Source organism: Lycium barbarum, chromosome 5, assembly GCF_019175385.1.
Source record: "Lycium barbarum isolate Lr01 chromosome 5, ASM1917538v2, whole genome shotgun sequence".
Classification (NCBI taxonomy): Eukaryota; Viridiplantae; Streptophyta; class Magnoliopsida; order Solanales; family Solanaceae; genus Lycium; species Lycium barbarum.
The window spans coordinates 136,107,891-136,177,987 of NC_083341.1; the positions used below are offsets into that span (position 1 = coordinate 136,107,891).

Consider the following 70,097-nt stretch of genomic DNA (forward strand, 5'->3'; position numbering starts at 1 on the left):
TCCTTTACTCACTTATTTACTTTTCCGCAAAGATTTTCTTGGGACTGAATTGTCAAGATTAGTCCCTTTATATAATGAACTTCATTAAATTACCCTCTTTAATTTGAAGGTCCTTTCATTAGCCCAACAAAACAAAGCAAAAATACTGTACAACCAGCTTGGCAAGAGAAAACACGTTCCCCTGCCAACGTGGGCAATCAAAAAGTTATCAAGATTAGTTTGTGTCTTGTATAAGTCAATGTTAATTTTCTTAAAATATATATTGGTGAATCGAATCAAATTAGACTGGATTTAGGCAATCTAAGTAAGATGGAGCTGACCAAAAATTAGATTTGACCCGACATTATTCGTTAGGACCATCAAATTGCCAATTTCATTTGCTCTATGCTTAGATCTGTATACGGTAAAAACCGGATGCAAGGCAAACCAGTGGAGCAAGGGGGCCGACTGATCTGCCTTCTTCGTCATTGAAACGACCAAGCCCGGTGACCCGAGCATTCGCTGCTGTTGGTCCGAGTAGCCGTTGGTCCGTGTGCCGTTGGTCCGAGTAGCCGTTGGTTCGAGTAGCCGTTGGTCCGTGTGGCCGTTGGTCCGAGTAGCCGTTGGTCCGGGTGGCCGTTGCACGCGGGTCAAGCGCCAATACCTGGTCAACTACCCACCATGCGTGTGTCAGACGGCGCCGTCAGTCTAATCCCACCAAATCCGTGCAGAGTTGTCCTTATTGCTATTATTTTATTAGCTCACATCATATGAGACCCATGGAGGTCACACTATAAATAGAGCACATCCCCCTCCTTTGTAAGGGCTGGCTCCCTCGGATCAACAACATTTTTGTACTAGAAGATATACACAAATCTCTCTCTCAATATTAAATTTTGGTCCGGAATCATGGTGTTCATCTCTATTACTTGTTCAAACAAATAATACTCATATGTTAGTAGATGTATAAATCCACAGTGGTCCTCCAAGCATCATCGTTTTCTTCACATCTTAACCATACGAATCTTGTATCCATCAAATATATCGAGATTTAAACACATATCCTATACCCGCGTACAAATTGAATTGATTTACCAAATTCGAGGTAAACAAGATCATAGCTTACCTATTTAAGGTAAGTGATGTGCATTCATACAATCCAAGGCATTTGTAAATTTTGTAATAGAGAAATTTATTATTTCGTCCCCACATAACAAATTCAACTACAAGAAATTGGGAGTTCCCAAAAGGAATTTTTTTGGAGTTTACAGAGGGAAAATGACCACTTTGAAGACTTTTAGGTGGAGGTTTCCATAATGTTTCAATTTTAACCAGAAGTTTCAGAACCTTTGAGGTAAACGGAAAGGTCTTTTGGTCACACTATTTTGACTACAATGATTCAAATTGAGTAAATTCATATGACTATTTAGGTCAAATTTAATAATTTATGCTTACTTAATGTCATTTCTATCTTTTATTCTCAAAGTTTATCTTAATTTAAAATTGTATAATAGAGATTATGATGGTTTAACTGATTTTTACATAAATGTGGCCAAATTTATATGTCAAATTGACGTGGCAATTTAGCAACTCTAGTAAAGTAAATACATTGGCCCTTCCATACCATAATTGGCAACGGGACAATTGTCCCGACATCTAAATATAAAAAACATCTCTAGCTAGCATTCGTCTTCATCTTTGTCATAACATTAAAGACAATAAATCGTGCAACCACATTTTTATGTAAGAGTACTGACTATTCATCCGATCCCAGATACTAGTGATTTCGACCAACTGATGAATTTGCAATATATTTGATGTTTTAATTAAAAAAAGAAGGAGCATTAATTTGTTACGTACGATTTTTTCCAATCACCTTTACTGGTCCAATAAGCGGAGTATTAATTAATTAAGTGGAAACTTTTGAGAGAGATAATGGTAGTTTAGACAAATACTGATCATATGATTAAGGCTATTAAATATCTTTTTTAAAGAAGTACACAAAAAGCTTAAAAGACATATAATATGAATCGAAGATATAATTTGTGAGGATATAACATTAATAACAGTTTGATACTAGAGTAACAGTATATATGTAGTTATACGATTCAAATTTCACGAAAGTCTTTCCCCTTCCATTTATCATGGGTACAACCGTCCCTCCAAAAAAAAAAAAAAGAGGGAAAGTTACACATTTGGCTGCTCAGACAAAAATATTTATAGTCGCTCACCAATATTTATACACATACATCTGTCAACTTTTATTTTGGACAGCCGGCTTCTTAAGTTAATTTCCCAATCAAATAAAAAGATTAACAAGATGTTGTTTGATTCACGATTAAGAAACAAGGTAAGAGAAAAAGTTTTTTAGAGCCTGTGTGGATGGGCTTATGCTTATAAAAAAAAAAAAGTTGGGGTAGTCTAACTTTTTTTTTTTTGGCTTATAAGCTGTTTTCAGCTTATAAGCTGCTTTAGATAAGCTAAGTCAAATGGGTCCAATTATTTTTTTGAGCTTATTTTAAGCACAAAATGACTTTAAGCTGGTCAGTCAAACACTCAAAAAAACTGAAAACAGCTTATAAGCAACTTATAAGCCAATCCAAACGGGCTCTTAGACCATGTTTCTTTTGTTTAATAGTGGAGTGATCTTATAGAAAACCTGTAATCTTTCATTTGATTACTTAAAGTCCTTGTGACTAATGCTAATTATCTAGTTGCGATCATCTGCTATCTGCAAATCTGAGGATACTATTTCAAATCTAGACACATTAATGATCAGTTCAATGGAAAAGGGAATAAAAAATATTGTTTTGATTCTCCAAGCTAGTGTGATCCTCTAAACTAAAAGTACACTGGTTTTGGGAAACAAAAAATAGAGAAAAGATGCAAAATCTTGTCTACAATATTAGTATAATAGATTCATTTGTACAAAAAATGTCCTTGCGGATATAAATTATTCTTTATTACTTTGATTGTGATTTTTTGCATAAATCTTGTCGTGTGTTTTAAGATTTCCACAATTTAAAACAGTTTCTACATTATTTATTTGAAACAGTTCGATCCTAAAAAGGAGAGTTTAATGACGTTTGAGATTGAGTGAATCGAAAATGGTCCAAAGAACCAAAGTTTAAATATGGATAATTGTAAACGTGCAGCCATGTATCTAACATATTGACCTTCTTTACTTTCCTCTTGATATATGTTCTGCATACATTTTTCTTCATCGAGTTTAATTTCTATACAAGGAAATTGTATAAAACAAAATATTTTTATATTATCATTACTTAAAAGATAGAAACTAATAAAATACTTTTCCGGAACAATTTTGATAAGTAAATTGGAAAATAAAATACATTACCTATTACGCAGTAGTTTAAAATATACAGATAATGCAAAAATATTTCAGAGATTTTTGTCTATTGTCCCTTTCTAGGAACTGTTTAGAAATTGATCCTCTTTTTATTTTTCTTGCAACTTATGAACATTTTAGACCATGGTTTAAACATCTCTTTTGAGCAAACTGAAAATCTTACGAGGAAACATTCTAAAATTTTGTATGTTATTACAACTACTAGAGTCTAGGCGACAGTTTTTCAAGAGCTGTATTTGAACAGCTTTTAAATAGCGATAAATCTAAATAGTAGCCTAACAGGGAATACTTGCTTAAATCAGTCACAATATTTTATGCAGTTAGTATATATATGTTAATCCTTCTCATTTGGCAGTATCAGCAGAAAAAGGACAAGAGATTGCTATCTTAATTTGTGACCGTCGAACCAATCTTATGAGGTAAAGAATCTAGAATCATACATTGTTTTTTCATCAAACAATGACATTACTAGCAAAGCCTAGTTAATCAATAAAACTAGGATGGGATAGCACAAGATAGATTAATTTTCTTTCTTGTGGATCAACACATTATCTCACTTTTTAATTACTTGATTGTCCAAGGATGAGATAGTATGAGATAGATTAATTTTCATGTATACTGGTCCCCTCACTTGAGTTTTCACAAAGCATTTAATTATTTACGTGTTGAACTTGAAAAGTTCTATCAATGTTAGCTTATAATCCGTTTTTGAAAACTAGAATTATACGATACAATAATAACTTGAATCCTATGATATAATTTGACTATTTGAGTCAAGAGTATGTATTATCAAAACATGGATCCTCCTTAAATATTGTCTGTCTCGGTAATATTATCCCGCTTAATATATTTTGTTGATTTTATAGGGCGAAGCTAGCTAGGTAGTGTAATGTGGTCCAATTGAATACCCTTTGTTGCAATATTATACAATAGTATGGTAGAAACAAATCTTTTTTGTTGGATATAAATTATTGAATTCTTTTAACATACTAAATAAAAAGAAACGTCGAGAAAATTTGTGTTACAGATCACTATGCATGGTGGCGATGTATAGTACTATATATGCTCAGATGTATGACGAGTTAGAATGAGCGTTAAGATCCTAAAATTTGAAAAGGTAGTACATTCTTTTTTGGCATTTTGGGTCAAACCTTCAAAATCTTTAATTCCTCCTCATTGCAGATATATAAGTAGCTTAATGTGATCGTAAAATCATATTCTATTAAAAAAAAAATTTGTTTATTCCAAGTTTAATAAGCTTCAATGAGAAAACCAACAAAGTTGGAACAGTAAATATACATGCTTATAATTAATTCTGGTTAAATAGTAAATCATACTATGTAAGAGATACCCATTTTGGTGTATTGTTTTCAGTTGAGCAAGAACCATGGTTTTTTAATTTTGACAGAACAGAAAAACAATGCAACATCTTTTTGAGTAACAACACTTAGTTTTCCTAATCATGTAATTTCCATTCACAGCTTTGCACGAAAGATCTACTCCGTACCCAATTCGACAAATCATTAATCCTCTCTTCTTTTACTTACTCAAAAATACAACAGGAGATATTACTGTAACTTTTCAAATCCCCACTTTATGAGCCTGTTTGGATGGGCTTATGCCTATAAGCAGTTAAGCTTATAAGCTAAAAAAAATAAGTTGGGTAGTCTAACTTATTTTTTTTTTGTTTATAAGCTGTTTTCAGCTTATAAGCTGCTTTAGATAAGTTAAGTCAAATGGGCCCAATTATTTTTTTAAACTTATTTTAAGCACAAAATGACTTTAAGCTGGCCAGTCAAACACTTAAAAAAGCTAAAAACAACTTGCAACTTATAAGCCAATCCAAACGGGCTCTATATCATGTAAAGTTTTCAACTCACTCAAAAAACACAAAAAAGAGAAAATATAATGAGAAAACAAAAAGGGATTATAGAAGAGAAATACAAAAAGACTAAGTTTCTTGATTTTTCTTTCATTTTTTTCGTATATTTACGTAATAAGTTAGCAGATCAAAAAAAAGCCGTCAAAACTGGTCGCCACTTCACTCCCTCTTTTCGACAGCCTCATTTCATATGCTTTTCTTTAGTTAAGAATCTAGTAGCCCATTTGCTTGACTACCTGATCTTTCATCTAACTGAGAATTCAAATCTTCACGTTGTAATCTCCTTTTCCTACCCCTATATAATTAAAATAATAAAAAAAAAAAGTTTCTCAAAATTGATTTAAAAAAAGGGAGGCGGGAAGAAAGGTGGGGTAGGGGGGGAGGAGAATTTAGAAGAGGTGTAATTAGCTGGAAAAACCAAACCTACTTACTCCAACAGAAAATGTTTCACAATCTTCATGCTTGGTATCAAAACATCTCTTTCCCATATTACCCTTGCCTGAACCTTATTACTTTCCTCCGGCGACACTGACGTCATCATCGCAGCCTTAAATGCTTCCGTGGCATCTACTCTCTGTAGGTCCCACCCAGCTTCTCTCAACCGTCCGATCTTCCACATCTGCTTTTCCGCTAACAACCTCGTATTCTCCTTAATCTCATTCAACGCTTCCTCGTAACTCTTCTTTTTCCTAAAATACCCTTCCATTTCCGGTACCCCTATCGCTTTCCACAACCCGGCAACCCGACCCGACCCGGAACCAAACCCGTTTTCCTTGAAAAACTCTTCTAATTCCTCGTACATTCCGGTTTTCATCATTTCATCAACTCTTTTGTCTAAATACTGATTTAAAACCGGAGTTTTAACATCAACCCAGATGAAACAACAGTTAAACCGGAGCTCTTTTGATATACACTGAACCGGGTTTAACTCATCGAATACATCTAAACTCGGGTTAAACCGGTTTGATAATAAAGAGTAGATAAATGAATTGGACCCACCAACTATTAATGGGATTTTGTTTCGATTAATGATGTCGGAAATTCTTTTATTAGCTTCAAACCTGAAATCTGAAGGGGTAAAATCGGAAAAGGAAAATTCATACTCACCAAGTAAATGATGAACGATGTTGTTTTGTTCTTGTATTGAGATTTTGTTTGTTGTAATATCGAGCCCTTTAAGGACTTGGATTTTGTCTGAATTAATTATTTCTGATGGGAAATAATTAGTGGCTAGGTCGATTGAGAGTTTTGATTTACCTGAACCTGTAGCACCCATTATTACGACGATCTTATTTTTCGTCGTTGGGGCTAAGGTAGAGTTAAGGTCTGCGTACATCCTACGAGAGGACTCCACATGTGGGATTACATTGGATATGTTGTTGTTGTGGACACATTTGGCATTTTGAAGGAATTTGAAGTTTTTGTAATTGTTGGAATGGAGAAGACGAGGGTGATGAGGTTTTAATAGGAATGATGATGATAATAATAATCTTCTCATAAGGAAGTGAGAAAAGAAGAAAATGAAGAATGAATATTATGATGATGATGCGTGTGAATAATAATAAGAAGCTGAGATAAGCAAGAAAAGAGTTGGATACTATTACTAGGAGTATTATTTTGCGGAACTAAATATGTACAAATAACATACGGAAAACATGAAACGGGGGTGGTTTGTTGGTTTAGTACTCTGAAAAATTGCAGCAACCTGAACAACACTATATGGAGGTGGGTGGGTATGGGGTGGGGTGGTGCGAGGGGTGGATAGTACTGTATTTTCTGTTATGATGAGGATGAAGATGGAGCTTGATATATGATGTACTATATATGTGTGTGTGTGTGTACTGCTAGTGTTTTATTCTTGAAACCATCAGATTCTTGACTGGTTCATTTGCTCTGTTTTTTTTCTTTTTTTTTTCTGTATATATTAATGCACACAGTGTATAAAATAGTACTTTATTTAGTGAAGAGTAATGGCCATGGCAATGTATATTATTTTCAATACTTACATTTTTGGTTTCTGCCACTGAAATGAAGAAATGTGAGTCTATTGATCTATCTGTTTTTGTTTTTGTTTTTGCTTTTATGGTGAAGAGAGTGAAGAGGGAATGTGGGAGAACAGTGAAGTAATAGTAGCATAATATGTAGACAAGGGATGAGGATTCATGTTAGTTTGGCTCGCATTTTATAACTTGTTGCATATTTATAATGAATAGTAACATTACTGTATTATTTTTTTGAATAAGAAAAAAATTACTCCCTCCGTCCCAAAAAGATTATCCTCTTTTGACTTGATATAAAGTTTAAGAAATAAAAGAAGATTTTTAAAATATGTGATCCAAAATAAATCTCAGATATTTATGTAATTATAAATTATCTCATAAAGTTAAATTGTTTCTAAATATAAAAAGATAATTTTTTTTGGGATAGATTAAAAAGAAAAGGAGGACACCAAAGGGCGTAGAAAAAAGAATCAGAGTGAAAACAAAATTTGACTTTAACTTAAAGATAGCACGGTGGTAAGGACTAAGGAGTGCCCAACTTTACTGACCCACCTTTGGGGCTTTTACGCAAAAATAACGCCAAAAAAAAAAAAGAGGAACAGAAGTATCTTTTGAGCCAAAATAATAACGTAGGCTTGATACATTAAGTATACCTAAATATTTAGATTTTACGTTTTAGAGTTGTAAAGTGTTCTGAAGTAAATTTTGTTTGAAACTTGTTATTATTAGGTTTAAGGGTTTTATTTTATAAGGTTTTGATTTGAGCATTTTATTATTTAGTCAAGACATTACTATATTTCGAATATGTTGAGATTATTTTCATATTAATTTAGGACGTCGCACGAGTTATTAATAAAATATAATAAAGAATAAGATAACTAATTATCATTAAGAAAATAATATCAAAAAAATATAATATTAACATAAAATGTATAATTTATTTACATATATACAATCTCTAATGGGTCCCACACACAGAGCCTTTAGAGTAACCTTAGTTTGTTTCCTTGTGTCACGACCTGAACCGGAAGGTCATGACTGGCACCTGGTGCCTACTCAACCGACTCCACGTACCTTACTTCTTTTCAATTAGAGTACCTTACTTCTTTTCAATAAATTAACAATTAGATAATTAACAAATAAAGATATTATTAGGAGATTGGAATATTTTCTTATAATCAAACAATTAACAAATAATTAAAAATTAACAAATTTCTAATAAATAATTAACAATTAACTAATCAGATAATTAAAAATTAAAAAAAAAAAGGCTTGGTAGTGGGTAGTGCGCGATACATTTTATGTTAATATTATATTTTTTTGGTATTATTTTCTTAATGATAATTAGTTATCTTAGTTTTTATTATTGTTTATTAATAACTCGTGCGACGTCCTAAATTAATATGAAACAAATCTCGACATATTCGAAATAAAGTAATGTCTTGACTAAATAATAAAATGCTTAAATCAAAACCTTATAAAATAAAACACTTAAATCTAACGATAACAAGTTTCCAAACATAACTTACTTCGGGGCACTTTACAACCCCTAAAACGAGTATCCAAACGTTTAGGTATACTTAATGTATTAAGCTTACATTATTGTTTGCAGAAAAAGATATGAGGTCCTATATAAAATATTGATATTCCGGAATTTTGAAACATGACTAATCTTTAGTCAAAGTATAAAAAAAACTTGAATTTCAAAACTTTGAAATTATACAAATTGTGGGGAAATAAAACTAACCCCTATTGCGCACAAAAGTAGTGCACAATAAGACTTAATGGTGGTCGTCACAGTTAAGTCCTATTGTGCAAAATATTTGTGCACAAAAGGTACTTCTGTTCCTTTTTTTTTTTGGACAGTATTTTTGTCTAAAAACCCAAAAATTGGGTCAGTAAAGTTGCTCACTTGTGGTAAGGAGTCACTATTCATCAATTACAATGTGATCAGGGTTCAAAAGAGCCAAAAAAAGAATAAAAAAAAAGAAGACGATATTTGATATCGGTGTTGGTGAGAAGTAATATATATCAGATGAAATCATTCAGATGTGTGAAAGTTGATACTAGTATAAGGTAAATAAATAAGTGCGCGTAACCTGATCCATACATTATAAGTATTCTGAGTGGGTGTTCACGGGGTAGAAATAACGTTTATGGGTTAATTTTTTTTTTTTAAAAAATAAATCTCATATCATATTTGTTAAAGAAAGAACCAATGTCATGAAGTCTTAAATTTCACAGATAAAATTTCATTTACCTCTAGAACTTGCTATGTTATGAATTAATTTAACCTTCCAAATTTTTGGATCAATGTGCAAGCTATAGAAATGATAATCGCTACTCATTTTCTTATCTTTGAACAATAGGCACTAGGGGTGTACAAAGGAAATTAATAAACTGCACCAAATCGACAAACCAAATCAAACCTGAAGAAAAATTCGATTAGTGGTTTGGGTTGGTATTGAGAAAAAAAATCCGATCATAATAGGTTTGATTTGATTTTAACTAAAAAAAATCAAATCGAGGCCAAACCAACCAGATTATATGTATCTCAGTTTTTAATTATCTTATACATATATAATTTATGAATGCTTTTATACTAATCAAAGTTTTAGCTTCATAATATTTTGACATCAGGTTTGGCTTATATTTTTAGCCCATATTACCTATAGATGTCCGGCAAATTACAAAAAGTCGGGAAAATACATTAAACCCCCCCCCCCCCTCTTAATTTTTCAGTATTTTAGTGACCTTTTAGCGCTGATCTGGCAGTGTGCGTGACTACACGACCAAGCAGCGCGTGAGGGGGGAATTTGACCTGTTATTTTTTGCCACGTGGATAAAAACAACGGGAAAAAACCCGCCCCACCCCCCTTCCCCATTATTTTCCCTTCCTTCTTCTTCATTTTCTAATCTTGACTCCATTTTTGCCAAAGCTTGAAGAAAAAAAAAATTGAAATCTTTGCCATGCATTCTAGTGGTAAGTAATATTTTCTCCAAACTCATTATTATTCTCATCTTTTATTTATATGTTATATCTTTCACTTTTTTTTTCTAGGGTTCTTAATGAAAGAGTTCAAATCGGAGCTGAACAATCTTTGTAGTCAAAATGACGATCCAAAGATGAAGCGTCAAGTGCGATGCCAGCATGGAGTATTATTAAAAATGCAGATTTCTTGGTCTCCCAATAATTCCGGAAGAAGATTTTGGACATGCCCATTCTATGGGGTACGATTATAAATATATTTTTTTATGTTGCGTGCCTTATTTCTGCCACACATTACAGTGTGCCTAACATGAGTTGAATTTATTTTATAGGCTAAGAAATGTAAGTTCTTTGAATGGAGGGATGATCCTATTGATGAAAGGTCTAAGTTTGTTATTCACAAATTGATTAAGAAAATGGAAGAGCAAGCAGTGGAATTGAAGAAGAAAATGGAAGAGCAAACAGTGAAATTGAAGAAGAAAATGGCGGAAGAAGTTGGTTTGACAAATGAAATGGAAGAAGGAGAGTCTTCTTGCATTGATGGAGATATTGGTAATGACAATAGTGAAATAGTCATCGGTAATGAGAACATCACTACAAATGAAGAGATGAAAGTGTTAAAGGCTGAAGAAGAGATGAAAGTGTCAAAGCTTGAAGAAGAGATGAAAGTGATGAAGCTTGAACAAGAGAAGAGGGGTAGATGCATTACTATTAACAAATTTTTGTTTTTGTGTTTCTTTGGTGTTGTTATTTGGTTTATTGGGTGTTTTTGAACAAGCATTACCAATGTCGATTGCCATAGTAGGATTACATGTTTGTATGTTGAAGGATGTTTAAGTGATTGTTATTCACTTTATGTATGTAAGTTGAAGAAGTTTCTTGTCATGGATGTTCAATTAAAAAGTTGTCTTCATTCAACTTGAGAAGAAAAACCATAGATAAAGATAAAGTTCATAGATATATATTTCATTGATGATAATTCATAAACTTGACATAATAGGGAGAAACCTAATCTATTTCGATAACTTCCCTCTTGATATTAACAAAGAAGGTTACTTTCTCATTATGTTCACAACCATTAAAGCATAAGACGTGTCCCTCCCTTAGAAGGTTTGCATCAATGAAATCCTTCCACCCTTGGCAGAGGCGGGTATGCATGCCAACCTTATACATCATATTGTATTCACGCTACTCGTAGAAAACAACAGCTTGTGTAGTTGTGTTTGGAAGAAAATCTTGTATGTTAGAAGGTAGGATCTGCACAAAATACATGAGGCATTATGAATAAGTAAACACATCAATTGAAATAAGTTTGCAAAATAACACTTACAAAGTCGTCGTTGTCAACGTATGATTTGGTTAGTTTCTTCTCGAAGTAAATCAGTTCATCTTCACCTAGAGGCATTTTGCTATGAAATTCGTTGTTTGAATGAGAAGGAATGGTGTAGGGATGAGTTGAAATGGACAGCCTAATAGGCTATTTATAGGCTGATGATATTGAATGGTTACAATTCTCATTAGCCTTCCCAACTACTAATCAATGTACATGAATTCAATTAGATTGAATTGAATCGTCCAATGCAGACTGACTGAATTCATTTCAGTCAATGTACCTGAATTCAAGCCGCCACAGAAATCTACCCACATTTATATATACACACACGACACAGTACACAGACTGCGCATTTAACTTTAGTGCTGAATGTACACACTGCCCAAATCACAGTACCACAGCTAACAGAGCACAAACAATGGACACAAACAAGTATGATTAATAAGTCATTCTAACACTTAATTAAGCAGAAAACATTAAGTCATTGTAACTGCTAATTCAAGTCTTCCAAACTGCCGAATTCATACAAAGTGTTTAATATTCAAAAACAACTTAATTCTCGTAATCTAAGTAATGGTCATCACTTCCATGGCCTCTTTCCTTTGCTGCTAGTGGCCTTGTTGAGTTTGTCCCTTCTAATCTCATCAAGCATGCTTCTTGAGTAGCATGGTTTGCCTTTGTACCTCATCCCTTGCTGTGCCTTGTGACCAAGGTCTCCTGTGACTTCAGCAGATCTTATAGGCTGACTTGCTTGATGTTTACCACCAAAATTCAGCACTCTACTAGTAGGCATGCCATGCTGCAATAAACAAATTTAAAAATTAGTCACTTCACAACTTCACATACCAATGCCATTGTAAAGAAAATATTAAACTTACATTCAAGGATGTATAAAAACTTTCAGTAACAAAGACTCCCATACCAACTGTTTTAGATCTTTTATTTGGGTAAGAAGGGGGACCCTCAGAATCAACTCTTTTGAGAACAGCAGGGGCAGAACTAGCAACACCATCTGTTACCTTTCTTGGCATTCCTCTAGGCTTTAGAGTAGCAACTGCAGGTTCTTTTCTTGGCCTTCCTCTAGGCTTTGGAGTAGCAACTGCATGTTCTTTTCTTAGCCTTCCCTTTGGTATTGGAGGAGCACTAGGCACATTAGGATCTTTTCTAGGCCTACCCCTTGGTCTTGGAGGAGTTTCAGGTACCACAAGTGCTTTTCTTAGTCTCCCCCTTGGCCTTGGGACATTGTTTGAAGCCGCAGTTGTTTGAGAAGCCGCAGTTGTTTGAGAAGCAACATTGGTCTGAGAAGCAGCAAAGGTTTGAGAGGCATCATTAGTTTGAGAGGCAGTATTGGCTTGAGAAGCAGCAAATGTTTGAGAAGCATCAAATGTTTGAGAAGTAGTACTGGCTTGAGAAGCAGCAAAAGCAGCCCATGTTCCCCTCTACAAGTAAAATGCAAAGTCATAAAAATTCAATAGTGCAGTGCAAAGTCAAGAAAATTGTAAGAAGGACATACCCTCTGACAGCCTCTTTTATTGTGGTTTTTACCTCCACATTGGCTGCAAGTCATCAGCATGCCTGTTCTTGGCATTTTTTCACATTTCTTTGCTTCACTGGCCTCTTTCCTTCTTGCTTTTGAGGGCCTGCCTGACATTTTTCTGATGATTGGTGGTGCAATAGCAGGATTAGCAGACCTAGGCCACATTGCCATATTTGTCATTGGTTGAATGTAGTGACAATAGGTTTTGAACCAGTTCTTCTTGCTATAGTATACAAAACGTGAATTTCAAAACTTTGAAATTATACAAATTGTGGGGAAATAAAACTAACCCCTATTGCGCACAAAAGTAGTGCACAATAAGACTTAACGGTGATCGTCACAGTTAAGTCCTATTGCGCACAAAATTTGTGCGCAAAGGTACTTCTGTTCCTTTTTTTTTTTTGGACAGTATTTTTGTCTAAAAACCCAAAAATTGGGTCAGTAAAGTTGCTCACTTGTGGTAAGGAGTCACTATTCATCAATTACAATGTGATCAGGGTTCAAAAGAGCCAAAAAAGAATTAAAAAAAAGAAGACGATATTTGATATCGGTGTTGGTGAGAAGTAATATATACCAGATGAAATGATTCAGATGTGTGAAAGTTGATACTAGTATAAGGTAAATAAATAAGTGCGCGTAACCTGATCCATACATTATAAGTATTCTGAGTGGGTGTTCACAGGGTAGAAATAGCGTTTATGGGTTAATTTTTTTTTTTTTTTTAAATCTCATATCATATTTGTTAAAGAAAGAACCAATGTCATGAAGTCTTAAATTTCACGGATAAATTTTCATTTACCTCTAGAACTTGCTATGTTATGAATTAATTTAACCTTCCAAATTTTTGGATCAATGTGCAAGCTATAGAAATGACACTCACTAATCATTTTCTTATCTTTGAACAATAGGCACTAGGGGTGTACAAAGGAAATCAATAAACTGCACCAAACTGACAAACCAAATCAAACCCGAAGAAAAATTCGATTAGTGGTTTGGGTTGGTATTGAGAAAAAAATCTGATCATAATAGGTTTGATTTGGTTTTAACTAAAAAAAAAATCAAATCGAGGCCAAACCAACTAGATTATATGTATCCCAGTTTTTAATTATCTTATACATATATAATTTATGAATGTTTTTATACTAATCAAAGTTTTAGCTTCATAATATTTTGACATCAGGTTTGGCTTATATTTTTAGCCCATATTACCTATAGATGTCCGGCAAATTACAAAAAGTCCAAACCAAAACGAACTTTATTCCTTTACAATTGTAATAGTTTACATGATTTGGAGTATTACTCTATGAATTCTAAGGCGGATTCTTATATTTGCTATATTTTTGTTTTGTCTAAGACAGTAATTATCGAACAAGTGTGACATTTACATTTTAATGTTGTCATGAGTGGATGTGCATGTTTGACTTGGAAAAAAGAATTTTTTGTTAATGACCAGCAAGAGATCAAGAAAAAATGGGTAACCAACCCACTAGAACCAAGAAGACAGGTAGCACAGTTCAAATCAAGGGACAACCAATTGAGCAGAAAAGCAAATGTTGTGGCTAATTGCTGATGTTATTGCTGAATCCCTCTGTTCCAATTACAAAATATTGAACAGATTGTAACTAAAAATAAAAAATAAACCGAACAGAGAGAAAAAGGGTCGATTTTCATTTTTTGGTCAAGCAAATGTTATTGTAAGATGCTTAGCATCGACCAAAAAAAAAAAAAAAAACAATAACAACAAATTCGAAAAATCCGAGAAAACCCAAGAAAAATTGAAATTGAAAAACCCGGCTTTATTGGTTTGGTTTGATTTATGGATTTAAAAACCAGACACCATTGATTTAGTTTGGTATTTGTAAAATCCGAACCAACCCGGTCCATGTACACCCCTAATAGGCACTATTATAGACTTTCTAATCAATGAGTGAAACGGAGTTTTACCTATAAAATTTGGGACTTCATAATAATAATAATAATTTTTCAGTTACAGTGGTTAAAAGTTGACTTTGGAGCCGTTTGGACATGTAATTTTGATTTCTTAAGTTGTATTTTTTTCTCATAAATTTAAAAACCCACAAGTTATGAAAACTATAAAAACTTTTGAATTCTTATACAATCTTATCAAATAAGCAAATTATAGCTCATAAACAAAACTAATACACTACTAGAAGGCCTTTCTAAAAAACACAACATCAATTGATCGAACTTTAGTTCAATAAAAAGTAAAATTGAGCATGACTTGTAGTGAAATTATTCCTTATCCTCCCACATGGTATTGACAATCTCTTAATATACTTTCAACTTGCTGATCTTTTAATATTTGACAAAAATGGTTGGTAAATAAACTAAATATATCTACCAACTTATGAATCTTTTTTACAAAATATAAACTTATGAGTCAAATTTTACATTTTAAAATTTTGAAATCTCAAATTAAACCTTTTTGGAGAATTTGAGATTTGAAATCATGATACGAAATTAAAGTTGAAATTTTATGCAAATTACATAAATAAATATAAATTTGAAAATCAAATATGAAATCATGATTTCATATCGTAAGCTCAAACACCTACTTGTGAAGGTTACTTATTCAAATGGGTGGGTTGGGAATAAAATTGGGGCGGTCATTACAAGTAAAGTGAAAGAGTGTGGACATGAACCAATTTACCCATATGTGTCTGGGCCAGATATGGGTGATCATAACCTATTTGGTCCAATTCAAGGTCATTTTCTCCAACAGTTTCTCGTTACCAGTTTTTATTTTATTTTATTTTTAAAATAAAATTAAATTCTGGTATTGATGCAGGTGATTTTTTCTAAAAAACATCTTCTTTCCTAGCTTATACATTTGAAGCAAGGTCCTTCCATGGCTAGATAGGTGGTGTGCAACGAGTTTGCTTTACGATAAATGTAGTTTGTTAGTAGGTGTCCTGTTGCTGCAATTAGGAACCTGCAATCATTCAACAAACTTAAATAAGCTTTAGGAATAATTTCATAGAACTCTTCTCAGGTTTTGCTTTAGTACCACTAACATCTCTCGTTGTTTACGATATTACGGTTACGTCCCTTATTTTGATTCTTCGTAACGCTAATTTCTCTCGTGATTTATGATATTACGGTTACCTTTTCTCGGTTTTGCTTAATAGCACAAACTTCCCTCGTGATTTCAAAGAAACCTGAGGGGAGGTCCTTAAGCTTTAATATTTAAGTTTTCTCACTGTCGTATTTTATCCTTTACTTTTATTATTATCTAAACGTCAACAAGTAACTATATTTATACCTAAATAAAGGGTTGATAGTGAACTGCCCTCTTCAAAATCAAACAGATAGTTTTTGTCCACAATATTCTCGGTAGTTTTGTATTTTCTGGTTATGGAATTTTTTGGTTTCTTTGTTTTCATGAAGTCTAAAGATTCTTTTTAAAATTTCAATCACAAAAATATAGCTGTCAATTGAATCCATAAATGCGCATCTTTCCAAAATTTAACGAGTTAGATCAGTGATGTATTGTTTTAATTAGTTATTAAAATATGTGCCACGTATCAACTTGAATGCATTATTCACAAACCTAAATAGAAAAAAAATGTGATGTTTTGTTTCTTAAATATTTTCTTTTTAAAAGGTCAAAACTCTCCTAAACGTTTGGTTTAAATGTATATGTCAACAACGATGAAACTAATACCTGATGGTTCTGCTGCTTAGCCAAATTTCCTGAACGTAAATCTGTATTAATTGGGTTAGTAAATTTTAAATACCAAGTGATTATAAATATTAAAAAAAAAAAAATCCCTTGAGTTTTAAGCGTAAACTGTCTTCTCTGCCCTTTCTTATTTTTGCCCAATACTTGGCAAGTATTAGTAAAAAGGGGCACGTTATTATTCTTTTTTAATTAAAATACGTTATTAGAGCCATTTTTATGCGAATGAATTCAAATAATGTCATCTCTTCTTCTCTTTATATTTAAGAGACAAATCTTTTTTGATAAACTTGTCGGAGAACATTCTCTCCAATTTTCAGATCAATATCTCTGAGAACGACACAATGAATTATAATTCCATGAACAATTTACCTCCAATTTTTAAATTTACACATCGGGCCACATGGTATATACTATATAGTTGCAACATTTGTGGACTGTGGTGACAGAATCTCACACTGATACAATATCTTGTTTTTCAAATAGTACGGATCTTATTATAAAATATTGAAAAGAGGAAAAATTAAAACAAACAAATATAATGACAAAAATAAATTAGTAAAATCATAAATGGAACAAAATAGAAAAGACACAACATTTATTTAATTTGGTTAAATCTACGATATATACTTCCATCAAAGGATGATCATAATTTTAAATTTATAAGTTCTAAATTATAATTTTTTTAGTATATCAAGTTCTTGATAGATTATATATACATATTAAGTGAATTTCTTAACATAAATATAAAATTTAGATCAAAACTAATCAACTCGGCCGTACATGACTTTAGCGTACACGTAGATCCGTCCCTAATTTCATTACATAGCTTGGAAACCAATTCCATACTAAAATAGGTTTAAGACCTCTTAATCCAATCAATAAAGTTGCTAATACTCTAGGTGAACTGGTATAGGCCTAAGCGGAAGAAACAAAAATTAGAGCAGTCCAAATATGTGCTCATCGAATTTCCTTAATATTTAACGAATCGAGTCTTATATTGATCATAATAGAGCATAATTAGACGGTAACAACAACTAGAATAGTTTATGACATAGCTATCTATTAGAGAAAAATATTTACTAGTAACATTTTATGAACGAGCCTTTGCTTTTTGATTCTTCGTGTGTGAATCTTCATTTCGGTAATTGATTTTTTTTTTTATATGTAATTAAGATTTAAGACTTGCGAGAGTTGATCGGTACTCCTTGTGCTTTTACATTCTCAAAGTGATCATTATTATCCTTTTTAGAAAGAAAAAGAAAAAAGAACAAGTTGGATCACCACAGAGAATTAGACAATTGCCAAATGTTCATCCGTAAGACCAGGGAAACTGAAAGTTTTTATCAGCACAACCGACAAAAGTTGTGTGAGAACATCTTTTACTTTTGACATGTGGCTCTTTCATTTCGTTCTCCCTCCTCTGGCTCTCTGCACCTAAATCCTCCCGCCGACAACTCTCCTTGGCCTTTCTCCTCTTTCACTTGTTGCTTCTTTCTTCTTCAGAAATTATTTACTTTTTACTATAAATTACTTATAATTTTTTCTATGTTTTAAGAAAAACAATACCAATATTATTATATGGAAAAACTCGTGGGGGCACCCCCAAGCCCAAGATCCCTCTCACTGTCAAAAAGAAAACTAAGGAAATTAAACCACCACCATTACAGTTATGTGGTTAGTCGTGAAGTGTTCGGAAGCTGGTTTTCGATCTTGCGAGGTTGTTCTTTGGCAGAGAGTTGGTTTCGGGCATTGTTCTTGAATGAAATGGTGCATGAGAGATAGTGACAATGGGAGATTCGTTTTTTTTTTTTAAACTGTTTTAGGCGGTGTTTGGACTATGAATGGTGTGGGTCAATGGGATGGTTATGTGGAATAGTTTCTCTGTGCAGAAGTTAAATCAAAACTGTTAAAGAATGGAGGAGATGGGGTAGGTGAAATTGTTCTAAATATTGGGGGCCACAGTAACACTTGTCACTTAAGGAGCCCCTCACACAAGTATTACATGGTATACATCACGTATAGCAAAACTTTTCAGGGAAATCAAATACTCCTAGAAATTATTGCCAATTACAAATGCTTCAATTTGCTACAAGCAAGACTTTTAGTTCCTTTTTCTGTTTCCTTTTGAAGGATTGGGGATTGTGAGAGGTAGGAAAAAGAGGTAGAAATAACACTCGCTGACCACATTTTTACCTGTCTTTAAAAAAAAAAAAAATTGTATCATGAAGTTTCAAATTTTACGAATGAAACTTTATAGTAATATTCTGGAATTGCACCTGTAAAATTTGAAGCTCATGCTATTTTTTAATTGCAATTGGTGAAAATTGACTTATTGTGAATTTGAACCCAGCGTTAGTAGAAGGTAAAGTCGAACAATTATGGAAAAAATTTGAAACAATAGGATGTGTGTATGAGTGAATATGCAAAATATTTTTTATAACATAAGTTATTGTTGGTGAAAATACAAATGAAATTACAATTAAAATCAAAAAATAAAATGAACAAATAAAAGTGTCTTCAGGTTGAGGCGCGGATATCTCGCTCTTTTTAAGGAGATTTAACCCCATTGCAGCAAATCTTTACCGATCCAGCAGTAATCTTCCTGACTTGTCCTCTTTAGGATACAATAGCCCGATCACGTCGTAAAACTCAACAAACTCTGGATAAGATGTTGGGTCCAAAGCTCCACCAAAAGAACACATTCCTTCAGCTAAATAAAACTCTCTTTTTTATGCACTCTATCTTTTTTCTCTACCCCACAAAGTAAGGATGACTAAATCATCCTTAAATTGAATAGGATATGAAAGAGGTAGTAAAGTAGGTAGATAATGGAAGAATTTAGAGGTTACATAAATTACAAGAAGAATGTGCATGAATGTTGAGTTAATGAAGAAAAGAGTTACAAGAATATTATTACCACATTCTTCCACTAAATAAATATAATGAGTAATGAAGTAGGTAAGAACAAGAGTAATGATAATATTATGGCATCAAAAAATTCACTACAACATTAGGTATCTATAGCTATGAATTTAAAAATCGTGGCTAAAACCTAGCAATAGCCACGAAAACTAAAATTTCATGGCTATTTACAATTTCGTAAAATTTCTTAGCTACAAAACTCACATGGCAAAGCTAATTCCTCATTTCTGCTATAGTTGCCAACTATCGTGGCAATAATAACCCAAGCAGCTCCAAAACTCACATGGTAAAGCTAATTCGTAGCTAAATCACATGTTTTATGCCACACGTTTGAAGTTACTATAGCAATAGTAATGTTATAGCCATAAAAAAATTACTTGAAACAAAATATTATAGCTAAATAGATATTTTTGCTTCAAGTTATAAAAATCCGTAGCAATAATTACCTAAATAGCTACAAATTTATTGCTGTAATAAAATATCGTAGCTAAATAGTATGTTTTTGCCACGCGTTTGAACTTATTGTAGCAATAGTAATCTTATGGCCACAAAAATTACTTGAAAAAAATATATTATAGCTAAAGAGATATATTTTTGCTTCAAGTTTAAAAATATGTGGCAATTGCTAATAGCTACAAACTTAATGCTACAATAAAATTTCATAGCAAATAGTAATATGTTTTTGCCATATATTTGAAGTTATTGTAGCAACATTAATCTTTTTAGCCGCAAAAATTTACTTGAAATAAAATAATGCAGTTAAACCGATAGTTTTGGTTCAAGTTGTAAAAAGTAGTGGCAATAATTACCTTAATAGCTACAAACTTGTTGATAAAATTTTATAGCTAAATATAAGTTTTGTTACGCATTTCAAGTTATTATAGCTAAATATTTTACGTCATGCTATAAAAAAATAGCAATAGTTGGATAACACCAACAATTATTTATGACAAAATAATATATTCGCAAAATCAGAAAGACAATAAATTTTCATGGCAAGCTATAACTTTTCTTCATGCGCCTGAAGATACTATCATATCATATTATATTATTTTAATCATTATAAATTAACTGAATAAATATTTTTCTTTGGTTACAAAATTAATGACAACAATTTATCTGGAAAAAAAATAGAAAAATTATTTAGAGTTTTCTTATATCTAAATGCTTATTTTTATGAAAGTACTCATATTATGAAAACTTTAATAGTAATTTGTAGAGAGATTTATGTATGTGTGGTCTTTAGTTACTTTAAATAAGTACTTAGAGTAATTTAATATATCTAAACACTTATATTTAAATAAATACACATATACAGAAGAATTTTGTGGTAATTTTAATGCATTTAGTTTGACAAAGGACCACAAACTCAGAATACTTAGAGGAAGACCTAACACTACAAAAAGAAAAATAAATAGATTTACTGACATATGACATTTTGTATATCCAGATAAAATTCTAATTTTTCCACTAATAGAAAAAAAGAAGTGTATATATATATATATATATACATATAAAATAGTTATGAATTTTCGACAAAAAATGAAATTTGTCTCCAATTTTGGCGCTAACATTTAACATGAAATCTCCTTTCTAGCAATATAATAATATTTCAATATTTTTTTAAAAACTATGTTTTTCTAATTATGTAGAATATAAGAATATATTTTTGCTTATATCTAGTTGCACTAAGAATTAAGAAATTAATAATGTTAATATTTAAGTCCATAACAAACAACAAAAAAAACCACTATGTTGTAATTTTTATTAAGTTACCTATGAATTAAGACCACAATTAGAAAATAATTGAATTATGTCTAATTAATGTGTATATAAGTAATTATATAAAATTTAAACACCTATAAGCTTGTGTTTGATTACATTGTATAATTAGTTATGTATAATTAATATCGACAAATAAAAAACAATTACCATGGTTTGGTCCTCTTCAAATTTAATAATTTATTCATTATCATAAAACTCATTGCCCATCTATTAGATCATAACTATTACAACATAATTTATATAAAATTGAGTATTACTTTTAAGATTTTACATAATTAAGTAATTATTTAATTAAATTTAACTTATTATATCACATTTAAAAAATTATGTGCTTGTATCTTATTATATTCAATTTAAATAAGCAAAACAAGTTATTGATGTTAATTATAATTTTAATAAATTGATAATACAACAACAATATACCAGTGTAGTTCTAGAAGTGGGGTTTGGAGAGGGTAAAACGTATGCAGACCTTACCCCTACCTTGATAGGTACAGAGCTTGTTTCCGATAGACCCTCGGCTCAAAGAAAGCATATCAATGTCAATAATTTGATAATTATGATAAATGTAAGCAAATATTACAAATAATAAATATAGGAGCATATGACCCAACAAACAATATCACAATTCAGTATAAAAAATATTACATGTCAGTTTTAATATTATTTAATTTAAATAATAATGTCACTATCATTGCTAAATTGACGAATTTAATCTTTTTTGATATTTTAATTATTTTTAATATTTTTTATTTTCTTTTTTTCTTTTTATATATTAGATTATCTGATAGTTGAAAGATATATTTTTGAATGTCATTTTTCATGAAAAGAGCTAATTTGTTCTATTATATTCATTGTAACTTATATTTTTACAATTCTCTTTTTGGGATAATTACATTAAACACTCCTATAATATGATTCGGTTTCAGATACATTCCTTCTATTTTAAATCAAACACTTATACCTCTTATATTATATAATTACTGCAGTTACACTCCCAATGAGGTATATACGAAACTAAATATTTGAATACAATTATTAAAAATTAAATTAAATTTACAATAAGAAGTATTTATGTATTTATTTTTAAGAAATTTAATGGAGAAGAGAAGCATGTTTTTAATATCTTTAAGCATTGGATTAAAATAGAGAATACACCTATATGTTCTGGAACACATATCTTTCGAAACTTATAAATAAGAAAAGGACATTGATTACTTAATACGGAGAAGGCTCAAATATGCCACCAAACTATTGGAAATGACTCATTTATGTCACTAGTCAATAGTTTGGTTCATTTATGCCATCGAACTATCGGGAATAGCTCATTTATGCCACTCAATAGTTTGACTCATTTATGCCATCTCCCGTTACAAAAATAACTCAACCATGCCATATTTCATTAACGCTGGTTTTACAATACCATATATGACACGTGGCCTCCAACTAGATTATGGTTGTGGGTGGGTAGGGTGTATGGGTTGGATTTTTTGTTAATTTGGTATTTAAAATTGTGTTGGTTTAATTAAACGATATAGACCTCTAATTGGGGGCCACGTGTCATATCTGGTATTACAAAATCAGCATTAATGAAAAATGGTATGGATGAGTCATTTTGGTAATGGGTGATGGCATAAATGAGTCAAACTATTGATGAGTGGTATAAATGAACCATTTCCGTAGTTCGATGGCATAAATAAGCCAAATTATTGATGAGTGGCATATATGAGTCATTTCCGATAATTTAATGGCATATTTGAGCCTTTTCCATACTTAATAAGATATTTCGACTAATCGTAATAATTTTTTGTTACATCTCGGAGATTTCGGATTGTTGTATTGTGAGTAGACTAATGCGATCTTAAGATGAATACGAAGTTCTTATGAGATTAAGGAGAGTATCTAATAGTTTTAAGAGCATACCATAAGATTTTGAAGTTATATGAATCGATGGAACTAAGTTCGTCAAAGGAAGTGAGATGCAAGACATGTTTGGAAAGGTTTTCGCAATGGTTGATTTGATGCGTATTTAGTAATGTCTTGAGGGGTTGCTATAGGGCCTATTGTATGGTTAATAAAGTGTTATATAAGTGTCAAGAAGGTTCCACAAGGAGTGGAAGTCCAACGAATCGACAAGAGAAAGTTTTGGAAAACTGTGTGTTGTACGACCACTTATACGAACCGTATAAGTTATACGTCCCGTATAAATGGTCTGTATAACCCTTCCAGAGGAGGGCATTTCCTTGGTGGGATTATACGGTCCATTCATACGGACCGCATAAGTTATACGGACCGTATAAATGGCCATATAAATCGGACGGGCAGCTTTGTTCATTTTATATGAATAGATGACCCTTGTTCATTATTTCATTTTCCACATTTCTCCAAGTCTTGAAAGCTCTAAAACCCTTCTCCAAGCATGTTCCACCCAAACTCAAGAGAAAACAAAGATCAAATAGCAAGAATCAAGGTATTCATGTGTTGGAAGGCTCACTAGGGTTAGTAAACTTCAAGAATAACTTGGGTATTGAAGCTAGGGTTTTCATAAAAGTTGATAGCTTACTCCAAAGCTCATTCTTATGAGATAAAAGGTTAGTTTTCATGCTTATTTCATGTTATCAAGAATGCTTAGTTGTTGAATAACTTGGGTAGAAGGAGAAAGTAAAAGATGAGGTCTAAATGTAGTTTTCATGATGTTTTTGAGTAGTAAACTAACTTGAGTCATGATTCTTAGTATGCTATGGATATAATCTTGTTATGACTGGTATAAATAGTGACAAGGAAGTGTTGTATGAAATTGTGCAAAGGGTTGGTGTGAAGTTGTTGATGCAAGTTGAATGTGAGAATTAATTTTGAGACTTAATTGTCACGACCCGACTAGGGGCCGTGACGGGTACCCGGGGCTAACCACCGAGCACCACTCATTTTGCTACTTATTATACTCAATAGGCCTTCTTTTATCAAATTCATACTCAAATCATAAGAAAATCATTTTTCATTTGAGAACATAAATACTTCCATAGACATAAGCCATTCGGCTATCAAAATAGTATTACATATATATATATATATATATATATATATATATATATATATATATATATATATATATATATATATATATATATATATATATATATATATATATATATATATATATATACATAATAGTAACCTCGTGAGACCATATAACCCACACTGCGTATCTACGAGCCTCTACTAGAGTGCTAGACATAAGGACGGGACGGGACAGGACCCCGTCGTGCCCAAAATATACATTATGAGTCTGGATCAAGATCACCCCCCTGTCTACCTGTGGGCATGAACACAGCGTCCAAAGAAAACGGACGTCAGTACGAACATTGTACTGAGTATGAGAGGCATAAACAATAATGATACATCGATGAGATAGGGGAAGCATCAATAAGGAGTAACTGTATATGACTATCACTTATAAAAGAAATGACACATGCTGACCTACTCATAATCATCATTATATTATGTAAGCAATAATGTACAAGTGTATAAGTATAAGCATAAGCTTCCTGTCCATATAGGTACGGTGTGATAATAATTAACCTGCGTCCAGGCCTCCCGCGTCCGGGGTATAAGCTGCCCACTATAGTGGTGTGTATGTCTGCCCGTCCCTATAGGTACAGTGTAATATCATCAATATATACTCATCATAATGCATGTATGATAACTCCAAGGTAACTATACTTTATCGAGGTGACACAAGGTCGTGAACCCCCGATTCCATTATGGATCATTTATAAGTATTCTGCCTCACCTTGAAGGAAGTAGTATATATGGTGAGTGTATGCAATAAATAACATCATTAGCTTAATGGTAGTCTGCCTCACCTTGAAGGAAATAATATATATATAAGGTGAGTGTATACAATGACTGACATCATTAACTTAATAGTATTCTGCCTCACCTTGAAGGAAATAATATATAAGGTGAGTGTACACAATATATGACATCTTTAGCTTTATGGTACTCTGCCTCACCTTGAAGGGAATAAAATATAAGGTGAGTGGATACAATAAATGACATCATTAACGTTATAGGAACATCATATCATGAACTCTAGAACCTTTAGACTTAAGCTCATCATCATCGTTATTGGACTCATAATATATCTCTCATCTCATATAGCTATTCATGATCATAAACTCTTGGCTTTCCGGAATATAGAGAATTCATGGAAAAGAAGGAGAAATCATACCATCGGACTCATGCCATAGAAAGAAATGACTAGTCTCACATACCTTTTCCGTTTAAGTATTCTATCGCTTGCTTGTTCTTCTTCAATGCCCACGTTTCTACCTTCAAGAGAAGTCGCATGATCATTAGCTAATCGATTACTTAAACGTGCTTATTAAAGCTAAGAAAAATTGGGCAGCATTTCCTTCATTTATACAACTTTTCTCATATTCTATATCAACTCCCAAACATTGATAACAACGTTCACAATAAATTAGACAACAATCATCATCCATCTATATTATTCGCAATTCACAATTTCACTCCAATTTCTCCATAATCGTGGTCATAATTCATTATCGCATTTTCCCGCGTATAATACTTATTCCATGTTCTAAATGTCATTCATAACATTTTTACAACCATAAATCATCAATGATCATGACTCAATCCAAACCTTTACTCAACAATGTCACTATTCACACTTTCATGATCCATTTCCTATGTCTTTCTACAATCCAAGTGTTTCAACTTTTTTCATACCTTAAATAACATGTAAATACCATAAAACTTACCTTAGATATTGTAGGAACAAGCCTTGAGTGGTATTACTCTTCTTGCACCAAAACCCTAGTTCACTTCTCTTGAAATTTCTTGGCTTAGATGACTTTAATGTGCTTCACACTCTTGATTTTTGTTGGTTTGATGAAGTTGATCATCAATTTCCTTTGGTTTCTCGTGGATGAAGAGTGGAGAATATTCTAGAGAGTCCTTGACTTGTGTAGGAGAGAAATGAAATAAAATGAACTTGGGTCTCCTTTTAATAACTTAAAATCTGATCCCGTCGGGCAATTATACGGACACTTATACGGTCCGTATAAGTGACCGTGAAATGGACCCTTCAGTTCCTCTTCTCTGTGACCAATATACGGCACATTATACGGTCCGTATAAGTGACCGTATAATCCCACCAGTGAGGGACCTTCACTGTGATGGTTCTGCTGTCTATTATACAGACCGTATAACATTATACGGACCGTATAATCGACCGTATGACCCATCAGTTCACTGAATCTTATTTTCGTCACTTCGTTTGATCTCCGATCCTTATGGAACCTTCTTAACACTTGTTTAGCACTTCATTAACAATCTAAGGGTCGTTATAACTCTTCTCCAAAACGTCTTTAAACTCTCATTAATTCGATACTCGAAATTCTTGCCCGACACACAACATATAACCTGCTTTCCTTAACAACTTTCTTCCCTTACCTTAAATGTCTTTGAAATCTCGATTAGGGTCATCAAATGCTATTTCTTACTTATCAAAATATCGTATACGTCATACCCTTCGTTGGCCTATTCACTGTACGCTGATGGGAAATTTTAGTGTAACATTAATAGAATATGACTACTTGATTATGATGTTGTGAATGCTATTATAGTTGTTGGGAGTTGTTTTGTAATATGGTGGAAGTCGAGGAAATAGGGGAAATGCTTCCCAATTTTCGTTAGCTCATGAATTATTCTAGTTTGAATTTAAGAGTGTCTTTAAGGCTTGACCATGGTATGAATCCTTCTAAATGTAGATTTCTCAAGCTTTGGCGGTGAACGTTAAGTAGTTAAGAAAACAAAGAGGTATGTAAGGCTAACCCTTCTTTCATTAAGGCATGATCCCATTGTTATATACCTTCACATGAATTCCATAATGTCTTCCAAAATGACTTTATCCCTAGAATCACTAAAGCTAATGATTCTTGGTATTCTCACGATACCATTATTCTTATTCTATGATAGTTAATCCTCTAAGGAAGGGTATAAATGGAAATGACGATGATGATGATATTGATGATATTTATGTACTCCTATATACATATATCCAAGTATGACTACTAAGAACACCAAGCTTATATGGCCGGGTACGATATTTATCGCGCGCACACCACTGCTGTTGGGTACGGATAACATTGAGCCTTGGTAGGGCCAGGTACGTATAACATCGAGCCTTGTCATGGCCGGGTACGTGAGACACCGAACCTTTTATGGTCATGTACGGTACTACTATATAAATAAGCTTTAGTAATGGAAGGTTCCTATTAGAAAAAGGGTAAGAAAACATGATGATTGTCGCTAGAGGTACAAATGGCTCTATCATCCCATGGCTCTTCTATCTTATGTTATTTCTTATGCTTCTACATTATTCGTACTGACGTCCTTTTGTTTGTGGACGCTGCGTCATGCCCGCAGGTGGACAGGGAGATAGACTTGATCCGTAGACTACTTGTTCGGAGATTGCATAGAGGAGCTCCATTTGATTCGGAGCTGCAGCTGTTGGTACTATTCTTTTGTGTATCTACATATGGGCATGGCGGGGTCCTGTCCCGTCTATATGATGTTACATAACATACTCTCTTTAGAGGCTCGTAGACAGTTGTGTATAGTTGTCTTTTAGCCTTGTTGGCTCATATTTTGTATATTATTTTGTTACCCTCGTCGGCTTGTGTATATATACATGGGCATAGTTGTTGATGTTGATATAGAAGTGTCTTTGCCCAATGAGATCAGTGTTATGGATGCGTAGGAATCATGAGTAGGCCATGTGGCTCACCTAAATGTGAATGTGAATGTACGATGATAGGTGCCCAGGTGGGTTAGCTCCGGGTGCCCGTCATGGCCATCCGGTTGGGTCGTGACATTTTCCTACACTTTAAACATGTATTTAGTTTAATCATAATATTTTATTATATAAGAATTTCTCATTTTTATTTTAGTTTAATATTTATTCTTCCACTTTAAAATATCTTAAAATTACATAAAAAAAACTTTTGATTTATAATTCTAATTAGTCTTTGACCAATATATTTAATTATACTTAGTTTTGGATAAACTTCGTGAGGGTGTAAGCGTAGAATTTTTGTGATATAGAGAGTTTAAGTGTTTTATTTTAAAATACAGGAGGGATATTATATTACATTAGTGTTTAGTGTAATTAACACTTCTTCTTTTTTATAGGCAATTTTTTTGACTATTATTGTTACTCCATTTATTTTCGTTTATGGTATTTGTATACAAAAAGTTTTTTTTTTTTTTAAAATAGTATTAAAAAAGAATAGGATGCGTCCAATATCCCCTAAAACCTAAGCCCTTCAGATTCTTTTCATCCCCAGCCACCACCACACCCCTCACCCGCTTCCCCCTTTGCTTCGTTAATCAAAATCAAGTTTGCAGTTTTTCACAAGCATTTTTTTTTCTCTCCACTTGTTGTTCACAAGTATTTTTACATTCTTCTTTAAGTTTCTATAATCGTAGGCATTGAAGCAATTGTCTTCTTTATTTATTTATTTATTTATTTATTTATTTATTTATTTATTTATTTATTTATGTAGATTGGTTCTCATCGATATAAGGCGAGCAATGGTGATTTAATTTATATTGAGAGTGAAGTTATGCGAAGTCGACGACAAGGTAAGTTAAACTTTTTCTTTTCCGATGTTGTGACAGAGTTGATCTTTTTTGTTATACATATCACTAACAGAGGCTAAGTTAGTCTATGGTTGTGTCGTATAAATATTTATGTTTCAGAAATGATTCAATAGTCATAATGTAGTTAAAATCAAATGCTTATTATTATTGCAAATGATAACATCGGTTCGATAGGTTTTTCTGTTATGGATCTATAATTCTTCCATGAAGGATAATGAAGTGTTGCAGATATGCTTGTTCCTTGATTAAAACATGCTTAGAAAAAGCTTTTAGTGGAAAAGATTGAATTGCTTGGAACTTGCGATCCATTTTAAGATTATCGAGTTTCATTATCTTACAAAAATTGTTCATATAAGAATGATAAGGAGATTTTAGTAAAGATAATGCTTTTCTATAAAGTATATGATCATATGTACCGTTATATACATGATACAATTATTTTTGCTTTTTGGTTTAATTTACTTTGTTGAAATTGACAGGCAAATTTGTGGAATTATTGGAGCAACAATTCAAACTATGGTACAATTGGAGATAATGGCGGAAGAAAAAAGAGAAGACTATCCGGCTTTGTATCTTAAGGAAGACACTACTATTGTAATTGTTGTCATAGAAAAATTATGTGTGAATATTTTGAAATTTAACTATGTAATTATGTGTAAGTTGAAACCTATTTTGGAATCTAAAATTTTGAGTTTTCGCTACGTTATAGAAATTCTTGAGTTAACGACGCTTATGGCGTATTCTTCAATTTGTAGCAATGGAATTTATGTAATCTTCAATTAGGATAGTGGTAGATTTTGAAGAAAAAAATTGTCTTCTTAATTTCTTAAAGCTATATTCATTTTGTTGTTGTGGCTGTTTTTTTTTTTTTTTAGATCACCAATGGTGGGGATTAGGCATTGCCTAATCTATGTATTAACAGTAACAAAAATACATAGGTGGTATTAGAGGCGGATTCAGAATTTAAATTCGAGGGGTTCAATCTTAAGATTTTTAGTATTGAACCCATACATTTTTTAAAGTTATGAGTTCATATCTACTATTTACTACAATTTTAATAATTTCTTACACATATATTTTTGCTCCCCGATGAAAGTTAGGGGTTCAAGTGAACCCGACTTGATATGCTAGATAAGCCCCTGGGTGGTACCCTATCTTTTTGTGGAGGCCACCTTGAGAAATAAGAAGGATGAATAATTCATCCTTATACAAAAGAGTCACAATGCATAAATACATGGGATTGTTGTTGTTGTTGTACACTCATTTGGAAACAGATTAAATGGACTAAATGACATTTATTTAACCTGAAATGAGTAACTTCTAAAACTGGATGTCTACGGCCAAAGAGTAGTTGGAGAGTTTTTATTTTTTGATTTTCTATCTAGTGTCCAGTATTCATTTTGAAATTCCGCCTAATCTGGATTAACACCGAATTTTTGATTGGGAATTTAGTGTTTGATTCTCACTTTAGGGTCTGCCTAATCATTTAGATTCACGTCGTGTAAGACCCGTTGAAGCGGAAAACATTGTCTATCCGGATTTTTTTTATTCTTAAAATTCGAACCCGAAATTTTTAATCAATTGTGGAGAGATCTTATCCATCCAACATCTCTAGTAAGTAGTTGGAGAGTTAAGAATGTAACAAAAAGTGGATGCACAAAAAAATCAAGTCGTTCGCATAAGAAGTCAAAAATCACTTTTGACGTTAGTCATAGTAATCGTATCTTTCGCACGAGCATTTGAGGGCTGTGACGACGGTACAAATTTGTGTTTTTTTTAATCCAATAGTCCATTTTAATTTGTTAATTCTATTTATTTCTGTTATTTTTTTGTTTGCCATCCGGTATCAGATATACGCATAGGAGCTCGACTAATCTAGATTCGCGTCGCGCAGGGTCCATTCAAAGGAGGCGCTCCTTATCAAGGATTTTTCATATCCAGAGCTCGAACCCGAGACTTCTAATAAAGGGAGAAGCGGCCTCATCCGTTGCACCAAATTTTTTTATGGTACTTTTTTCTGTTTGTTACAATGCGTCACTGACTTTATCTTAAGAAAATATAATAAATTCTTAAAAACTGACAAAATAAAAGTGGCATAAGAATCAAAGTTAGATTAATAAATGAGTTCAAATGCAATTGAATTATATGAATTGTTAGGTTAATTACTACATTTGTGTGTAGTTGAATTGCAAATACTCTAGAACTTAACATTAAATTCTTAAACTTCATCTATAATTTGAATTGTTGAACTTAAGATTTTAATTACATTTCACCCATTGTAATGTTGCTTAAGTTGCAGTCTGGCTAAAGATATATATGGCATAAAAAGTGATTATCATAGAAAATCATAATTATTATATTAACATATTAAAATTTAAGTTAATTACTGGTTTAGTTAATACATGAGTATAAGGGCTAAAATCTTATTCTAGCGTAATAGCTACACGATTCAACCGAAACAAGTTGATCAGCCAGCCACAGCTTTGACAGATCTGAGCTGAACCTAATTGAACCAAGTGTAAACCCCCACAAACAGCTACCATGGCCAATTGAACTCGAAGAGGATTTCATATGAAGTTTGCCTTAGGCAGACTCAATATTGGAACGGGAGGGAAACGTCAATGGTCATATAAGTTGGGGTTAAAAGTTCAATTATTGAGGCGCTTTTGGGTCAACACTCAAGGGGACAATACTTTAATAGTTCATTCTATGTCATTAACAACAGTACCCGAACTAAAACTTGCCCTAATACAATGATGAGGCAAATTTTCAAGGATGTTCAGTCCCTTTTAGGGTGAGGTAATAGCCGACGAGCTCTAGTGGTTGAACTTGAAAGGTGGTTCACTGTGAAGCTTGTTGTAGGCAAATTCCACATCACCATGAGGGAAAGTTATGGCCTTACAAGCGGAATAAGGAATTTAACTGTTTTTTTTTAATTATGCCTTTGAGATGTCGTGGACCTTTCATTTCTTCAGAATGGAATGTACAGGAAACAGGAAACAGAGGGTAAGAATAGCCTTTGGAGCAAAGCATTTACAAGATTCATATGCTTGCTTGTGGTACTCTACAGTGAGAAATGATCTCTCTAAGCAAAAATTAGATTCCCAAAAATTTACAATTGTACAAAGATGTTCTTCCTTTGTTTATTTCTAATTGATGCCATGTTTGCCTTGTCAACTGTTGATGTGTCATTTGAGTTAAAACTCAAGATAACAAAAACATGAGGCCCTAAAAATTGTCAAAAGGGACAATACCTTGACAGCTAGGTTTACGATTGAACCATTACATTAATCAACCATAACCCTCCCTCTAAACAGTCCAATTTTACCATATATAAGACCCGTCTAATTATTTAGCTTGCAACCATCTAATTCCTTCACCTACTTCTAACATGTAAGACTAAGTTATTTACAATGCTTTTCCTTTTAATTTCGTGTCGCAAAAATTGAAACAAGAGTTTTAGTCTGAATATGTGCATGATTTCAACTCAAACAATGATGACATGATATGCTCAAGCTGTAAGGAATAAAGAAAGAAAGCGATTGAATTAATTGTTAATACAACTAATGCACACCCACACGTGGTATTGAACTGTTACTCTTAAGACGTAAACATCGAATTATTTGACCTTTTGCATGCCTCATTGTTTTTCAAGATTTTCTACTCCCTCCGTCTCAAAATATTAGTTGTCCTTATTAAAAATGTTTGTGTCAAAATATTTATCGTTTTATTTACCCAAGATAAAATTAAGTAGTTTTTTCTCATTTTACCCTTGTATTAATTACATCAATTGGCTGATTTTGTGAGTTCACATGTAACATACCAACATTTAAGAGGTTTCATAATTAATTGAGTAAATATTTATTAAGGAGAGAGAACATAATGAAATATGTTAAGAGGGTAAAATAGTTAAAATGCTACCCTTATAAATATTTTCTTAATGAGCGTACATAAATGAAAAATGCGATAAATATTTTGAGACGAAGGGAGTATCAATCATCTTTAGCACTTGATAAGATATTTTTATGACGGTAGTGTTTGGTCAGCTTATATACATCTTAACTATTTTGTCGGGCGCTTAAAATAAAATTAATTGTTGAAGAAGTGTTAATTAATAAGTATGACAAAAGAGAAATGACTTAGTAAAGTATTGAAAAACGGGGGCGGAGCTAGGGGCACTAAGAATTTATATATATATATATATTAGATGTTGAATTTTCTTAGCTTTCTTTGTGTGTTTACTTCTTTAGATTTTGAATTTTTTTAGTAAACACTACTACAAACAAGCTAATATCTGATGGAAATATCTAAGGAATGCCATCAAAAATTGGCTTGTCGGTAGCATTTTCGACAAACTTTCCATCTGAAATCAGATACTTTTGACGGCATCCCAACAGAAACGTTCTTTGCAAAATTTGCACTTTTTTTATTTATGAAAATCCTATCTCATTCTTCTGACGGAAATATCTAAGGAAAGCCGTCAGAAATTGGCTCGTGGGTAGCGTTTTCGACAAATTTTCCATCTGAAATCAAATACTTTTGACGGCGTCCCAACAGAAACGTTCTTTGCAAAATTTGCACTTTTTGATTTATGAAAATCCTAGCTAATTATACAGAGTAAGGTACATACAATATATAATTCTCCAATAATAATGTGCAATAACTCCAGGGTGCACGTGGTCCACAAAATTAAGGATGAGAAAATACAGATGCATCTTCCTTAAATATCCATTCATGAACATGATCAAAACTTAAATATCCATTCATGAACATGATCAAAATATTTTATAGTCAACTAGTCTGGCCCTGTTGGTTTACCTTTTACACCACTTTAATTTGGAATTCTCTTACACGACTTTTATAAATAAGAATTGAAGGTCAAACGTGGGATGGGTGAAGAAAATGAAAAAGTAAAAGTTGAGGATTTCAGTAGTTGTCATGATCTTTTCTTAATAATCAGAATGATCATCATGATCTTGATCCCTTTTCTCCTATAGAATAACTTTCAAAGATACTAAGTTGAATGTGGACTTTGTAAGTTCATTCTGAAAGATGTAATTAGTAGAAAAGCAAGAAAGAAATGAACATATTATTTTCCTTATGGAGAAGATTTAATGAAAGATACCCCATGGGTGACTTTTTAGCACAATGTTGTGGGCTTGTGGCCCTTTTAAAGCTTATCTTTGAATTGAAAAAAAAAAAAAAAAACTATATATGCGGAAAATATTTACCAGCACTTTTTACAAAATCAACTAATTTAACTTTAGTAATTTTAAGTTACCAAAGGGTGCTAGCAGTGAGCCTGTGACGGACGGGTAAATATTCCTTCACACTTAACCAGAGGTTTACAGTATGAGCCATGAGAATAAAGTCCTTTTTGGTAGAGAGTGCTAGGACTCTCCACAATAAGCTTTCTACAGTACGCATCCAAATTAATTGGTCGGATTAATGAGTTCTATACACTAGATACTTGAAGGGAAAAAGGACATATATCTTATGTGTATTAGCTTAGGTGAACATTGAGTGTGTTTAAATTTCATCCATATATATAATTCACTGAAAAAATCATTTTCGGTGGCTCTTTATAGGATTGACGATGATTTTTTGTTGTTTAGCAACATAAGTTGTCTGTTGCTAATTCATGTTTTTGTTGTGCTAAAGGGTATTGTGACGGCAATAGGTCTAGGTTCCTTCACGCTTAACTAAATGTCTTGAGTTCGAGAAGAATAAAGTCCTCTTTGATAGGAAACATTAAGACTCCCAGGGCTTTATACGGTATAGATCTGATTGGTCAGATTACTGAATTTCTTATGTACCTCGGATACTTGAAAATCATGTATACATACTTTCATATTATTAGCTTTGCGTAAAAATCAAGTGCATATAAATTTTTATCTGATGGGAAATCCATATTATTCACTGAAAAATCATTGCATATGGGGTCCTTTAGGATTTGATGTGGGTCTTAGTTTTGACTAATTAACCATACAAAGTCTTTTCTTTCTATTTTTCTCAATGATTATTCCTAGCTGCCATATCAACAGCCGCATTCTCATACTTAGAATTAAAGACACTTTCATACTGCGGCTGTCTCAATTTTCTTTGCTGAATTATCTTGTTAAGAATGTTTTATGAAAAAAAAAAGTTACACTTGTGAAATATAAAGATTTTAAAACAATTATTGACATTGAGTTTGTAATCTCTTGCACTTTGTTACCTAGTTTGATCAGCTTTTAAGTCAATTCAAACACCTTCTGAAATGTTTGTCAGATCAGTTTTGTAGGAGGAGCTAAGAGCATGTTTGGATGGGCTTAAAATAAGCAGCCTATAAACTGGAAACAGCTTATAAGCAAAAAAAAAAAAAAAAAAAAAAATTGGGGTAGGCTAACTTATTTTTTTGGCTTATAAGTTGTTTTCAGCTTATAAGCTGCTTTAGATAAGCTAAACCAAATGAGCATAATTATATTTTTGGGCTTATTTTATGCACAAAATGAATTTAAGCTGGCCAGCCAAACACTTAAAAAAGCTGAAAACAGCTTATAAGCAACTTATAAGCCAATCCAAACGGGCTCTAAGACTATTTTTAAGTTTTAACCCTTCCATTTTTTTTCACTTTTGCTTTAAGTCTTAAATCCCACGTATAACAATACTTATCTATTTCCACCACTCATGTAGACTTGAAGTCATTTTACAAATTTTCTCTAATCTTACTCTAAAAGGAATTTCCAAGTACTTAGTCAAAAAGAAAAGCTGGATTCGCACATGAAGGACGTGTTATTATTAATGTAATGACATAAATAAATGGGATATACTCCTTTCAGTAAGCTTTCAGAACTCGATGGATTGGTCATACAAACACTAAGCAAAGCAAGTAATTTTCCCATTAAGGTATAAAATATATTTATAAGAAAGATTTTCAACATCTTGGGACAACTAACACTGAAAAGCAATTTTATCAAATGAAGATCCATATCATATCAAACACATAGTAAGCATAACCCTAGGCACTACTAAAATATGTGAATTTCCGATGATTGTTTCGTCGGAAATTGATTCGTTGTTAAAGAAGTTTTGATTGAAAGTCAATGAAAACGTTTTTGATGAGCTAATTGTTGAAGATAAGGATCCTGATATACAGGATATACATCCTGATATACAGGATATACCGGATATACACAAAGATATACGTTAGTGTTTGTTATCCGGCTACTTGAGTTGTAGTTGTACTCAAATTCTTGTATGTATCTAGTTGTGTCATGATAAGGCTTAGGTAGTATTGTTTGTATTAGAATAGAACTCATGTATTTCAAGTGTAGTAGGCTAAGGTCTCTATGTATCTTCACAACTATAAATGGAGCACATGTACTCGACTATTCTGATCAATAATAACAAAGTATTCCCTCTGAGTAGCTTGAGATTTTTACATGGTATCAGAGCATTAGAACTCTTCTCGCTGCTTAAGTTGTAAAACCTTGAAACTGTCCTTTCTCTATCCACTCTCAATGGCTCCAAACACACCTACGACTAATACCCTCTCAACTTCATCACTGCACCACCTTATTGCCTCATGTTCCATCAAACTTAAGCCAACAAACTACTTGATATGGAGGACACAGATGTTGCAACTTATTCAGGTGATGAGATTGACATATCTCATCAAGGAAGATGCAACAACACCATCATCTGTGAAGGAAACTGGAAAAACTGCTGAAATCAGTTTTGGAGAAACTGTAGACAGTAGCAGTAATGAAGATTGGGAGGAGAAAGATGTTTTGCTTAGAAGTTGGATTTTAGGAACTCTGACAGAAGAAAGTATGTACCTTATAGTAGGATGCAATACTGCTAAAGAGATGTGGGAGTGCTTGGAGGAAGCCTATCTCCAAGCAACCAAAGATAAGGAGTTTCAACTTAAACAACAGTTGCAGAATGTTAAGTTGGGAACCAAACAGGTTGATGATTACATTAAAGAGTTCAAAGGCATCTGCGATGGACTTGCAGCCATACACAAGCCTGTTGATGAAGACAGCAAAGTGATCAATTTTGCTAGAGGATTAGGCCTGAAGTACAAGACCTTCAGAACTGTCATGTTAGGTAAGGCACCCTATCCTACTCTAAACCAATTTGTCAATGCACTCAGGGGATTTGACATGAGAGAGGATGAAGAAGAAGTGCCTCAACAGAACCTTAACATGGCATTCTCTGCTCAAAGAGGTAGAGGAAGAGGAAACTACACTCAAAGAGGCAGAGGAAACAACAACTTCAACTCAAAGGGAAGAGGTTTCAGGCCTGCTGGCCAAGGAAACAATAATCAAAATAATCAGAACAACTCAGGTGGAACTCAGAACAAAGGGAAAGGTGCTTCTGAGTCATGCCAGATTTGTGGTAGAAACAACCACACTGCTTTAAAGTGTTTTTACAGGTGGGATTATTCATATCTAGCAGCAGATGAGTTGCCACAAGCACTGAGTGCTATGAATCTGCAGAACCCAACCAATACAGATGATGTAATGTATATAGATTCAGGTGCAACTAGTCATTTGACTAATAACTCAGGTAATCTGTCTGAACTTAAGAGTTATGATGGTTCTGATAAGATTATTGTTGGAAATGGTTCTAAGTTAGATATTACTCATATTGGAAACACAGTTAGAGCAGGACTGAAACTAAAGGAAGTTCTTGTAGTACCTAAGATCAATAAGAACTTACTTTCAGTCAGTAAAATTGCAAAGGATAATTCATGCACTCTTGAATTTGATGAGTCTCATTTTGTTGTTAAGGACAAGAAGACAAGGAGTCTACTGGCCAAGGGAACTGAAAAGGAAGGCTTATATGCATTGGAGAATAACAACTTGTGTGCCTTAATTGCAACACAAGACTGGAAGAAATCAGACACTATTTGGCATACTAGATTAGGACATCCTAGTTTAAAGTCTTTACAAATTTTAAATAGAAATAGTTGCATTGATGTTAGTAGTTGGAATAAAGTGCCTAGTGTTTGTTCTAGTTGTCAGTTGGGAAAGAATTGTAAACTACCATTTGGTTTGAGAAATAAAATTGAGAAATAACCTTTGTTAAAAATTCATTGTGATTTGTGGGGTCCTGCTCCAGTTGAATCATCTCAGCATATGAGATATTATGTGGTGTTTGTGGATGATCATACAAGATATTCATAGGTTTATCCTTTGAGAAAGAAATCAGAATTTTTTGGCATTTTTCTCAAATTCCAGAAAATGGTAGAAAAGAAGTTTTCAAAGGTCATAAAAAATTTTCAGTGTGATGGAGGTGGTGAGTTCATAAAAACTGTATTCATCAAACATTTGGAAGATTGTGGCATCATTAGACATATTTCTTGTCCTAACACACCAGAACAAAATGGAATTGCTGAACGAAAACACAAGCATATAGTTGAAACTGGACTAACTTTACTATTTCATGCCAAGTTGCCTTTGTTCCTATGGGTAGAAGCATTCTTGACAGCAGTGTTTCTCATAAATAGATTGCCTTCATCAGTATTGAAAATGGAAACACCTTTTGTTAAGTTGTTTGGTGCTCAACCTGACTATAACAGTCTAAAGGTGTTTGGATGTAGGTGTTTTCCATACCTAAAGGGCAGTACAAAGTTCAGTCCAAAAACTTATCCTTGTGTATTCATAGGTTACAACAGTCTACATAAGGGATATAGGTGCTATCATCCTTCAACAAGAAGAATATATGTTTCTAGGCATGTGATATTTGATGAGTCTCTACTGCCTTATGTCCACTCAGATCCAACGCAGGCAACACCTGATGTTTCAACACACTTAGCCACTTTTACTGAATTTTTATCTAAGTTACAGGTACAAAATTCAGGAGAAGTGCTGCCTAGTGATCATGATGATCATGGTGATCATGACCTTGGAACTACTGATGGTATCACTTCAGGGGAAGTAGTGCCTTCTGATGGTGCAACTACTGATGACACTCAACATAACATGTTGCAGTTTACTCAAGCAGCTGAAAATGTTACAGCAACTAATCTTGATCATGCTTCAAATGCAGAAGTTCCAGATGATCATAATGACTCTGATGATCACATTGAGTCTGATGATCACTTTGAGTGTGTTGATCACTCTGATGATCCCATTGAGTCAAGTGCAGCACAGGAAAATACTGTTTTTGTATATAATCCTCAAGGTATACAGTTGGAAGTGGATTTCTCAAAGTGGTTCAATCCTGCTATACAACATCAAGAAGTAACAAGTGTTGATCCAGTTTATGCCTTAGACTCAACCAATACAGCTCCAGCAGTGTTAGTTGCAGATCCTACAACTAATGGTGAATAAGGCCATCACATGGTGACAAGGTACAAGTCTAAGAATGTCCCTATAACACATGTTTCTCTTACTGCTAGCAGAATAGAGACATACAAGGAACCAGCAAATATTAAGCAAGCTTTGAAGAGTCCACACTGGCTTCAAGCAATGCAAGAGGAGATTGATGCCTTGCATAACAACAGGACTTGGATACTAGTGCCTAAAACAGCAGGGATGAACATAGTTGGCTCAAAATGGGTGTTCAAAACCAAGTTGAAGGCAGATGGAACCATAGACAGACATAAAGCAAGACTAGTTGCTAGAGGTTTTTCTCAGCTTGAAGGAATTAGGAAACTTTTAGTCCTGTGATTAAAGCCACTACCATAAGAGTTGTGTTGTCAGTTGCAATCAACTCAAATTGGCAGATCAAGCAGCTAGATGTCAAAAATGCCTTCCTATATGGTCATTTACAAGAAGAAGTGTATATGAGCCAACCTCCAGGATTCATTGATCTCAGGTATCCCAATCATGTCTGTTTCCTAAAGAAAGCATTGTATGGCCTCAAACAGGCACCTAGAGCCGGGTTTGACAGATTCAGCCTACATTTACTTCATCTAGGATTCATTTGCAGCAAGGCAGACTCTTATTTATTTACTACATTGCAAAAGAGGCACAATTTTGCTTTTGTTGTATGTAGATGATATCATAATAGAGGAAGTAATTCTGAGCATGTCTCAGAGATTATCATCACACTAGGCAAAGAGTTTGCAATGAAGGATCTTGGTCCTCTCCATTTCTTCTTAGGCATTGAAGTCAAGCAGTTCTCAGGAGGAATTTACTTGAGTCAAAGCAAGTATGCTGCTGAACTTCTGCATAAGACTGACAGGACCCTGGCCAAAGCAGGCTCAAAAGCATGGATTACAAGAAGCAACATGCAGTCCTGTTGATGTCTCTTTGTATAAAAGCATTGTTGGGAATCTGCAGTATTTAACACTCACCAGGCCTGATATCACTCATGCAGACAACTTGGCTAGTCAGTTTATGCAGAGTCCAAATAGTGAGCATCTTCTAGGTGTCAAAAGAATCCTCAGATATGTCAAAGGAACTCTGCAACATGGTCTCAGGATTATCTCACAGTCTTCTTGCATGTTATACGGTTATTCAGATGCAGATTGGGGAGGTTATCCAACTACTAGGAGATCAACTACAGGTGACAACATCTATCTTGGAGCAAACTGCATTTCTTGGGCATCCAACAAGCAATCTACAGTAGCAAGATCAAGTGCTGAAGCTGAATATAGAGCATTAGCATCTACTGCAGCTGAGATGACATGGATCACCTACATTCTTCATGATATTGGCGTGTCCATCAAACGAGTTCCTATATTATACTGTGATAACTTAAGTGCTCTATATATGACTGTTAATCCTGTGATGCATGCAAGGACTAAACATGTTGAAATGGACTAGCACTTTGTTAGGGAAAAGGTGGCTAGAGGACAATTGCTAACACAATTTGTAAGGTCAAAGGATTAGCTAGCTGATATACACACTAAGGCCTTGACAAAGCAAGTGTTTACTGGTTTCAGAAGCAAGCTAGGAGTGGCAGTTCCTCCACCCACTAGCTTAAGGGGAAATGTTGAAGATAAGGATCCTGATATACAGGATATACATCCTGATATACAGGATATACCAGATATACATTAGTGTTTGTTATCCAACTACTTGAGTTGTAGTTGTACTCAAATTCTTGTATGTATCTAGTTGTGTCATGATAAGGAGCTTTGTCACGCCCCGAACCATGGCCTGGACGTAACACGGCACTCGGTGCCTGACTGCATGTGACCGAGCGAACCACATGGCTTGCTGAATCATCATGATACATAACATAAGCGGAATATAACATGAATGCATGATGAGCCTTTATAAAACATGGTAAGTCATAATACTTAATAAAATACTTGTTTAAATATGAGTGAGCCAAAATGGCTATACGACTCCAAATGTCTGACATGACATAACTGACTTGTCTAGTCTATGAAACCTCTATCATGAGTCTGACTGGAAGACATACTTACTGGGACAAGGCCCCCAGCATACCTTAGATGCATAAATAATCATAAACAAAAGTTAACTAAACCCCGAATGAGATGGGGCTCACCAATAAGCTGATATGAATGCTGTCCTACTGAGCAGATGTGTCGTCCTGTATATCAGTACTTGCATCGTGAAATGCAGGCCCCCGGGCAATAAAAGGGGACGTCAGCACATTGAATGTACTGATATGTAAAGCAACTGAATGAAATAACATGGGACATGGAATAACATGATAAGAACAGAAACTGAAAACCTGGACATGAACATGAACATGAGTATATATATATATATATATATATATATATATATATATATATATATATATATATATATAACATAAGTAAAACATGATAAGTAGGGAGAGCATTTCATAAACCGACATTTGATATCACCACGTGGATACGTGGAGTCTGGTACCTTGCCGGACCAGCAGAGCCCTCATACCTTGCCAGGGTATAAGGTGGTAACGTGCCTGATGGATCCATTCAGTGTAAAATTAAGGTATCGTCCTAACTGGGCGGAGCGATCCTTGTCCTATGGTGGCTACATAGTTTCAGGCTATCTGAGCCTTCTCGGTAATTCGTGCAACTCCCAAAAACATGAACATAATATAATTGGCTAAGAAGCCCATGATTTTCGTGAATTAACTTGTAATCATGATTCCACGAAACAACTTGTAACATGGTTTCGTGAATTAACTTGTACTTGTCTTGTAATCATGATTTCACGAAATAACTTGTAAACATGGTTTCATGAAATAACTTGTAAACATGGTTTCATGAAATAACTTGTAAAATAGTTTCATAAGATAACTTGTCATAGTCTTGCAAACATGTTCTTGATTCACGAGTAATAAGAATAGTTCGTAATCATATATTGATGTGGCGTGATTTTACGCCAAAATCGACGCTTTTCGGTTATAAGTTTTACTTGTTTTCAAGCAAGTCTATGTTATTTCACGTGGTTTTTATCATGTTTCAGGTAATACGAGGTCCCTAGAGCCTAAGTGTGGAAAACAAGCAAAACAGAGCACAAAACGTTGATCACTGGAAATAAATGGAGGTTCTGGAAAAATTTGTGGAAAAATACTCTGCGCGTTCGCGCAGGTATCCCACGCGATCGCGTCTACGCGCGATATTAACTATACGCGTTCGCGCTGCAAGTTCACGCGATCGCGCTGAAGGAAGCGAGTGGAGCTGACGTCATCCACGCGATCGCGCAGACACATTGCGCGATCGCGTTGAAGGATTTTCGGCAATTTTCGACCAGAACTTGAGATTTGACGATTTCTTCCATTCCAGTTCATATAAATAGAAAATTAGGGCAAAACATCAGATATCTTTGGCAGCTTTCACAAGTTGGAGGCTAGGGTTCTACAAAAATGTTCTCTCTTGTATTTAATCCTTGTTGATGGAAATCTCTTGGTAACAATAAAGATTGACACTCTTGTTGTGCTTATTTATTCATTTGCATTGTTCTTAATCAAGTAAGTTTTTGCTATTTTAATTATTCTTGTTCATGAATGTTTTCAAGGGATTAGCTAACCTTTGAACTCGCCCATTTACTTTGTTTGAAACTCGGAAGAGGAAGAACGGAGTTGGGATAGAATAATTAACATGAATTTGGGGGCGTTAACCCTCATCTAATGGAAGTTGACCTAGGAATAGGCCATACCATTTGTAGCCATATTCGGGTGTTCTTAATGCTCCTAATTGCTTGAGGGATCTTCAATTGGGTAGTCTAGTTAATCTTCGGAAGAAGTTAATTTAGAGTCATTATCCGAGGCTAAATAACATAAACTTGCTATTATTTATAATTCGTGGAATAGATTGGATCGTTACTTGAGAAGTAGTTTCCCTTGTATCCATGCTTGTGGCCATTGATCATTTTACTTGCTTTCTAGTTTAGTTTACATTTTTGCATTAGTTATAATTTTCTCTCAAACAAAACCAAAATATTATCCATCGTTTGGCTTTAGCTATCATTGGTGAAAATTCCTACTTTTCCTAATCGCCTACATATTGTTCTCTGTGGGATTCGACCCCGACTCATAGTTGGATAAAATATATTTGTATACGACCGTGCCCATTCTAATTAATAGGGTGGATTTGGACGTTATCAAAAATGGCGCCGTTGCCGGGGAACAATTTGGCGTATTTGGGTTAGTTTGGGATTTAAGCTAACTTGCTTTGGTCCAAACTTTCTTTGATTTATTTTATATTTATTAAAAAAAAAAAAAAAACTGACCAGTTTTTGCAAAACTGCAAAACTGTCCAGTTCTGAAAAACTGTCCAGTTTTTGCTTCTGCAGAAACTTTCCAGTTTCTGAAAAACTGTCCAGATTTTGCTTCTGCAAAACTGTCCAGTTTCTGAAAAACTGTCCAGATTTTGCTTCTGCAAAACTGTCCAGTTTTTGCTTTTGCTAAAAAAAAAATGGCATCATATAATGAAAATTGGTTGGATTGTAGTTATCAATATTTTGATGACCCATGTCCATATTGTGGAGGACCTCACTTTTGGCAAGATTGTGAAAATGCTCCCGGGAGAGAGATGTGTGCACCGTCTCAATCCTATGATGAGAGTATTTGTAATTTATGTGATGGTCAAGGTGGACATTGGGGTGATTGTCCCAATTATTTTGTTTCCCCTCCCCCAAGTTGTTCTAACAAAAATGCTAGTTGTGCTTTTGAGTTTGATAGGGACAATAACATAGCAAGTGAAGAACAAAGTGCCGGATATGAAGGTGTCATGGAATTGCTCCAAGCATACTTTGACCGAGAAAGGGAAGAGGAACAAGAACTCATCGGGCAATCCATTTTGGAAATGAACAAATCACTTGAAGATGAAATTTTTTCAATTTCCATGGATGTGCCTATTCCTCAAAGTGAAGTAGTGGAAGAAGAGATTTCAAAATTACAAGATGAACCCGAAAATTCTTGTGACCACAACAAGAGTTGTGAAATTGAAGAAGTGGTTCAACTTGAAGAAAATGAGTCAATCCATAAAGAAGAAATCTACAATACTCGGAATGAGAAAATTGAGGAAATGTTGAATGGCATTATGGCGAGAAATGAAAAATATGGGAAGATTGTGGCCAAATGGTGGGAAGCAGTTCAATGTGGAGATGATGAAACTATCCAAAACATGGATTTCACCATGCTAGGATTTTTACAAGCTGTGGACGATTCTCACCATGCAGAAAAATTTGACAAAGTGGATATTATGAGCCAAGATTGGCTAATGAATCAAGCTCAACAGCTTGAACTCTATAGGGATCACCGTGATGGATTTTCACCGATGATAGAAGAATTTCTAAAAAAGCATGCTGAGCAAAGTCAAGAAGTGGAGTTACTTGAAATTGCTATCCAAAAATTGGAGGCCGAATTGAATGCAAAGATTGAGGCATGTGACGTTCAATATCAAAAGGCCATGGATAGTAGTTTTAAGTTGGTTTCCAATGAAGAAGTGGTCACTATTGATTTTCAAGAGCTAATGATAAATTACCAACCAACAAATTCAAAAATAGTGAACGATGCAGAGATTGAAGAAATGATACTAGAGTTGCATAAAAAAGTTCATGAAATCATTTTTTAAGACTCTAGTTCATTTAGGGGTAAGGATGTCAAAATTCATGCAAATTTGAAATTTGAGCGCGTTGGACCACATTCTAACCATTTTTCAACATTGTGCTTGGTTGATGATATGGAAGTTGAACCAATCAAGCCAATGGAGAATTTTGGATACGAAGAAGAAAGCGTTTTTATTTTGAAGTTTGCTATGCCAAGAAGACAAAATGGCATTCCTCACTCAAAGGCCAAAAAGTGCAAAATGCGACATCCGAGAGTTGGCCTCTTTGTTTTTCTACCACCGCCCCATGAGCGTCATCATAATCTTGATTCAAAGTTGGGGCGCAAATTCATAAGCTCCAAATGGCGAGAAAAGCGGTACAGGTAACCGTCGTGCCGCGACGTTAACTTAAGCGCTTGGTGGGAGGCAACCCATCGTTTTTAAATTTTTTAATCATTTTTGAAATTTGATTTTTTAGAATTGTTTAGTTTATGATTTGTGACTAATCTGCAAAATTTCACAATTTTTGGAATTGTTTTGAATAGGTTGAGTTTTCAGAACAGCCACAAATCAGTAGCTGCTGGTTTCTGCTTATTTTCTGAATCTGGAAAAACAGGGCCGAATTTACCTCTACGCGATCGCGCAACAAATAGACGCGATCGCGTTAAAAAAAAAAGAAAAAAAAGAGTAACTTACTCTGCGCGATCGCGCCACATCGCCACGCGATCGCGCAGAGGCGCGTTTTTCAGTTACTAAATAGACCTGGGGGTTAAAATCCCCCATTTTCCTCCCATTTCCCTAATTCTCTCTCAAACCCAATTTCATTTTTTTTGGAAAATTCTTCAACTTGCAACCACAAGGTATGTGATTCCTCCATTGTCTTGTTCCTAGGGTTGTTTTTATCATCTTTCCAGGTTAGAAATTGTGAGTTAGAAAAAAAAAATATATTTTTTTCTTCCACTTATTTAAGCATGAAAATGTGATGAAATTGTTGAATTTCTTGTTATATAAATTGTTGTTTGTTGTTGAGTGATGTGAGTTGAGAGTTGGGTGCTGATATAAGAAAAAAAAATGGGGCAAAATACGTGCTTAGAATCATTGAATTGAAGCCCCAAAAATGATGCCCATAACCTGTTTGTGAAAATGTTTCGCTGAATCTGAAACGATTCAGCGCAATCGCGCCCATACAAGACGCGAACACGCTGAATAATGGAGTAAAATTGGCGCAAACGCATCATGCTGAACCGCGATCGCGGTGAATGAAATCATAAAAATGGCACGATCGCGCCAGTTCCCTGCGCGATAGCGATGAAGGAATGCATCGAAATGGCGCGATCGCACCTCTTTGTCACGCGATCGCGCTGAAGAAAAAATGCCAGTGCATAAACAGAATGCTCGCACAGAGCTTCTCAAAACTTGGGTGCCCAATTTCTTTAACCTAATTGCCTCATTATACATCATTGTAGGTGTTCATATGCATTGTGTTTGTTTTGTAGGTACTTAAACTTAAAAAATGGCTTCATCATCCAATGCTGCCCAAGTGCCCTTGATTGAATACTATGACACCACTACCTTCCAGTCAGCAAAATGTTCGAAGCTATATGATAGACTGCTGGGAAAGAGCTTCATTGAAGAGAGGGGCTTTGTAACAGAAAATTTGGAAGAAAAGATGCCCGAGTTCTATGGAAGGTTGGTAACAAGCGGCTGGATACGCTTTGCAGATGAACCAATCAGGGCAAATCATACCCTTGTGCGGGAATTCTACGCAAATGCTGCAGAGGCAGACATTACACATAGGGCAATTGTCAAAGTCAGAGGTGTGGATGTCCTATGCAATGCCTCTAGAATCAATGCCTATTACAATCTGCAGGATGGTGACAACAGCGAGATGGCACAGATGTACGAACAACTGCGGCAACAATGGTTTGTGACCCACCTTCACGGTGGGGAGCAACCAAAGTGGCTAAACACAATGCAGAAAAGGATTGACTCTGCAGAGTTCACTGCTGAAGCCAAAACTTGGCTTGATATTGTCACATCCAGGGTGCTGCCTTCAAAACACGATTCAGAGGTGCCCCTTGAGAAGGCTAAAGTAATTTGTGCTGTGATGGAAGGGTTGCCTGTTGATGTGGGGAGGCTCATTATGCAGGAAATCCGGGAGGTGGTGCTTGAACGGACTAAGAGCTTATTCTTCCCATCATTGGTCACTTACTTGTGCTCCACTGATGGAGTGCCCACAAGACCAGGTGACAAAGAAAAAGGGCCTGGTGGACCGATTTATCCGTTGAAAAAGAGAGGGCCCGGTAATGTACAAAAGAAAAGGAAGATTGATATAGCAGCCTCATCATTTGAGCAGTTCACATCTACTGCATCAGATTCTATTGGTGGGGCATCTGCTCCTCCCATGGCTATACCAATCTTGCCACCACTGCAAGAAGCCGCCAGGCCTTTCCAATATATCTCCACCCAGGTCCATGGGGTGGACAATCGGATTCAGCAGCTAGTGGCTAGTCTCCCTGCGGGCCCACATGGAGAAGGCACATCTACAGCTCCCTCTGTTCCTATTGGTCTGACATTAGCAGGTGTGGTGGAGGACATGAAGCATATCAAAGAAAAGCAGGGAAAGATAGAGAGGAGGCAGAAAAAGGCAAGAGAGCACGCAAAGAAGCAAAACAAATTTCTGAGCAAAATGATGAGCATTCTGAGGAGTGTATGCGGAGCACAGCATGAAGAGGAGGAAAATGAGGACGATTTTGTCCTGCCAGAGCCCAGCAGCTCCAGTTCCGAGGGTGAGCAGAGATGACCATAGCACGCAGTGCTAGGAGGTATGTTTGCTAAAAAAAAAAAAAAGGTTTTTTCTGTGTTGATATAATGCAGTGAGGACACTGCAAGTTTTTTTGTTGGGGGTAGGAACCTCCTCGGCTTTTCTTTGCCAGAATTCTTTTCCTGAGGGGGATTTTTATTTTGTTGAAACTGGCATGTTTAGGATGTTGCTTAGGTTGAGTAGAGTAATTTTGGCTTATTTGGTATTACTTGGTAACTAATGGCATGTATTGTGGTTTGTTGGAAATTTTGGACCCCTCGAAATTTTGGAAAACACATACTTAGAACAGGATTGATTAACATGATTGATTCTTTATATGACATTATTATTATTGAGGTATTGTGTGTGATAAATGACTACTTATGAGGTCACAAGTGTAAAAATAATTGTCCTTATGCCAATGTGTGTGTGAGCTGTTAGTTTGATTCTGTTTATGCATGTATAATCTAGAATTCGCCCGGCTGGTCTTGTATGAAATCCGAAAGTTAGTTTGGTTGTGAGATGATCTTAGGCTTTCTTTGTTGAAATAGTCACTTTGCCTAAATAAGCCTTACCAAAAGTGTTAAATACCCTTAGTTTCCCTTTTGAGCCTTTTTGACCTTTTTCTTGGCTAGCCAATTATGAAACCTTACCCTTTATGAAATTAATCCATCTTCGCACCCGTTCCCTCCTTGATGCTACTAGTTAGATGAGGCAAAATGCCTAAGTTGGGGGTGAATTAAATGTGGAGTACATGTTAAAAACATAAGTTGGGGGTGGTGGAGTTTGCTAGTGGAGATTCGATGTGGTAGTTGCGCATATATATATAATATATAAAAAAAAAATCAGAAAATTGTTGTGAAAAAGATTTGTAAGTTGGTTAGGAGCAAAACCACATCGAGGTTGAAAACTGAAAGAAAATAAAGGAGTGGAAAGAAAAGAGGCAAATTAAGGTGACAAGATGATTGTAGTGTTCAAGGAGGGTGAGTCACTAATATCCAAAAAGTATCCGACCCGTCCCTAAACCTACATTACAAGCCGAAACAAGTCCTAATGTGATCACAACCGAACGAGCCTAGGATGAAAACATAGAAAATAAGGGCAAGCCTATGGTATTTGCATGTGTAGATATGAATTTCTTTGTGAGTGTGAGTGTTTTTCTCTTCTCTTTCGTCTTCGTCCCATTCTTGTCGTATATATGTGTGTTGGGACATTCTTTGGTCTATGTGAGGGCATAAGGATGAGAATTGAACAAAATAAAGTGACCGCCTAAAGTAGCGTTTGTGTGTACCATAATATGTTCGATAATGTAATGTCATTCATTGAAGCTTCATTGTTAGTCGTAGTGTTCTTGAGTTGTGCATATTGCTTTAAAGTAGAAAGTTGGGGTGGTCGTTTAAAGGAAAACATGCATGCCGGTAGTTCAGGGTCAAAACCAATGTAGACATTGTTATTCTATGATATCTAGGTATTAGATTGAGTCATTGTTTTGTATGGCTTGCTTGAGGACAAGCAAATACTTTAAGTTGGGGGTGTTGATGTGGCGTGATTTTACGCCAAAATCGACGCTTTTCGGCTATAAGTTTTACTTGTTTTCAAGCAAGTCTATGTTATTTCACGTGGTTTTTATCATGTTTCAGGTAATACGAGGTCCCTAGAGCCTAAGTGTGGAAAACAAGCAAAACAGAGCACAAAACGTTGATCACTGGAAATAAATGGAGGTTCTGGAAAAATTCGTGGAAAAATACTCTGCGCGTTCGCGCGGGTATCCCACGCGATCGCGCCTACGCGCGATATTAACTATACGCGTTCGCGCTGCAAGTTCACGCGATCGCGCACACGCGCGATATTAAGTCCACGCATTCGTGCTGAAAGTTCACGCGATCGCGCTGAAGGAAGCGAGTGAAGCTGACGTCATCCACGCGATCACGCAGACACATTGCGCGATCGCGTTGAAGGATTTTCGGCAATTTTCGACCAGAACTTGAGATTTGACGATTTCTTCCATTCCAGTTCATATAAATAGAAAATTAGGGCAAAACATTAGATATCTTTGGCTCAACACAAGTCCTTGGAGGCTAGGGTTTCACACCAACACATTGAAGGAGAAGATTGGAAGCACTTTAATGAGATATTCTTAATCCTTTCTTCTACTCTTGTTTTGTATTGAATATTTATGTGTGTAGTATTTATTTCAATACTTGAATCTCGTTTATGGAAGTATTCTTGATTAAAGTTTGGATTGAATCTCTTGTTTTGCTTATGTGTTGAATGATTTTATTCCTAATGAAGTGAGTTATTATTTCTTTAATTAATCTCATGTTGAATGATTCTTAAGGGAGTAGCTAACCCTAAGACTTGCCCATTTATTTCAGTTTAAACTTGGAAGAGGCAAACTCGGGATTGGGAAAGATTAATTAACAAGAATTTGGGGCGTTAACCCTCATCTAATGGAAATCGACCTAGGAATAGGCGACACCACTTGTAGCCATATTCGGGTGTTCTTAATGCTCCTAATTGCTTTAGGGATATTCAATTAGGTAGTCTAGTTAGTCTTCGGAAGAAGCTAATTTAGAGTCATTATCCGAGGCTAAGTAATATAAACTCACCATTATTTGTAAATCATGAAATACATTGGATCGTTACTTGAGCGTAGTTTCCCTTGTATCCATGCTTGTGGCCATTGATCATTTTACTTGCTTTCTAGGTTAGTTTACATTTTTGCATTAGTTATAATTTTCTCCTCATATATATAATTGACTTGAAAACATGCTTGTAACTTGCTAGATAAAATCATAAAGTTTCATGTAAACATAATGAGAACACATGAGGAAGAATTCATGATTGATGGATTAAGCTGGGGTTCATAATAACCGTAATGGAAGATTAGGAATACAATAACGAATATAGATACAAAATTCATGTACATAAATACATAAATACGGGCTACCAATATGTTGGGTTTAATGCCCTAGGATTTGAACTTCATGGATATTAAGAAACAGAGCATGGGGAAGAACTTAGAGATTCCCACATGTGGATGGAAGTTCTACATACCTTAATTGCTCCAAAACTTGAATTAAAGACTTGAATTTTGGAGAAGATTTCCTAAATCTTGATTCTTGAATCTTGAGATGGGTTTTCTTGAAAACCCTAGATTAGGAATGATGATTTCTTGTTTAGATTACAAGGATATATGTTAGAATTGAGTTGGAATAATTAGAGTGGACTTACCTTGGTGTTCTTGATGTTGGAGGAGAGTAGGAGGCCGTTCTAGGGTTTGAGGGAATGAAAAATAATGACTTGAACTGATATGGATGAATATATACTGCCCTGTGAAATTGCAGTTTACGTCCTGAACAGTGCTGGACGTATTTCACTTTACGGGCCGTAAATTGATTTACGGTCCGTATTTTGATTTACGGACTGCACTGCCTCTCTTCAGTAAAATGGTCATAACTCTTTGCACAGAGGTCCGTTTGACCCCCATAATATACCGTTGAAAAGGTATTTCAAAGCTCTACAACTTTCATCAAGAAGTTTTCCAAAATTCCAAATAAATTTTGAAATACGGGCCGTAAACTGAAATACGGTCCGTATTTAACCATGTGACATCAAAATGCCAAATTCCGGAATGTTCAGAAATTCTTGGTTTCAGTTTACGAGCACTGTTCATGGGCGTAAACTGAAATACGATCACTGTTCATGGGCGTAAACCACCATATTACAACTGAACAGAGAAATTCCAACTCTCACATTCTTTATCTGACTTTCTAAGTCTAGGATCATGATCAAAGTTTAAGTTAAAGGTATGGGGTGTTACAATATCTCCCCCTTGGGATCATTCGTCCTCGAATGATGGGTCATGGTTAATAATATGGCTGGACATGGCTTGACTACATGAATGTGAAGGAAACATGACATGAAACATGGAGACTGAACTAACATGACATGGTCACATGGAAACGTGAATACTGAGACATGAACATGGGCACTGGATAGCTGACATGAGCGTGGAACATGAGACATAACATGACATGGGCATGGAAACTAATATGACATAGTTTCATGAAAACATCAGTGCCCAAACATGAGACATGAATAGCGAATACATGAACTTGAACGTGAAACGTGAGGCATGAATACATAAGGGACATTATAACTCTTCTCCAAAATGTCATTAAGCCATCATTAATTTGATACTCATAATTCTTGCCCGACACACAACATATACCTTGCTTTCCTTAACAACTTTCGTCTCCTACCTCAAATGTCTTTGAAATCTCATTTAGAATCATTAAATATTACTTCTTACTCGTCAACATGTCGTAAACGTCATACCCTTCGTGGGTATATTCGCGGTACGCTAACGGGGAAATTTCGAAGGTGTAACATTCTCCCCCTCTTTTGGAACATTCGCCCTCGAATGTTAACATTCGGGATTCTACAAAAAATTTGCCAGAGTTTCCCTTGTAATATGACACTACCAACCTGTCACAACAACCCATAATATCATTGCCTCACAGGGCTACATCACAATAGCACTATAAATTGGCCACACACGACCAAAAGCATGAAAAGAAAGCTTACATACCTCAAAATATTGGTGTTTCATCATAAATCTCTTCTGCGGGCTGAAACAAGCGCGGGTACATGGATTTCATATCCTCCTCGGCTTCCCATGTAGCTTCCTCAACGTTCTGACTTCTCCACAGGACTTTCACTGAGGCTACTTCCTTAGTTCTCAACTTGCGAACTTGACGATCAAGAATGGCTACGGGGATCTCCTCATAGGTGAGGCCATCCTTAACTGTTATAGTATTAGCAGGAACAACCAACGATGGGTCTCCTACACACTTCCTCAACATGGACACATGAAACACTGGGTGTACAGCAGCTAAATCTTGTGGCAACTCAATTTCATAAGCAACTAGACCAACCTTTCGTAGAATTCTGTAAGGTCCAATATATCTGGGACTGAGCTTCCCTTTCTTGCCAAATCTCATAACACCCTTCATGGGTGATACTTTAAGGAACACCCAATCATCTACTGAAAATTTTAAGTCCCTTCGCCTCACATCCATGTAAGACTTCTGGTGACTCTGAGTTCAAATGCTCTTAAATTAACTTGACCTGCTCCATAGCCTGATAAACTAAATCTGGTCCTAACAATTCTACTTCACCAACTTCAAACTAACCAATCGGTGACCTGCACCTTCGCTCAAAAGGGTTTTCAAACGGTGCCATACCAATACTAGCATGGTAATCCTTTTTTTTTTTTGTAAGTAAACTCAATAAGAGGCAGGTGGTCATCCCAATTACCATTGAAATCAAGGACACATGGTTACTGAACTGAATGAATACAAGATTACTAAACTGCTGAGATACTAAACTGAATGTCTATTGAACTGACTGAAGACTGGGATGACTGAATACTGGATTAGCTGAATACTGAACTGACTGAATACTGGATTAGCTGAATACTGGACTGGCATGAATACGTGAGTACTGGACTGATATCTGAGTACTAAGCTGACATGAATATTATAACATGAGATCTGAATAGCGTATCTGTCTGACCATTTGTCTGAGGATGAAAAGCTGTGCTAAGGTTCACCTTGGTACCCAATCCTTTCTGAAAGGATTTTCAGAAGTTCGCTGTGAACTGAGCACCATAATCTGAAATAATGGACACTAGGGTCCCATGCAATATGGCAATTTAATTAACATATGACTTGGCATAATCTTCTTGTTCAATCTGTGGTCTTAACTGGCAATAAGTGCGTTGACTTCGTAAGTCTGTCCACAATCACCCGAATTAAATCATGCCTCCTAGCTGAATGAGGTAGACCTAGAATGGTGAGCTTCTGACATAATTAGCTCTTTGAGTCCATCTACCTCTGGAACGCATAATTTGCCTCGGTATCTCAAGGTACCATTATCTCCCCCTTGTTCAAAAGCTAAGGCTTTCTATTCGTGAATCCCCTCTTTCATCTGCAGCAAGTAGGAATCACCAAACTGCTTCTCTCTAACTTCGATGACTAAGGAGGAATAAGCCACGTTCTGGGCAACAACTCCACCCACTTCGGAGCCTGAAGGTCGAATTCCTAGCTTGGATAAGCGGTGAACTTCTTTCACCATATTTCTCTTGTTTGTCTAAATCATGAGCCATACTTGTCATACTTGATTTTAGATACCTACTAAAATACTCATAGTACTGTTGTGCGCTAAGTCTATGACTAGCACCCTAAAGATTAGAGTCTCATGCAATGACACTACCTTTGTGACACATAACTAGGCATGATCTTATAGTTTTTTTTTTTTTTTTTTGTGATCGCCTAATCGATAGTAATTGAACTTGACACGATCCGTTCGACGATCATTCTACTCATTTCGGGTTAGGCATATTCCCTATGGAGACTATCTCATTATGCCAACCTAACTGAATTAAGGTTCTTCATATCTCATACTAACCCTTCGGGTCTTCAATTATCTCACTGGACTTACTGGCGATTTATGGATCTCCCCCTTATACCAAGGCTAACGTCTTATACTTACAAATTATTCTCTTTTGATGGGATCCAATTAACATTCCTTATCTTCTGTAATTTCTTTGAACTCTACAACATTGATGAATCTTTCGACTCCCATCTGAGCAATTTCTCATGGGGAAAAACTAAATTTACTTATATGAACGGGTTGCTACTGTATTCATAACTGGCATACTCCATCTTAATGACTTAACTCTGCTCACATTGTAAATCTTAAGACAACCCCTTTTGACAACTCTTAAAGGCTATTCTTCTGTAGTTTGCTCTCTTACGGCTTAGCTGATTTCTTCTTCCACTAATCACTCTACTCTGAACTTAACTTAAGCCCTTGGTTTCTAACACACATTCGAATGTATCCGAACTGTCACCCACTTAAGGTGTCCATCTGAATAGGAAATCAAATCATATTTCTCAAAGTCAGCCGTACTCGTTACTTAGTCAAATCTTATCATTACTGTTGACATGGATTTTCCAGACATATTACGAACTTATATCTCATTCTCCTTCTATTTCTAGGAAAATTTTGGCAGAGTTTCCTCTGTATTTCTTACTATCCCAAAACCTGCACGCAGGAAATACCAACAATGCCTCACAAGGCCAACATATATACATATATATCATATCATATCATAGCCACACAGGGCTCCCAATTTCAACAACAGTATAAAAATGATGAACTTACCTCATATGTCCAACTCAAACTGTACCTGTTACACTTTCCTGTTTATTTTCCCTTTAAATCTTTAACTGCAGATGGAGTGGGTCCTGATGACCTCCGGTAGAAAACTGTCTGCCACCACTTCCTTGAGATCCTCCATGATTTACCTTTTTCTTGTTGACTTAGCTCCTTTTCTAATTTCTCTGATATCCTCTCCCTGTTGTATTCCATTCTCCTTTCTCAAGAACATCATTATCATTCAACATACCATTCATTCCACTACACCCCTTCTCGGGCAACTTACATTGTATTCCACTTTCAATAGCACTTGAAGTCTCATTCGTTACCAGTAAGTACTGCACAATTGTACCCCCCTATGGGTAAACATCTTTACTTGGACCTTGAATTACCTGTTCATCTCCTGCGCATTCGAAACGTACGTAATTCGAGAGGAAGAGAAGTTACTTATTGCTCTAAGCTTCATGGCACGATCTAGAGTAGAAAGAAATGAGACAAATCCTGAATGTCTTGGTGGTCAACTGTTTATATGTATGGGGCCCTCACACATATAAAAGTGACCCCACTGGACACGGTTTCATAGACTCCCTAAAGATCCTTGAACCTAGGCTCTGATACCAAGCTTTGTCACGCCCCGAACCATGTCCTGGACGTAACACGACACTCGGTGCCTGACTGCATGTGACCGAGCGAACCACATGGCTTGCTGAATCATCATGATACATAACATAAGCGGAATATAACATGAATGCATGATGAGCCTTTATAAAACATGGTAAGTCATAATACTTAATAAAATACTTGTTTAAACATGAGTGAGCCAAAATGGCTATACGACTCCAAATGTCTGACATGACATAACTGACTTGTCTAGTCTATGAAACCTCTATCATGAGTCTGACTGGAAGACATACTTACTGGGACAAGGCCCCCTGCATACCTTAGATGCATAACTAATCATAAACAAAAGTTAACTAAACCCCGAATGAGATGGGGCTCACCAATAAGCTGATACGAATGCTGTCCTACTGAGCAGATGTGTCGTCCTGTATATCAGTACCTGCATCGTGAAATGCAGGCCCCCGGGCAATAAAAGGGGACGTCAGCACATTGAATGTATTGATATGTAAAGCAACTGAATGAAATAACATGGGACATGGAATAACATGATAAGAACTGAAACTGAAAACCTGGACATGAACATGAGCATGAGTATATATATATATATATATATATATATATATATATATATATATATATATATATATATATATATATAACATAAGTAAAACATGATAAGTAGGGAGAGCATTTCATAAACCGACATGTGATATCACCACGTGGATACGTGGAGTCTGGTACCTCGCCGGACCAGCAGAGCCCTCATACCTTGCCAGGGTATAAGGTGGTAACGTGCCTGATGGATCCATTCAGTCATACCCCATTTTAACCGGGTTAAATTAGAGTACAACATATTGGTGATTCATATTTGTTTTATTTTAAGGAGTCGCCACCTAATTGATTTTAAGGTGAATTAGGGCACCTAATTTATTAACTAAGGTAAAGTTGGCTAAACCTCCGTTAATAGTCTGCTTAATCAGTGTGATTCTAGGTAAGGGTTCTATATTATCCTAAAGGGAAGGGGTTAGGCATCCTTTAGAATCCGTTAACTACGGTTATCCGGCCAAACTTAGGTCAATTAATTAGGGTTAGATAAGGTGCTTAAATTTTAAGAAAAGGGGCTAAGAAATGTTGCTAAGGTTTTTAAGAAAAATATAAGAATGTTGCTTAAGATAGGATTTAGAGAAAATATAATAATTTGCATAAAAGAAGATTGTAAATGCCATTTAAAATAAAACTTATAAAATTTGCAAAAGACTTTATATAATAATGCTATTTAAAATAAGATTTGCATAAAATATATAAGTAGAAGAAAAGAAAACGCAATTTTGTGCAGTGTTTTAATAAATATTTGAAACAACTCAAATGGTGAGATATTAATTGATTTTGCGATTTAAGAGCAAAAACATGTAAACAAAAAAATGTAAAAAAATAGCTTATGTGAGCTTTCTTTATCCTTTTATTAACTATGCTTAAAAAGTATGCATAATGGGCTCAAAACTTAAAAAATATATTTGAGCTTATATTTGCGTATTAGTGAAATCCTGAAATTCCCAAGATAGTAAGAACAAAAATGATTCCTTTAACCCAAAATATATAGGCATGCTATTTTGCAAATCAATTATTCCAATAAAATAAATATTATATATGCTATAAATAGTTCAACATAAAAAGAAACTTATGGGACTAATGGCGAGTTTCTCTCTTAAATTCTACCCATTATACTAAAGCTAACCCACTAAATTTTACTAGAATTCATCTAAGTTAGGAAAACAGAACAAAGTAAGGGTTAGTCAAATAATACAAATTAAATGCATAAAAAAAAAAAATAGAGGCTGAAATAAAATTAAATGGGCTCAACCCATTTTTGAAGGACTGCTACTGCTGCTGTTGCTGCCTATTGGGCTTTGGCCCAGGACTTTTTTTTCTATCTTTTTTTTTGCGGACAGATGACTGGACAGGGAGAGGAGTCATGTTGGGCTTTGAGCCCAACGCCAAATGCGGAAGAAGAACGAGTTTCTCGAACTCGTATGCGATGGTCATGCACAAAACGAAAGAAAAGGATTAGTACCTAATCAATGAGTAAGGTTAAACATGTAGGATATAAATTCAAAATAAATCAGTAGACTCTGTATATTTTGTGTATATTTTAAGTATACATCATGTATACACACTCAATAAGGCATATCTGTTCACGCAGTAACATATAGGACTCACGCAATAACATACAGGACTCAGCATAGATATAACCCAGACAAGGCATACTTGTAATTTTGGATACACACAAAACCAAGTAAAAAAATGTTGCGGTAGATAACATAAAAGGACTTAATCTGACTGTGTTTATAACATTCAAACATGCACTGGACTCAACCGAGGTGTACTTGCAACATTCGGAATTCATACGAATCTTAACCGAACATATTGGCATATTTATACAGGTACCGAATCAGATAAAGCACACTGGCAGCATACAAAAACAGGTACTGATCTGAGGCAGGCCACAGTTGTTCACATATGGGTAAACACATAATTAGGACAGACCCTTCTGAATTTCACAGAAAAGTAAATAAGTGGAAAGAAAATAAAGCAAGCAATATTCCAATTAAAGCAAAGTAAACTGGTTTTTAATTACTGATTATTTGGAAAAGGAAGAATTGTTTAAAACTTTAATATGGACAAAATCACGATCAACTATTATCTCAAAACCAATTGTTTTTAGAAAAAGATAGGCTATACCTTAAAAGCTGGTAATTAACAATGGAAAACTAAAACAGGCCCGGCATGAATCCCACCATTATAAACTGAAGCAAGCTAAGAATGGCATGCATCTAAGCAAAACTAACAAACAAAGTCTTTTTTCCCAATTTCAAGAACACCATTGTTTATGTTCTTGAATTCGCCAAGTCTTACTGAAAACACCCTTCTTGAACTGATAATACTATCTAAATCCTCATTTGGTTTTGGCCTAACATGTTCGGAAACCCCACCACATTCATCATCACTATCAAAGCAAAAGATTGGATTTTCAGTACAAAAACCAGGTGTAAAAAGGATATCTCTACAAAGCAGACAAGTTGAATTTGACAACAGCCGTGTATTTATACAACTTATATGAAAGCATGACTACATAAAGGGAGCAATCTTAATTTATCTTCTTCTGAAAACTCACATAAACAAACAGCACAATCAAATGGCTCTTTCAAACCAACTAAATCTTTGTAGAGAAACACTGGAAGAGAATCAATTAAGGTTTGATCTAAACCTAAATCATGAAGATTAAAAAGCTGTTGCAATTGCCTTTCAGAGTCTCTATTAGTTTGAAAGATTGATGAAGTGGACCTATTTTCCATCAAATACCTAACTAATAAATGCAAGACACCATAAATAAAGAATATGATAGCTAATATTACTATGATAACAAGAACAACTAGACTAATTTTATTTCCAGATGATGGTGGTGATGAGGATTCTTTATGGGATAGATGAATATGGTGGTTCAAAAGAACATATTTTCCCAAGGCATTTTTTAGCACCTGTACACATACTAAAAAGAAAATATCTTGCTCATACCTTTTTTCAAGAATCATACAGTAATATCATTTTTCATCAACAACAACAAGAAGCCCAGTATATCATTTTCATCACTTGAAAGAAAAGCATATAGTACTACTTCTTGCTGGTGGCACAAGGACAAAGCCAACTCATATATATTGAGGTGTACAAGGAATAGACTCACATTTCTCTACATTTACAAAGAAACCCAAATTCACTAATGCTCAGGAAAGAATGAAAATGACAAAATCTTGAACTGGATTTGTTAGAAAACAAGACACTTTTGGTAGGAAACTGATCAGTCGTTCCATATAAATGAAGGGCAGCTGCCATTTTCTATAAACACTAAAAGAGAAGTGAAAACGGAGATCCTTTACTACATTCTTTTAACTGCAATTTAACAAGACTCGGTCAAAGGAAGGATCCTTTAAATCATTAAGCCAACATTTAACTGGTAAACATCCTAATTTATGTTTCAAACTAGTTTTCGAGCAAAGAAGGCAGGCCACAAACAGAAGCATTTAAACTATATTTTAGGATGATCAACCCTATCATGGCAGCCAAAATAATCATCATAGAATGCTTACTCATCAGAGATACTGATCCAGAGGGGAAACACACAACATGTAGCAATTATATATGCCCAGTACAGAATTTCAAGCATGCATCACAGGTTTCCTAGAATACCAGATGAATTCACAGATTCTACAGGCTGTATTTCAAAATCTCTTGAATCTTTCCAACACACTCTGAGACTTTAGAGCTAAACCAAATCGAACTGAATTCTTATTATGGGCTTTATACTTCTGAAACAGAACCACATGGAACATACGACAGTCTTGGTCATTCTCACAACAAATAATGTCATTTCAGTCTTAGCAAACTCATTTTAATCTCACAGGCTTACGGGTTATACTTATCATCAATAGAACACTATGAAGGCAGTATTGAATTCAAACAACACATCGTAGAGGAAATAATCATGCTGTATCCAGATAGGGGATCATGAGTGACTTTAAACTCCAATAATCAAACAGATATAAGAGTTAGGGTTTATACCCAAACTAACACAACATGCTTAGCTAAAACATACTAGATTAAGCTAACCTATCCAGCACATTTAACCAAAATAATCACAGAATCCAACAAAAATTGAAGCAAGAAAGATAAATAAGGGAAAGGACTGAAGGTTGCTGTTATTTTCTACGCACTGCTATTGCAAAAAAAAAAAAACTTCATTTATATGTTAAGTTTGAGTTATGAATTACAGAAAATCTCCCCATACAATGATTACTCATTCACGACGAATCCCTTTTGATCCCAACTACTGAGAATACGCCCAAGGTCTGTATTTTATACCTAAAACTCATGTCTGTACTAATATTATTCAAACAACATAAAGAGGATCAGATTATCCGTGAGACAGCGGAAGCATATGAAACTCGAATCGAACAAGAAATTAAACCAACAACCAGCCCTTAAGTATGATTAAACAGGAATTGAAACATGAATAACACACCTAAACTAATAACTAAACACATGATCTGACTGAATAGGAAGAGTGATTAACTCGAACACGGATACACTCGTAATTCGGCACACATAACCATCAAATAGGTAAAATACCAAAATGAACTAAAGGGAAAGAAAATCACCTTTGTTGGGTGCAACGAAGTGGCGCGGGGTTTCCAATCTACCTCGAAGACTACCAAATCCGAGCTTGCGATGCTCGGATTCAAAGCGACGCCAAGACAAACGAAAACCAAAAAAAACACGACTTAGGATTTGACTCGATATTCGGAAATAAAGCTGATGTATTAATCTTGCTTAGGGGATTTTGGGCCACTGGAAAACTTGTGTTTTTGTAAGGGATTTTTGCGATTCCAAGGCTTTCCAAAAACTTCTCTCAAACGATTCAATCCGCCACTATTTATAGGTTTTTTCTTTGTGTTGAAAAAAAGAGAGAAGGAGGAGCGGGAGAGAGAGAAGAGCGGGGGACAAAGGGAAGTGGGGGACAGCGGGGAACAGGGCGAAGTGGGGGGGGGGGGGGGGGGGGGCGATGAGGGAGACGAACAGGGAAGGGGTGCGGCGCTATGGTGAAGGGGGAAATGAAACCCTAGTGGATTCATTTCTCTTTTGAACGAGACGGGTCGGGTCAAATTTGTGGGCTGGGTCGATTTTTCTTTTGGGCTGGGTATTAAAACGAATGGGCTGGTAATTATTTTAAGTGATAATGGGCTAATCCGAAAATAATGTGGTGAAGTGGGCTCGTATTTGGACTAATAATTTGGCTGATGAAAGAACCAATTTGGGTTTCTAATTTCAAATAAAAGATCCATTGAATATATACTAAGTGTGCTAAAAATATAAAATATGTAATTATTAGTGCTCAGGTAATAAAATTATATGACGTTGTAATAGCCGTGCAATAATGTTTTGAAAACAAATAAACGCTATCATTTAATTGTGCGAAGATAAATGCGATGCGTGTGCGTAAGGTGGTAAAAAATGCTGAAACGCAAATTATGATAATACTGGTAATAATAATAATAACAATAATAATAATAATAATAATAATAATAATAATAATAATCATAATGATAATAATAATCATATTAATAATAATAGTAATAATAATAATAATGGTAGTAGTAACGGTAGTAAAAGATAATGACAGGATAATGAAATGCCGGTATTAATTATAGTAAAATAGGTATTTCGGAGGAAAGGTGGGACAAAATTGGGTGTCAACAATTAAGGTATCGTCCTAACTGGGCGGAGCGATCCTTGTCCTATGGTGGCTACATAGCTTCAGGCTATCTGAGCCTTCTCGGTAATTCGTGCAACTCCCAAAAACATGAACATAATATAATTGGCTAAGAAGCCCATGATTTTCGTGAATTAACTTGTAATCATGATTCCACGAAACAACTTGTAACATGGTTTCGTGAATTAACTTGTACTTGTCTTGTAATCATGATTTCACGAAATAACTTGTAAACATGGTTTCATGAAATAACTTGTAAACATGGTTTCATGAAATAACTTGTAAAATAGTTTCATAAGATAACTTGTCATAGTCTTGCAAACATGTTCTTGATTCATGAGTAATAAGAATAGTTCGTAATCATATATATAATTGACTTGAAAACATGCTTGTAACTTGCTAGATAAAATCATAAAGTTTCATGTAAACATAATGAGAACACATGAGGAAGAATTCATGATTGATGGATTAAGCTGGGGTTCCTAATAACCGTAATGGAAGATTAGGAATACAATAACGAATATAGATACAAAATTTATGTACATAAATACATAAATACGGGCTACCAATATGTTGAGTTTAATGCCCTAGGATTTGAACTTCATGGATATTAAGAAACAGAGCATGGGGAAGAACTTAGAGATTCTTACATGTGGATGGAAGTTCTACATACCTTAATTGCTCCAAAACTTGAATTAAAGACTTGAATTTTGGAGAAGATTTCCTAAATCTTGATTCTTGAATCTTGAGATGGGTTTTCTTGAAAACCCTAGATTAGGAATGGTGATTTCTTGTTTAGATTACAAGGATATATGTTAGAATTGAGTTGGAATAATTAGAGTGGACTTACCTTGGTGTTCTTGATGTTGGAGGAGAGTAGGAGGTCGTTCTAGGGTTTGAGGGAATGAAAAATAATGACTTGAACTGATATGGATGAATATATACTGCCCTGTGAAATTGCAGTTTACGTCCTGAACAGTGCTGGACGTATTTCACTTTACGGGCCGTAAATTGATTTACGGTCCGTATTTTGATTTACGGACTGCACTGCCTCTCTTCAGTAAAATGGTCATAACTCTTTGCACAGAGGTCTGTTTGACCCCCATAATATACCGTTGGAAAGGTATTTCAAAGATCTACAACTTTCATCAAGGAAGTTTTCTGTTTAGAAATTCTTGGTTTCAGTTTACGAGCACTGTTCATGGGCGTAAACTGAAATACGATCACTGTTCATGGGCGTAAACCACCATATTACAACTGAACAGAGAAATTCCAACTCTCACATTCTTTATCTGACTTTCTAAGTCTAGGATCATGATCAAAGTTTAAGTTAAAGGTATGGGGTGTTACGATAAGGCTTAGGTAGTATTGTTTGTATTAGAATAGAACTCATGTTTTCAAGTGTAGTAGGCTAAGGTCTCTATGTATCTTCACTCCTATAAATGGAGCACATGTACTCGACTATTCTGATCAATAATAACAAAGTATTCCCTCTGAGTAGCTTGAGATTTCTACACTAATCTCTGTGAATTTCATAGGAAATTTCCCTCGAAACTTCACCTTGTAGTGAGGTCGATATGATAAGATATATTAGTAATAAATCTTGAATTAATGAAAATCATACAGCAAAAGAAAGTAAAAAATCAAATCGGTTGAGCTATCATTCTATTTAGAGTTAAACTCATAAGATAAAACCTATACGCTTATCAACCCTTTTGCGATTATTAGATTATTGCGTTACCTAATTGACATGCTAATAACATCTCTAAGCGAAGGATCAATTTAGTTTCTAGCTACTACAAATTCCATCAATGAATAATTGCTTATTAGAGTGATGGAGTGAATGTAGGCCTATGGGGCTCAAACAATAATTACAATTACAATATCAAAGCTAGGTGTCAAATACATTAAGCAGTCGTTTGGATATGAATCAGTTGATATTTGAAAAAAATAGTGAAGTATTTGAATTTAACAATTGAAGTTGTGTTTGGATACATAAGCAAATTTTGTGAGTGAAAACTTGAAAAACTCATAAGACCTGTTTTTCAAAGTTTAAATTCGTAATTTTGACTACGAAGTTGAAATAATGAATTATGTTGATAAGCAAACAGTTACATAGAATAATTTCCAAATATTTTTTCATAATTTTGAAACAAAATATATGGATAGTAACAAACCTTTCATAAGGAACGCAAGGGACATAGCTATTATGTCCAAACATTGTTGGATATAGCTATGTACAGCTAATCTACTACGTACAAAGTACACACACTTTAAACATTGAGTCCGGAATCAAAATGCCTCCAAAAAAATCACTTTGAACCAAAATATCCCAACAAAAACAAAGGTCACAAAACTACCTTTACTGCGCTAAAGCAGTTCACGGAGACGGAGTCGTTAACTGCTTTAGCGCAGTATTTTATTACGTTATAGAAGCTGTTAAAAAAAAAATCTATAACGCAATATAATACTGCGTTATAGAAACAGTACCAAAAAAAAAAAATGACCAACTTTATTTTTTGCAACACTTAGTGTTTTTTTCCATACTTTGACCAAGGATTAGTCGTGTGTCAAGACTCCGAAACGTCAATATTTTATATAGAACCTGATATTTTTTTCTGCGTACAATAATGTAGGCTCAATACTACGTAAACGTTCAGATCGTCATTTTAGGGGTTGAAAAGGTGTCCGAAGTAAGTTTTATTTGTAAACTTTAGGTTTAAGTGTTCTATATACATAGACGTCCATTTTTCATTGAAGACTTGTTGTCATTAGCTTAAGGTTTTTTATTTTTAGGGTTTAGATTTGTTGAAAATAAAGCCGTTGCCAAAAGGTTTTTAACTGCTTTAGCGCAGTAAAATACTGCGCTAAAGTTTTTTTTTTTTTTTTTTTTTTTTTGTATAGTGCAGTAAAATAGCGAGCACTAAAAAAAAAATTGGCAATTTTTTTTTTGCAACACTTAGTGTGTTTTTTCATACTTTGACCAATGATTAGTCGTGTGTCAAGACTCCGAAACGTTAGTATTGTATATAGAACCTGATATTTTTTTCTGCGTACAATAATGTAAGCTCAATACATCAAGGATACGTATACATTCGGATCGTCATTTTAGGGGTTAAAAAGGTGCCCGAAGTAAGTTTTGTTTGAAAAAACTTAGTGTTTGACTGTAAGGTTATTTTAGTCAACTTTATATGTCGAGAAAATTAGTCAGCTTTATTTTTAAAAATTGAAACCGCAGAAGTGAAATTGACATTCACATCTACATCACCCCGGGAGTGTTACGTTGAAATCTATTGTGTATCATCATCTTATAAGTAAATAAAACTGAAAATCTCACGCCAATTTGGGAGAAAATTGAAATTGAATGGGATAAAGGGATAAAAGGTGTTTTTTTTAAAAATCGGCTCGTCCGCATAGATCTTGAAAAAATACACAAGTTCAAAAAAAAAACGCGTAAAACGGACATCCAAGCGCAAAGTTATGACCATCTAAAGTTTGACCACTTTACAACTAGTTTTTCTCCCTATATTTTTTAGAAATATTTATATTCAAAATAAAGTTATGTCTTGATTAAAAAATAACACGCTTAAATCAAAACCTTAAAAAATAAAGCACTTAAACCTTAAACAAAACTTACTTCGGGTACCTTTTCAACCCCTAAAACGACGATCCGAACGTTTACGAATCCTTGATGTATTGAGCCTACATTATAGTACGCAGAAAAAAATATCAGGTTCTATATAAAATATTGACGTTTCGAAGTCTTGACACACGACTAATCGTTTGTCAAAGTATGGAAAAAACACTAAGCGCTGCAAAGAAAAGATTTATTAAAATAAGATGTTGCGATCCTTTTATGGAAAAAAACACTAAGTTCCTTAAGTGTGTTATTTTTTAATGCGTAACTTTCTTTCGAATATGTTGCAAAAAAAAAAAAAAAAACGCGTAAATCAGACGTCCGAGCGCAAAAAACCGCGTATATTCGAAATAAAATTACGCTTCAAAAAATAACACACTTAAATCTAAACCCTAAAAATAAAAAACTTTAAGCTAATGACAACAAGTTTTCAAACAAAAATGGACATCTATGTATATAGAACACTTAAACCTAAAGTTTACAAACAACATTTACTTCGGGCACCTTTTCAACCCCTAAAATGACGATCCGAACGTTTACATATCCTTGATGTATTGAGCCTACATTATTGTACGCAGAAAAAAATATCAGGTTCTATATAAAATATTGACGTTTCGGAATCTTGACACACGACTAATCATTGGTCAAAGTATGGAAAAAAACACTAAGTGTTTCAAAAAATAAAGTTGGCCATTTTTATTTTTATTTTGTACTGTTTCTATAACGCAGTATTTTACTGCGTTATAGATTTTTTTTTTTTAACAGCTTCTATAACGCAGTAAAATACTGCGCTAAAGCAGTTAACGGCTCCGTCTCCGTGAACTGCTTTAGCGTAGTAAATTACTGCGCTAAAGGTAGTTTTGTAACATTTTTTTTGTTGGGGTAATTTAGTTCAAAGTGATTTTTTTTGGGGCATTTTGGTTCCGGACTCTTAAACATTCACCGCTTTTGCAATTTGCAAATAAATCATAAGAAGCGGTTGATAAGACATGGGTTGCCTTTTCGAGTTTCAGTGAAGCTAACGTTCTATCAATCGATCAGAAAAACATTTTGGTGACACAACTTGCTGGCAATATCAGAGTGATGAATATGTTGAATTAAGTGATCAGTATCTCGTACTTGTAATCTTCATATTAATTATTGTGACAGCCTTTTAGGATGTGTTCGTATTACATTGGGGTCAGATGAGCCTTTGGGTGGGTTCTCCTTGTTGGGTCGATCCCTCTCTTTTACATTATGTAAGTTAGGCTACTCATGCTGGATGTGTGCAATTCGATCCCCACCATGCGCCTTTAGTCAGTTTACCAAAGTGAATCGATCCCTAAGAAATCACTGAAAGGACTATATATCGTCTGATAGGTTTATAAAAATGACACAGTTGCTTTGACTAAAACCACACACGTATGTTGCATACATCGTCGATATAATTAATTGCATGAAAGATGGGGATCTTGAATCATTTTTAAGGATATGTCTCATCCTATATAATTAAGGAATATCACAGAGATTTTTAAAGTGTTAGTCTATGTATTTCCACTCATATAATTGATCAAAATAAGACTATAGTTTTCAAATCTTCCACACTAGTCTAGCTGTGATGTGAATTGATTGGCACTTCACATGTCCTCTCCAAATGTTTCTTCGTGTAATGTGGATTTATTTTGCCACCATTGGTAAAAATATAATGGAGGGGTCACGTTACTTAGTGATAGCTTCAATAACAGCTAAAACTTGTCAAAGAGACAAACTAGACTACTTCAAAAATATTCACCAAATTGGTATATAGTATATACAATATTTGTGTCAATTAATGCAGTGATGGATTGATTTTCTAAGTTGTTTCGTACTAATTTCCAGTACTACGTACATAGATCAAATAACTCCAGCATACAAAATAAAAAATAGTGAACACAACATTAATGATTGGTTTACACCCTAGCTACTTAGCACATGACTTGCTATACATATTAATAGTCACAAGTGTTGGGTCGTTAGAAAGAGCAAAAAAAAAAAAAAAAAAAAAAAAAAAAAAAAAAAAAAAAACTGTTGTCAACTAGTTAGAGAAAACTAGTGAGCATGACGATGAACAAGAACATTACAGAAAAGCGTATGTTTGTATTCATTTGTCAAACAGTATAATATAACATAAAGTCCAATTCAAATACTACAATTATATATGTATTTTTAAGTCAACATGTACCCAATTATCTAAATGTTCATTGGTTGGAATCTTACGTACGTAAGAGATTACTCAAGCTGCTTCAAGTGGTGAACTAGGGTTTGGCCGGTGTTCTAGAAATAAATTAGTTATTTTAATAAGTTGAGAGCAATTAATTAGAATAATCTATATATATTATAAATGTTAGATTATGTAAATATTTAGTCAAAAATATTTTGTAATCTTCTATTTTAGGATAGCATATGTTAGAATTAATTAGTCAAATTATTTCCTAATTTGTAGCCTACACTTACGTTGTAAAGGATGTATATTAACCTATTGAATCAAGGAGAATAGACACGGCAAATATTCTCTTACATGGTATCAGGCTAGGTCTCTACAAACCCTAGCAGCCGCTACCCACCTCATTCATCTTCTCTTCTTCGTCCCTTCCTCCTTCTCTTCTCCATGGCTGACGCGTCCAAGTTGCATCCTGCGACTACAGTCACCAATATAAAATTGTGTATTCCTATTGTTCTTGACTATGAAGGAAGCCAATACAATAACTGGGCTACCCTCTTCAAGCTCCATTGCCGAGCAAACTTGGTAATTGATCACATATTACCTCCTGCCTCCCCCACCGTGCCATCCCCAACAACCGCAGCCGAGAAATTGTTGCAAAGTCTCTATGGGAACGGCTAGATGACATCGTCCGGCAATAGATATATGGTACGATATCGAATGATCTTCTCAGCACGATCATTCATCAAGAGGACACCGCAACCGAGGCTTGGAATCGCCTTATTCGTCTCTTGCAGGACAACAAATCGGCTAGGGCTCTTGCTCTTGATTCAAAATTCACAAACACCAAATTGGTGGATTTCCCGAATGTGAAAGCAGACTGCACCAGGCTCAAGGTTCTTGCAGACAATCTCGCCAACGTCGGCCACAAAGTTTCCGACGAACGACTTGTGCTCCGTCTTCTGCGTGGGTTATCGGAAGAATATAAGACCTTTCGAACAACGGTGCAGCACCGTACTCCTCTCCCATCCTTTGACGTTGTACGGTCGATGCTCGAACTTGAGGAAAACAGCCATGGCGAGGACGCCATTCACGACTCTGGTTCAAATGCTGCTCTCGTTTCCCACAATATTAATTCTCATAATTTCTCTGTTAATGGGCAGCCCAACAATTCTGAAAATACCTTCAATAATCGAGGAAATTATCACAATCGTGGAAAGAAGAACAACCGTGGTCGTGGCGGCGGCAACCGCAACAACAACCTCGGTGGCGCTGGGAACGGCCAGAACAGCGGCGGGGGCAGCCAGAACAACACCCAGACTAGCCTGCCCGCCGCGTTGCAGCACCAAGGGGCTACTGCCCAGCCTTGGTTTTTCCCCCCTTGGGCTGCTTGGGGGCCACAGCCGTGGGCCACCCCACCGTATCCCTACCCCACCACAGGGTGGCAGCAGCCACGTCCAGCCCAGTCACAACAGGGCGTTCTCGGTGCTCGCCCTCCCCAGTCGTTCTATTCGGCAGCCCCGCCATCACATGGTGGGTATATGCCCACGGATATTGATCAGGCGATGCATACAATGTCCTTGAATCTGCCCGATGACAACAATTGGTACATGGACACCGGAGCCACATCTCACATGACCAACTCCCAAGGTACTCTCTCGTCTTACTATCAATTGAGCAAAAACAATGGCATTGTTGTTGGTATTGGTAACATGATTCCGATTCATGGTTATGGTCATACTTCCCTTCAAGTAAATCCCTCCCTAAATCTGAAAAATGTCTTACATGCACCGAAACTCATCAAAAACCTTATTTCCGTTCGTAAATTCACTATCGATAATATGGTTTCTGTTGAATTTGATCCTTTTGGTTTTTCTGTGAAGGATTTACGGACGGGGAGCAAACTTATGAGATGTGAGAGTTCGGGTGATCTTTATCCATTCTTAAAAAATTATCGAGCCATTTCATCTTTTGCACCATCTGCTTTTACCGTCATCTCTCCTCATATTTGGCACTCCCGTTCAGGTCATCCGGGGGATGTAATTCTTAGTTCTTTACGTAGTAGTAATTTGATTGAATGTAATAAGGCTCGAAACAATGTTTGTCATTCTTGTCCTTTGGGGAAATTAATTAAAATGCCTTTTTATGACTCTCTTTCAACTAC

General features: G+C 34.9%; 2 protein-coding genes and 1 pseudogene across 2 annotated transcripts; all 3 read right to left on the reverse strand.

Annotated features, from left to right (window-relative positions):
* Nucleotides 1–5,191: 5,191 nt before the first annotated feature.
* LOC132642782 (adenylate isopentenyltransferase-like) lies at nucleotides 5,192–6,718 on the reverse strand. The gene has a single exon (XM_060359826.1). It carries the CDS (start codon nucleotides 6,565–6,567, stop codon nucleotides 5,659–5,661), a length of 909 nt encoding a protein of 302 aa, XP_060215809.1. The 5' UTR covers nucleotides 6,568–6,718; the 3' UTR covers nucleotides 5,192–5,658.
* A 5,415-nt stretch (nucleotides 6,719–12,133) lies between these two features.
* On the reverse strand, nucleotides 12,134–13,261 carry LOC132639875 (structure-specific endonuclease subunit slx4-like). Its single transcript, XM_060356262.1, has 3 exons — nucleotides 13,067–13,261; nucleotides 12,432–12,992; nucleotides 12,134–12,352 (listed from the first exon to the last, which is right to left on the reverse strand). The coding sequence occupies exons 1-3, from the start codon at nucleotides 13,259–13,261 to the stop codon at nucleotides 12,134–12,136; spliced, it is 975 nt and encodes a 324-aa protein (XP_060212245.1).
* A 44,686-nt stretch (nucleotides 13,262–57,947) lies between these two features.
* LOC132642783 (RING-H2 finger protein ATL46-like) lies at nucleotides 57,948–59,656 on the reverse strand (annotated as a pseudogene).
* Between the last annotated feature and the right edge of the window lie 10,441 nt (nucleotides 59,657–70,097).

Excerpts from the sequence above, each read along its gene's own strand:
- LOC132642782 (XM_060359826.1), bottom strand. The coding sequence starts at position 6,567 with ATGTACGCAGACCTTAACTCTACCTTAGCCCCAACGACGAAAAATAAG.
- LOC132639875 (XM_060356262.1), bottom strand. The coding sequence starts at position 13,261 with ATGGCAATGTGGCCTAGGTCTGCTAATCCTGCTATTGCACCACCAATC. Across the intron at positions 12,993-13,066 it reads ATAAAAGAGGCTGTCAGAGG|AGGGGAACATGGGCTGCTTT; the intron begins GTATGTCCTTCT and ends TTTTACTTGTAG. Across the intron at positions 12,353-12,431 it reads GTTTTTATACATCCTTGAAT|CATGGCATGCCTACTAGTAG; the intron begins GTAAGTTTAATA and ends TGTTTATTGCAG.